The sequence below is a fragment of the Uloborus diversus genome, chromosome 4, assembly GCF_026930045.1.
Source record: "Uloborus diversus isolate 005 chromosome 4, Udiv.v.3.1, whole genome shotgun sequence".
In the NCBI taxonomy this organism is placed as follows: Eukaryota; Metazoa; Arthropoda; class Arachnida; order Araneae; family Uloboridae; genus Uloborus; species Uloborus diversus.
The window spans coordinates 94,533,567-94,595,759 of record NC_072734.1 but is presented as its reverse complement, the minus strand read 5'-3'; the positions used below and the strand labels follow the sequence as shown (position 1 = coordinate 94,595,759).

The following is a 62,193-nucleotide window of genomic DNA, read 5'->3' as shown; positions in this document are numbered from 1 at the left end:
AATTATGGCAAAGGAATGATAAAACGGGGCGCACAGGGGGGGGGGGGGGGTGCTCAAAACAAGTTGCCTTTTCAAGTTTTAAATTAAATAATTTGTCTTCCTATTTTGACGATTTTTTCAGAATAAAGGCTGTTTGAGTTAATTGGGAAACAAATAGAATCGGAAAGACCTTCGAGGGTTTATGTAAAAAAACATACAATATGATGTTTTTTTTTTTTTCACTTTTAAAGAGCCAAAATTTGCAAAATATTTTCATACTTTCAGAACAAAATTTAAAGCAAAACATAAAACTGTTTTAGAAAAAGGTCAATAATTAATCCTTAAAAAACTACAATTAAGACAAAATAGTCAGTTTTTAGCACGTAAGCGCCTAATTCAATTAGAATTAAAAAAATGTTCTGAATATAAAATTTCACATTTTTCCAGAAAATAATTATGAATTACCCGGGAAAAAGGGCACATTTTTCATTGTTATCAATAGTTTGCACTGCAATAAACATCCAATGCCATTTTCGGAAACTTAGGCTCTTAAAAAGTCTTGTGTACTGCCAGGGGCGTAGCTAGACCCGACTTTCGGGGTTTCTTCATATATATATATATATACATTTTTTTAGTATTAAAGAAATGAGAGGGAGGTGTATCTTACATACTTTGGAAAGGGGTGACCCTATTCCGATACTTGTGTCAAACAAAACAAAAGCAAGGAATTTTTTATTTTTTTAATGTTGTGGAAAATTCAACTTTTTTTTCTTTTTCCTTTAATTTAAAGTGAAATTTTCTAGCATTCTCTTGTCAAAACCAGTCTTTCCAAATCAAGGGGAAATCAAATATCTGATGAGCGTGTTCCGTTCATTTCAGTGTGACTGCTTAATATAGAAATAATCTAGATTCATCTCATTTTTAAACATTTTATTCATGTAATGCTATGCAGTTTTTCTTTTGAATTAAAATAAAATTACCTTCAGAAGGGTCCGATGGGACTGATGTTGCTTTGCAGACTGTACTTCGTTTTCTTCAGACGACGTTAACTTTCTCTTTTTAGAGCAATCCTTTTCGTCATTTTAATTTTTTTTTTTTGGTTGAAAAAAGCTTGTTATCGGTCTTGCTCGCTTCATTATGCAACAACTTTCACTTAGAATGTACTATTTTAAACAGACTGTACGTTTCCAAAAGAATATGCAGTAAATACTGGATGAAAAATCAATGTGATTGCAATGGATACTCTAGTTAGCAAAGGTCGTTTTGACTATGACCTATGACACACACGAGATCAGATCAACAAAAACCTCTATCGTCTCGAATTCCGGTTATGCTATCATTTTCGGATTCAAAGCCCAATGATCTTTAAAGCAGCAAACAAAAACATTTTCTTCAACTCAGAAACAGAGGAATTGTCTTCAAGAGCTGAGGAGGCAGTGGAAAAAAGGGAGAAATGCGTTCCACGAATAGGCTTTCCAGGAAGATTAACCAAAGGACAGTCGTTTCGCGCACTTTCTTGGAAGAAGAGTAAAGGGGTGAAATTCACAGGTTTGAAATGTTAAGATGAACATTACAATTTCATGTTTAAAGATCATTCAAGTTAAAAACCATTTCGCTCTGTTATCCGGATTAGTACTGTTCTTTGGTAGCTCTCTTTCTTAAAATTGTGATTCCTTAGAAAACCGAAATGATAGGAGTGAAAAGAAAGTATAAGTTGTTTTCAAGTGATGAAAAAAGGAAAATTGTAGAATACTGACCAAGTTATATTTGCTGCAATTGCTAACCTCAAGAGCATAAAGAATGAATCCAAAAAAAAAAAAAAAAATCAGGGACCAAAAAGCAATAAAAGACTTCTTCTTGAAAAGGATATGCTTAAAGTTTCTTTTACTGTCAAAATGATTCCTTAAACTCTCAATAAAGCACTAAATAATGTAATAATAGAATAAATACCTAACAAAACTAATAAAAAGGAATTTTAATCAAGAGCCCACGTTGTCTTTAGTATCGATTTCAAATTTTCACCATCATATTTCAAATTTCTATAAAAAGTCTCTTAAAGCCCCCGTATTTCAAAACGTCTTTATCTCGATTTTTTTCTTTAATGTGAAATTCGAAATATACAGATTCGACTGTATGCAATATTCCCACTGCGCGGCTCATAAAATTAAACATATTTAACAATTTGTAGAATCAATGACAAACAAAGACTGCATATACGTGGATTTAATAAATCAATCTCATTTCTAAAGCGAAGTGTCAACTTTCACTCAATTATCAAAAATTGTCGCAGCAGAGGAAGGCGTCTTTATGCTTGAGGATCACACATGGAGCAGATTTTCAATGGCATTGGGGGGGGGGGGGCGAAATGAATTTTTGACCTTTGTTACTCAGGAAAAAGTCGTATCGATTTTTTTTCTTTTTCTTTTTTTTCTTTCTCTTCCCTCTTTTTCTCTCTTTTTTTTGAGACTAACGTTTCGGGGTTGTCCCCAAAACCCCCCCTTAGCTACGCCCCTGTGTACTGCCATCTTGGGAATGACCAAATATGGCGACGACGACAAAAATTAAGAAATAATTTTTTGAATTTGTAGCGTGAAAACAATTTAAAAATAATAAATCTTCGTGAAACTACAATTCAGTTGAAAAGGTTTTAGCACATTTGCATCCAAGGCAATGAGGATAAGGTTAAGTGTTAAGAACAAAATGTTTCATTTCTCAAAAAAATTACATATTTAAAATAAATTTAAAAAAAAAAAGAAAAAACAAGTTGCAGCACATTTCGCGTTTTTTCATTAGTTTGCAGTTAAAGGAAACATCCAATTCTGCTTTGTTTTTGGAAACTTAGGCATTTAAGCATCGTGTCTACTTCCATCTTATAAATGACTAAAAATGACGACTACGTTTCATTCTTAGCTGAAAAGACTTTTCGATTAAAAAACGATTTTCCCAATTGACCCTACCATCCGCAGGCTTGTGCTTTAGATGCAGGAAAATGTTCTTCTCCTGTTAAATTTGTGCATAATTCCTGTTCACCCTAGGAATTTTTTTCTTTGGAACTATTGAGGGGCAAAATATGGCGTCCGCGGTCCTTTTTTATTTTATTGCCAGCTTCATTTTGCTTCAAAACTTTTATATATTTTTTTTCAGGAAACATCGATAAAAACGAAGATTAGAACTTAAGGTACAAAATTCCTTGAGAAAAAATTGGATTTTTTTTTGGGGGGGGGGGGCAAAATTTGAAATTTCCCTGACATTTTTAACTATGTCGTTTTCCATGACAATTCCAGGTTTTCCGGAACGTACGAACCCCGTTTAATAACCGTATTTTCCTATGTATTGTCCGCGGGCGGCCTATAATCTGCAGGTTCTAAAATGGGCCTGAAGAAAAAAAAAGTTTTGTATAATCGGAGGCGGTGTATAATACGATGTAAAAAAATAAAGTTTGAATTTAAATACCATTTGAGCAACTAAACTAAAAACGTGAAAAGGTAGGTACTTTGAAGATATAATCAAAATTAATCTGAAATATAATCTAAAATACAATGATTTCTTCTTGAAATCATGATTATAGTATGCTAATTACTTGAAAAACAATGAGTCAAGACAAAGGAAATCTTGTGCAAATGGCTTCCTAATTCACTGTATTCTTTCTTTTATTACATGGCCTAAAACGCGTAAGAGGAGCATTCAAGCATCGTAAAATAACCAACATACAGGCAGGCAGTGAGAAAGAATATGCAAGCTTTGTAAAATAAACAACATTCAGTCGTAGTACGGTCTCTATCGGTGAATCCTTATAGTACTGATGCATTGAAATTCTTTTCTTGGGATCTAAATTAAAAATAACCCCCCAAAAAGTTGGCGACTGTAGAAATTTTTTGGGGTCGCCAATGTTGAAAACTGAGTCGCCACGTGGCGAGTGGCGACCGTAAATCTTGACCTTTAATATGATGATATTATTTATTTTAAGAAGCTTATTAATTTTAATTTGTTTTTTCTCTTTGTTTGTTTATTTTTTATGCATCTAATTCTTTAGGTGAGTGAGGCATATTTTATTTCTAGAAATCGACTTAAAATATTAAAAAATTATGTTTGAAATAATTTGCGATTTTAGCTTAATTTTTAGAATATTGATCAGATACTAGAAAGTCGATATTGCTATACATGAAAGTAAGCTCGTTTATTTCTGGACATAACTTCTTGTTATTAATTTACAAAAATTTATTCTCATAATCAATAATGTCTGAACTATCACAGTAAATAATTTCTTTGATTATTCATACCAAGACCCATTTACCTATTGTATTTTTTATAATAGTTAAAGATTTTCATATTATATTCTCCTATAGAAATCTCTCTTAAGTATGAGGAAATGAAATAACAAGCTTTTACTCTTAATTATTTAATTAAGTACGAAGAAATCAGGTACAGATATAAATATTAACCATTCCTTAACAATTAATTCATAGAATCTTCATGATTTTCTAAAATAAAATTGTTTTTCTTACAAATAGCGTTTAAACCAACTAAACCCTTTTAAACCAAAGAAAAAAAACCTGGTTTAAACTAAAAAACCCGGTTTTTACACCAACTCTGGTTGTAAGCGAGTTCAACTGTATTATTTTTTTTTATCCAAATTTTTCTGCTTACAGAAATGTTTTTTTAACATACCAAGAAACATTGCTTTTTAAGTTTATACAGCTGAACTATCCCACTATAGCCAAACTAATTGGAAAAAGCTCTTGTGGCAGAATATGTTCATAAATTAGTATTAAAAAATTCAATCTTAATGCCTATGCATAAATTAAATTAAAAGTATTTACTGTATGAAGCAAACTTTGTTGGGAAAAGCTTTTGACGTAGAACATGTTCAGAAATAAACATTCAGAAGGGAAAATCGATTTTTGTTTAACAAAAATGTTCATGTAAATGGCCGATGCCTATGTAAATGCCTATTTAATTTTTGGCAACAGAAAATAAAAAGAAATTTGGAGTGCTTTATTTTTAACAGAAAGAAAGCTGCAGGTAATTTAACTTTTGATGTAAATTATTTATTTAAGAGGACTTTCTACTACTTATTTTCTAAAATTTATTTATTTTTAAATTTTCAGCCGCATGGGAAAAATAAAATCCAAGTCTTTCTGAAAGAAAGAGCTGCAAGTGATTTATTTTTATTTATTTATTTTTAATAAAATGTATATTTTGTTGTGCTTTTTGTTGATTTATTTTTTATTTTTAAACAATTAAAAGAAATTATTTTGGAAAATGTTTGTTGAAAATGTGCTCCTGATTTATTTGTTTCTTTACGTATTTTGTACCCTCCCATTTCATCAGCCGAGAGAACCATACTTTGTTTTTAGAAATCAGCTTTAAATGTTAAAAAGGTAAGCATGACATGTCTTGCAAGCTTAGTTACTATTTACTCAGTATTATTGATCAAATGCAGCAAAGTTGGTATGGGAAGGGCTCATTTTGTTTTGGATGGAACTTCATGTTATCTTGTGAAAATATTTATTCTTGCATGAAAAATAATGAAAGATAATTTATACAAATTTATTCAACTCGGTTTATTGCATTTATTCTTAGTGCTTGAGAAAAACTAGTCACCTGGGGAAAAAAATTCTCTTTTTTTTTATTATCTGGTTGAAGAAGATTTTTGCTGAAAATGGCTCAAAGAGATTTGCAGCAAAGAGAATTGTCTAAGGTAAGATTACCTACTATCTTAAAAGTGTTAGAGGTTAAAGAAAGGAGTTAGTAGTAAATTTACTTTTCTCTTTTCTTAGAGTAACTATAACACAACAGGAAATAAATGATTAAATAATAGGGATGCACTAATTAGTGTTTTTGCTGGATACCGGGTTCTGGATATCCTGTGTCTCTTCATTTGGCCTCATCATCTGGCCCGTATATCTGGCTTTACAGTTGCTTTTAGTTACGTTGCTTGTTCACATATTTTTAATGCTGCTTCAAAATAATAAATGAAAATTCTTTCACATATCATTTCTGTAAAAACATATTATTATTAAATAGTTTTATTATTCACATTTATCTTAACAATAAGTTATAGTTATAATTAGAATTGCATGACACAGAAAATAATAGTACAGCAAGACCTCTCCTAATGGACACCCCCTCCTATGCGGATGATTTTTAGTTCCCCGATTCTAAGGCAAATAACATTACTAAACCCCTGTCCTGCGTACACCCCTCTATTGTGGATAAAGAAAATCATCCTGTTAGTGTCCACATTAGAGGGGTTGTACTGTAGAAACAAAATGTGTTATATAGTAAAATACATTTTCTTGTTTCCAATTTTGTAATGACATTAAGCAAATTTTTGCTTTGAAATTATTTTTTAAGAACAATAAACATGTAAAAATTTTCTAATATGTAAGTAGGAAAAAAAAACATTAAAACAGTCTATGTACACTTTTTTAAAAACAAATTAATAAACTTATACATAAAACAATGAACTTAAAATTTTATTTTAACCCAGAAAATAAAGTTACACATTAATGTCTGTAGAAAAGTTCTCCAGAGCTTATACCCTCATTGCAAATGTTATGTTGAAAAAACGAAGTGACCAATTCAGTCAAACAGTGATTTGAGTAATATTATGACATTCACATAAAATTTGTTTATGGTTACTAATTTTACTTGATGTTAAAGTTAATAATTTTTGGTTAATACTGATTTTGTTTTGAGATTGTTTTGGTTTGAAATTGTAAATATTTTACAAGTTTTTGTAATGAAATTCTTTTTTAGAAAATGTTCGAGTCAAAAATTCCTGTTCTGGCAAAGAATACACTGTGAGTATGAAACTGTTCTTTATTCCCTTGACATATTGTAGATCTCATGCCATTTATAATACTATCCGATCATTTGAGCAAGCATTGCTTATACAGTGAAATCCGGTTACAATGAACTTCAAGGGGCCATACATTTTGTACGGGAATTTCGTTGTAATGGAATTTAAGCAATGTTTTGGCAAAAGACTGAAAATTTATTTTGTTAAAAAAGGTGTTTCTTTGTATTGATATTTCTTGTAGCGGGATTTCATTGTACATACTTTTCTTTGGACATACACCGCAAATTTAAATTTTGTTTTAATGCAATAAGGAAAGGAAATAAAAAGCTTCTTTACCAAATATATTTTCAGCTCTTATCCCATTTTACTTTAGCAACAGCTTGTTACTGAGAGCCTACTAGAGTTTTTTGAAATGATTTCTCCTACAGAAAACCTTAAATAATCATTTTTTAAGATTAAGACTAATATCAACATATAAATGGATGAAGTTTATTTACTCTCTAAATTATCGATGTTCCTCTAAGTTCCAGGTTTTTCTATTCAAAATCTGAGTTTTTTGCATCTCTAACTGGTATTCTTTCGTTGGTCACTAGTGGACATGGGCGCAGATATGCAAAATTTTAAGGGAGGATGGGGGCTCAGATATTTCCGCCATGGTTTAGCAGGATATTTAACCCATGGAAACCAATTTCAGATTATTAGAGTTACTAAAATTTAACACTTTTAATAACTTGTTCGTTAATGGTTGAAGAAATTTCTTTTTACATTTTTTTCAAAGAAAAAAATATTAAAAGTAAGGAAATTCTAATTTCTGGGGGGGGGGGGGAGTTTAAGCTCCCACTTGCCCCCTATATGGGCACTTATGTTAGTGGATGAGAATTATAGGTCACCAGTTTTCTGAGAGGACCTTTGATTGGTATACTCAAAGTTCGTATGAGACATAGAAATTCTGGAAAATCATGGAAAAAAATAAGCAAATTTTAGACCTGGCAAAGTCATGGAAAATTGAAATTTTTATACACAGTCATGGAAATTTATTTTAGGTCATGGAAAAATGTCCTGGGCAAAGTTAAAAAAACAATAGCTAAAAGAGCATTTGAAATCTTGAGTGATTTAACAGTATTTCACATTGAACTCGCCTGAAAACAAATCTTAATTTTAAAATCTCATTGCATCCTATTCTGTAGTAGCCGTCCGTTTTTTTTTTTTGCAATGTTATTTTAGTGCTTCGACATCACTCATTTTGAATTTACTATTATTTTCAGCACTTTTTATATTCTGTAGTAGAAACTCGCACGTTCTTGATTTCGCCCACCCAAAAAAACGCAATTCTGTTGCATCTGAGTTAGTTTCCATCACTCATAAAAACTTTATAATTAAATTTATCAAAGTTTATCTTTATTTGTTGAAGATTTTAGAAAATGAAGATCTGTAGTCAGACGATAGAATACTGAAATAGGGGAATTCTAATACTCTGCCCAACATTCGGCCCGCAAAACTAATCCATGCAATTCAAAGCTACTTTCAATGTCAGGAATCAAACACTATTTTCTAGAATTTCTGAACCTATTAATTTAAACTAATATATGCATTTGAAAGTGTGCAAATAAGTAAACAAATACATTTGAGTCAGAAGATTTATTCACTACCTACTGATTTTTTTTTAAATATCCGGTGTAGAAACTAGAAACATGAATTAACTAAAGAACGTGGCTTTACTTTAAAGAATCAAAATGCTGTCAAGTTATCTGGATGATAAATTCACTATTGACATAAAAGGCAACTTTTGAAGCAAATATTTTGAAACTTAGTAATGACTCATTCAACCTTTGACGCATTCATTATTATCCTGCCTGTTTATTAGAAAAAAAAGCCTTTAAGCATCATTCTATTCCATTCACTGCATTTTTATTTTATTTAAATTTGTATGAAGACGAATAAGAATAGTTTACACGCAATATATCAGACAGTACGGTTGTCACATCCAAAAATGCTGCATGTAGGTTGGTCATGTAGCACCGACTTGGGCAGTAACTTATTGCTCAGAATAGTTTAGTTTTTTAGGTGTATGTTGATATTTTTTCAGTTACAAGTAAGTGATTTGATGGAGTAGTAGCATTCAAGAGTAGAAGTTCTGCTAGTGCTTGTTTCCAAAAGTTGGCAAGTTTGATATTAAGTAGTACAATTGTCTTCATGTAACAATGTTATGAAAATTTTTATGAAGTCATGAAAAGTCTTGAAAAAGTCATGGAATTTTTTTATCCAAATAGAGTATGAACCCTGTATTTCAGAAAAGGCTGAATATATGAGTAAAGCATTTTCTTAAGCAAAACAATTTCTCGTTATTTTTATCTTGAATAAAATTTCTAATTCTTTTCATTAATTTAAAAAAAATGTTTCATAAACATGGAACAGCTTTATAGCTCTTTTTTCAAAGTCACATTTAATCAGGATATTTTAGTTGCATTTTTCTTCCTTTTTTAGAACATTATTTTTCTTTTTCTCTTATTTTTCAAAGCATAATTTTCCTATTTTTGAAATTTTTGTTCCTATTTTTCCTACTACAGTAGTACCTCCTTTAAGGGACACCTCTGAATAAGGGACACCTGTATTTAAGGGACACTTTTTAAGGTCCCAGTCCCTTTGAATAGGAACCTCCATGTATTTGCCTCTCATTAAGGGACACTCTATTTAAGGAACAGTCACAGAGAAAAATTACAAAAAAAAAAAAAAAAAAAACTACGTATTAATGCATTTGAAATATAGAATTTATTGGAATTTGAGGTTCACTTTTTGTTCAAAAATTAACTGGTAAAAGTTTGTCTTGACATTAACATGAAAATAAACAAACATGTATTATAAAATTCTTGCTGAGACCTACATTCATGCTTTTCCCTCTCAATTTCTTTGTGTGGGCTCAGCTCCGACAGATAGTGTGCCGCCCATGACACGCTTTGTATTGAAAAATTTAAAAGTGATCACACTTTGTTTTGCGTTGTAAATTACATGACATCAAACAAATCCTTGAAACACATTAATTCAAAATTGTAATTTATAAAAATCAGTTACAAAACTTTGAGACTACAGAAAGCAATTTAAAATAGTTTTTCAGTTTGAATAATTCTGAATTTTATTCATTAACTATAAAACAGTTTTCAATCCATCTTAAATGATATTAATTTACTATTATTATGAAAATATACTGACTTTGCATTGCATGCACAAATTCATCTACCTCCGAAGAAGGGACACCTCTATTTAAGGTCAGTTTTTCCAGTCCCCTTAGTGTCCCTTATTCAGAGGTTGTACTGTGTTTTTTTTTCAAAAACTGTTTCTGGAGCCTTTAATAAAGCGTTTCCCTGCATTCGATCATTGCCCTGCATTGGCAATTATCAGGGGTGTTCCCATAGGGTGTACTCCATAATGCCGTATACTCTCAAGCATTTTTTAGACACATAGCATGTACCTTCAAGCTTCAAAAAATTTCATTCTATGCCATAATATATGTATGATCGCAAACACATATTGTGCGTGACGGATTAATGGAGTATACCCTCACAAAAATTAAAGATAACATCATCGGCTATTATATATATGAGGATAAGTTAGGCAAGGGGTACCAAATGAAGTTCATGCCCAGTATCTTCAAAAGACTTAGTCGGGCCCTGAGTGCACTTAATGCCACTCATTCTAGTTTGCAACTATCAGAATATCTAGCAATAATGGATATAGCAGTTATAGCGATATCCCTAGGATCAAAGGGATTGTCAAGGAATCCCCCCCCCCTTCCCTTTGTCAAGGGAAGTCAAAAAGTTTTTGCAGCAAATTGATCCTGTGCATTTTTGTTAAGATCTATTATTTTGGCCTGTCTTTGATAGCATTTCTACTCAGTGGTAGTTCAGAAATTATGCTAGCAATATCATCCTTATTTTTCATATTGTGAAATAGAACAGGTGCACATCTCACAAATGTGAGGGTTTTTCCATGTAGAACTGTGAAGTGTGCATTATAGTAACTTGGTGGTGTTACATTTTGTGCAACCTCCTATAAATTTAATGATGTAATTTCATGGATTTTTATGGAGGTATAACCGAGGAGTAGTATAAGGAGGTAAATCCTAGAAATGTATTAACTTCTTTCATGGGTACTTTTTTTACAAGAGCTTAAATTTAATGCAAGGTTTTATTAGCATAATTTTTTGGGAGACGAGAAGGCACAATATGTCCGAATGAGCCATATAAGGAAGCACGATGCAACAAATGGTTACTGTAATATGTTACAGTACGGTAACTTATAAAGCAAAGTAATTCATCTTAAAATAATTGCTTTTACATTGTTTCATTTAGACTTTCAAGAAATAATGGGCAGACCAGGACTGAGAAGAAAATAGGTTTTGCTGTTACAAATCAGCGTAGAGAAAAAATGGTGAGTGTTAAAACCTAAAAATATATTATTTTTTAAAGCAAAAGAGAATGAAAAAATAACATTTTTTCAAAGAAAATGCAAACAGGGTAAATTTTTTTTGTTATGATTTTCTAACTGCTTTGTACAGGGTTGAGAAAAACCCCAGGTTCTATTAGGCTTTTTTTTTCAGACGTTCTTGGGTTTTTCAAAACTTTCAGGTTCTTTTTCTTTTTGCTTATAACAGTGTGTATGCTGAAATGTCCTCCTCTCAATTCTAGATTATTCTGATGAAAATATGTAAGAAAAGTTAAATCGTTGTATGAGAAAATGTCCTATTTTCATTTCATTTGATTTCTTAGAAATTTTTTGATATTTTTACTACATATAACATCACATGAATTAAGGGCATGTAAATACATTAGCTATAAAGACATTTCTGCATTTCTTATGTGGTCCTAGACCCCCTCATTCATCTTAAAACTAATTCCCTCATGTTGATAGAAATTTTTTTATCTTTGAATGATTTTTTAACTTTGTGTGAATTTTTTAAACATCATTGTGCAAACCGATGATACAATGATCATCAGGAATAATTGGTAATTTGCCACATTGCCGATTGTTTATAATTGGCCAAAAAATAGTTTTTGATTAAAACTACAGTAACCCCTCATTATATCGCGCTTTTTGGGGGACAAAGAAAAAAAGCAATATATCCGAAAGCGTGATATAATGGGGATCATTAAAAATAGTCATAAGTCCAATACACAAGTAAATTAGCATTCGTTCTTTTTGAAATGATTTCCTAATGGTTTCGTTGTAGTTCACGAATATACTATTACACCTATTGATATTTAAACAAGATTGAAATTTAAATAAATTTTCACTGTCAGAAAGTTAAAAACATGAAATGGTGAATGAAGACAATCTTTCTGAGCTGCTGCGAGATAAGAGTAAGCATTCCAATACCCTCTTATTCCCAATAGACTTTCTAATCTGTTTGACTTGCTGTCACATTGTTTACAGAAAACTATTTTGCCCGTCCAGATCATTTTTCCTTTCTTTGATGCAAATCCTGGTTTGTGCGACCAAGCACAAATCTTTTCTGTACTAAAAGAAGGGCGTATGTTCTCTTCTACATGGGCTAGTATGACGCTTGATGTCTCTCGCTCATTGTAAAGGCGGTGTATCAATACAAAAGATGTTAAGTAGTTTACAAACTTGAAACTGAAATATACTGCGCTGGCATGTACATTCTGATGACAGGAATTACTGCTGCTTTTCCAGCGAATTCAGAGGAATAGTTTCTTTTTGTTCATTGACAAACTAAAGAAGAACGATACCTTCTCTGAGCAATTCCATATGTTTTCAGAAATGAATTCAAACTTAAAGAAAAGTTTTTATTTCTAATTTTAAGCTTTAATATTTCGGGAAATAGAAGAAAAGAGCGATATATCTGAATGAGTGATATAACAAGGGTCTACTGTACTTTAAGTGTGCCTATAACTAGGCTTGCCAGATTTCTAAAATGTTCAACCGAGACACCGGATTCCCCCCTCCCCCCCTGGTCGCGATTATTCAAAATGGAAGCAGGGGGCGACGGTGGACTTAAGTAACATCCCCCCCCTAAAAACTTTTGAAATATGCTAACAAAAACTATCGGAAATAAACATTTTAAAAGTTTATTTTTTAAGTAATTTTTCAGCTTTAGAATGTGTTGTAGCCCAAAGTTTTTGGAAACTTTGGATCACAAACCCCGCTAAAGGGAACACACCTCTGGCTGGATTTTAGCGTGTTTTAGAGGGTAGTGAGCCTAAACCAAGGGTAATAATGAATGACACAAGCAGATAAATTTAAACATTCTGTTTCTTACATGTTAATAATTGTTAGTTACTTTAGTAAGAAGAAATACTTTGAATGTGGAATAAAAACTTGAACAATATTTACATGTATTTTTCATTCACTAGAACTTTTTTTAGAAACTCTTTTTTCGGTTTTAATGTTGATGTGTTGATTTGATATTAATTTTACAAGTCTATGTTTCAAATAACAAAGGAATTATCCAAAATATTCCTTCAAAGTTAATTATTTTTAGACTTTTTTGATCATTTAATCAAATTTACCTTTTTCCGGGATCTGAAGTAAACCGACCGGGACACCAGGATTTTGCCTGTAACCTATACCGAGAAACTATACCGATTGAATTTATAGACAAATAGAAAAGTAGGTGGTTCTGAAATCGTTACCTGCATATCTGTCAGTTCCCTGATGTCTCCTCAAACCTTATTACTTTTTTTTGAATCAGTTTTTATACATATTACTACAGCATACATTGTACCATTTGTTTTAAAAACTACTACTTTTTCATTCAACTAAAATGATACATTAGTTTTCATTTTTTCAAAACATGCTTTAAATTTTACTTTTACTAAAATTTATAAAATTTAATAATGATTGAAACAATTTTAAGTTTTAATTTTACTACCTTATACATGCACAGCATATATCATCGCCTCAGAGCAACAGTAAGGCTTCAAAACTTGAGAGTAAGAAATCCCTCTGAGGTGATGATACATACAATGTTCCAACATGTCTCAAGTGTTGATACTTTTTTCTACTACTATACCTTTAGCACGACGCTTTAAGTAGGCTTGTCATTTTAGGGGGTAAGAGGTTTACTATCTCAATCAAATCACTTCAAATTTCAGTTGATGTTCAAGTTAATAATGTGTTTGTATCTCTGCATGTTATTTTCAGATTTGTCATAATTTATTTAGAAGTACAATATTCTAACAATATTCTACGAAGAAATAATGTTAATACATAAGTTCTTAAAATGAAATATTTTTACAGGCGTCAAAAATTCTCGCTCCATCTAAAAAAACACAGTGAGTATAAAACTTCTTTTACTTCCTTGCAATGATGTAAGATACCCAGATATTTATTTTTGAGGATAAATACCCTAGGTACATACCTTTGGTATTTATTTTCTAGAGTTCCACACAAACTATCCACATTTGTAGATAATATGATATTGTATATAATATACAATATATTGAGTGGAGTTATAATATATATAATATATGTATTGTATATAATAATATGATATTGTATATAATGAGGGGCATACCTAGCATGGGGGACACCTAGGGCGGTAATTTGTGGTGTCACCCCTACAAACGCAAAAAAAATTTTAATTTTTATACATGAAAAAATGAAATTCTTAAATCCAGTTTGGTTTCAGCCCCCTCCAAAGGGTGTTTTACAACGCAAGTGCTCCCCTCTCCTCTTGGTTATATAACTGCGTTTGATAGAGCAAATGTTATTGAGAAAAAAAGGGGGGGGGGGAATGTCTGAATTTAAATATTTATCTTTTTCAAAAATTTGTAATTCCGCTTAGAGTGTCACCCTAAGTGGAATTGCCAATAGCTGACGGGTAACAGCTAGGACAGACCGTCCCCTTTCCCCCAAGGTAGTGATACAACTGATATACAGTAAAACCTTGTTAAGTCGTCACTCGAGGGACCAAAAAATTTTGACTACTTATGCGGAGTGACTACTTTTGTGGAGTGAGAAATAAAGAAGAAAAGAAAACTTCTCACAAGTACTTTCATGAATAGCTGTAGAATTCAGTGAGAAAAACCAAAAGCTTGTATAATCCATGGCTGTAAATTAGTGGAAACTTTAAAAAGAAGGAAAAAACACTTATTATAGCTACCTAGTTTTATTTTCTTTTACTTGTACATTACTTAATCATAATAACTCATTTTAATGTACTTACTGTTCATTAAAACACTCCATCAGTGTTGACTGATGAAGTTGTTGCTTACTGAAAATAAATCTATCTTCTAACGAGCTTCAAGCTTTAAATTCTGCGTCTGTTGTATCTTTAACGAATGTTAAATACTGAAAAACGTTTTCCAGGTATTAAATTTTGTCTATCTTGCTGGATGGAGTTTGATTCATATGATTGGTACTAGACAGAGTCGCAGCAAGAAATATGCTTTGAATGACCAGAAGCGAGATTTCAAGGAAAAATGACTATCACACAGCATTTCAACTAAGTCTAATGCTATTTTCTAAGATCCGATAAGAAAAGACAATTTTAGAAAACAATTTTTGAGTGACTAGTTAACCGGAGTAAAATTTAATTTGGTGACCAGTAAAAGAGGATCATTTTACATTACTGTGAATGAGACCTTGTCGGGACCATAAGAAAACGACGACTTAAGCGGAGTGACCACTTAAACGGTTGATTACTTATTGAGGTTTTACTGTACTATGCAATATATTGAATCTAAATCTGGAGTCTTAATGTTATTGCAGAAGCAAATTTGTTAAAAACAAATCCTATTTTTTTCTAAAGTAAGAAAAAATTGTCTTAAGCAGCGTTTCTCAACCTTTTTTTGACCCTTGGACAGACAAAACTTTTTTGCAAAAATTTCCCAACCAGTGAAGTTTTTTCAACTTTTCTTTTTTGTTCTTTTGTTTAAAAAAAATCCGACTCCTAGAGCGTCAAAAATTTATGGAAAAGAAAACTGGAGCGGTGATGTTTTCTCCGTCTGTCCCCTTTAATTCTCTCTTTTCAATTACGTTTTTTTTTCTTTCGGCCAAAAAAAAGAAAGAAAGAAGTTGAATAAATTAACTTTTGACTCGCAGACTGTTGTGGGAAATGTTTGCATGACGGTGAAGGTTTTTTCTTTTTAAAGAACATAAAGAAATAAAACTTAACTTGATATTAAAGATTTGTCACAAGATATTTAAATGTAAAGATAGTGGCTATTTATTGTAATAACTATACACAAAAAACTAAGCATTTGAGAAAATCATAGACAGTTTTGAAAATTAATCTTAAAATTCATGCAGTATGGGACCACAATTTCAAAGTCCCAAAATCCAGAACTTTTCCCTTAAATATTAAAAAAAAATGATAATAAAAAAATGAAAAATCCCATTTTGTTTTCAGTTTTAAAAGTTAAAAATTGTTAATGTTCGATAATTACTTGTTGAAAACACAATACTTTCAGTTCAGCTTTTTTAAAACTTTTTTTTGGTGGCATGTGTTATGTGTACATAAGTATTACGCTGTAATGTGCAGCAATTTTCTAACATCCGCTTTTGGAAAGAAGGAAAATTATAAACTAAACAAGATCAAATCCTTTTCCAACATAATACTGTGAAGAATTTGTTTTTTTTTTTTTTTTTTGAAAGATTAAAAATCTTTAATTAAAAAAGTATTTTTAAGTTTTGTCCATAATTTTTTCTATGTTTGTTTTTGTGTATGTAATGCTTGTGTAACTTACTTTTTTTCTTCAAGATATTGAGTCAGGAACTTATGAAAACTATGATAAAAAGTTGAAAGTTTCTGAAAATGTTCTTAGTGTCATTGGAACAGCAGCTTTCATTTAACTTCCTTATATACTAGGAAATTATTATTTTATTAAATGACCAAACCAAAAGAGGCTTACTGGGTGACTTGATTTTTAACCATGCAACAAGAGTAAAATTTAGCAATTTTAAACAAAACATTCTGCTCACTTACAATTGAAGATTTTGATTGATGCCTTGTCTCACAAAATCAATAAATAAAAAATAATAAATAAATGAAACTGCTTTTTGTTTCAAAATAATAACAATAATAGTAATTAAAAACTTTTTCTAAATGTAATACTGTGAAACCTGTGTACAACAATACTGTCTACAACGATATTTTCCTTGGTCCCAGCAAATTGCCAGCATAAATAATCAAACTGTATATAACAATAACCAGTCTATAACGATATTTTTTTAGGTCCCAACTGTATCGTTGTAGACAGGTTTTATTGTAATAGTAGCTATTACAACAATAAATAATTTAATTTAAAGAACTATTGTATGTTAATCATAATCTTTTTTTTTTTGATGGGGCTGCATATTGGCTCCTTCATAGTAATCGTGTGATAATAAATCCTCTTTGTGCCAACTAACTTTAAGCAATTGTTTTGAAAGATTAAAATTTAAAACAAGGTGAAATAGCTGTTGTACATATTTGCATTATTATATTGTTTATTAATAGAAAAAGCTGCCCAGTAGCAATTTCGAGGGTTGCCAGAACAGAGGCAGATGTAAAGCAGCAAAAAAAAGTCAAGATGGGAGAACACTGCTGGTCAAAGAAACAAAACTTTCCTACATCTAAAGATAAAGGTATATACATTGCTCAACATAAAAAAGCTGAGCCAGAAGAAAATCGTTTGCCAGCGAAAAAAAACTTTCCTATTTCTAAAGATGAAGCTCTACATGTTAATCAACATAAAAAAGCTGAGTCGGAAGAAAGTTGTTGGTCAACGAAAGAAAACTTTCCTACATCTAAAGGTAAAGCTCAACATAAACTTTCATCTATTTTTTTGTTTTATTGCCATTAAGCATTAACACATTTCCTTCACATTAAGTTTAATTAATGAACCAGTCAAAAGAACAGCTTGTTTCATTTTTAAAAATTGTATTAACTCTAGAAAGACTGAAATTTTCTGTAAACCTAGAAAGACTGAAGGGGCCAGTGTGGCCCGTTCACATTCTGTGTTTTTAATCTGTTCACATAATCAAAATAATTTCAAGCTCCTCAATTCCATTTCAAAATAACATTTCAGCTCTCCTTTATATATATTTTGAGGACAGCAGTAGTCGGTGGTTTGATTTTCCATGTCTTAATTAAGTCCCACGGCCATAGGAGCAGCGAAGAGAATTCAAAAATATTGTGATAAGTGTTTTACACAATTCTGTTATAGACATAGTGGGCCACAAAAAAATGTATTGTGCCAGATGTCCCGGATTTCAAGGAACAGTCCCGTATTTTGAAAAATTGTCCCTCGTCCCGTTAGCTGTTCCATGTGGGACAGCTTAAGTTCTGTATTCTAGCTGATAACAATATTTTACAGAACGAGACATTGTTTTAAGGAAAAAAAAATAAGTAAAACAAAAAATAAAATAATGAGAAATAAGAAAACCGTAAATTATTTTACATTTGATTTGGTTTGTATATTTTTGTTTCGGGGACAGACCATGAGAAACCGAATGGTTGCTTCTTCTTTGCTCATTGATTAATGTTAGAAATATATCTCTGCACATGCACCGTCAATCGCAATGAAAACGATTTTTATACTTAGATGATAGGCGACATTTTGTGAGGTTTAATGCTTTGTTGCGATTGAATTTTTCAAATTTATCATGAATAGACACCTCTAAACTCCTCCCCCCTTGAAGCCTGTACCCTGTCCCGCATTTACTGTTCTTAATTCTGGCAACCCTGATTGCGACATGCCTCTAAACCTGTTACTCCGCCACTTAGTTCATAAATCATTAACATTGATGCTCGTTCTGAAATTTCATAGATCCACTGAAGCTTGTTTGTAAGCAGGTGATACAAAAGAGAAGCGGCCAGTGTGGCCCCTACCAATTTTTTGGGTAAATTCTTTAAAAAATTCTTCCTGAGTGACTTCACATACCCAATGCACCTTCTTATATGACTAAATAAAAACTGCTTTATTATTTTTAGCTTTTCTGTCTTTACTTGCCAAAAAGTAGAATTAGTTTATCTTTCCTAGTGCAATGACTGTCGTTTGACTGGTAAGCATTCCATACTGTTTATATTATTTGGATATCCAACTGGTTGAACAAAGAGAAAGTTATTGGTTAAACTGTAGTAAATAGCATTTGTTTTATACTACAACAATTAGGTGAAAGGGGGAAAAAAATGTTTTTTTTTGTTGTAAAATAGCTTATGGAACCACTGTGGCCCCTCTCATCTTCCTAGTTACAAGGATCAATATTTACAGTACTATGAGGCGAATCATTAAATGATTAAACAATCATTCCAATAGTGACATATAATGAAAAATCAGATAGTTCCATTGAATTCCGTTAGATATTTTTCGAGTTATTGAACAACAAACTACGCAAGGGGCCACACGGGCCCCTCTGGCTTTCTAGTTTTAAGAAGTGAGGAAGTTCATGTCTTCCTTTTTAGGAAGAAACTTTCTGACTTCTTGATATCATTTTTAGCTGAAAGACAAGTTGTCTTTATATTTGTAAGTCATTTAGCATCAGTTTTTAGAAATAAGTCGTCTTTTTTTTTTTTTCTAAACTAGAGCTCTGATGTATTATAAATAAATTTGGTTATTATGTAGGTATGGGTATTAAAAATCATTTCTTTTCATTCAAATTAAAAATAGTTTATGTTTAATATCATGACCCAAAATTATAGATGTACAGTCGGACCTTCATATATCGAAGTAGCAAATTGCCGGAAAAAATTTTGATATATGGAAACAATCTTAGTTTATCACAAAAATCTCCTTAAACATTAAAATTAAACCTAATTTTCGCGTATGAAACCCAATTTCTAATTTATAAGAGCATCAGATTAAATGAAAGTTTAGGTTAAATGAAAATTAAATGTTAAACATTTACTAAGCACTGCATTGTTTCTGAAAAACCAACTGTAATGCATTTTCATGTTTTTAAGTTTTCTGTAAGTTTCAGTACTTTTATTTTGGCTTTCCGATTTCTTATAATAGCAGGCACCCTGCTTGCGGAAGTAATAAATTTACCAGAAATGACATTTTTGCTCCTTCAATCTTTGCAAATTCAACTTGATACAGAATGGAACAACAAACTATCTACACACCCCCTCAACACCAGATTTCTTGTAAGTTTCGTAGTAACCTTTAATGAGCCTTCCTGTAAAGGTTGTTTTTCATGAGACAAACATTTTAAAGTGGAAAAAATATCTACAAATGTCTCGAAGTTTTTTCGATATATAGAGATTTTTTCAATAAATCGTCGCCTCAGAGCAACAGTAATATATCTAATCCCAGATGCTTTGAGGTGATGCTATAGAAACAATTTCTGTGTAATGGACATGGAAATTTGATGGGATTTTGATGCATAGAAAATTTTGATATGTGGAAGTTCGATATATGGAAGGTCGACTGTATTGTGCCACCTTGGTTAGTGTATAATTTGCTACTTTGTGTAAAATGTAAGTCTGAAATAAAAAAAAAAGTTTCACAGAAAATAGCAGGATTGCTAGCGACTTGGAAAAGTGAAGGGATTTCAAGAATCTGGAATTTTCTGGAATTCATTTGTTGATCGGATTTTTTTTTTAAACTGGAAAGAAACACCTAGCCCTAAAAGTTAACATTTGTGCAAAGCTTTCGTGATTGGTAAAAGAATTGCTGGAAATTCCCTATGTTTTACTACCTGATTTGACAAATTGTAAATTGTACAAGAGTCGGCTATTACAGGGTATCCTTTTCCATATCATTGCTGTGAAGAAAAATGAAATAAAAAGGAATGGCGAGTGTACACTGAAGTGAAAAATGTTACATACCTGAAATTAATAAGTTGACTTAAAATATGTATAATAGTAAAGTTATAAAAATGTAGAATATTGAATTCAGCTAAACAGTGCTTGTGACATATTGATTTTAATTTTACAGAACACGAAGCGAAATTTGATGACAAATTTCGGCAGTTTATTTTAAGTGGAAAAGAACTGACACCTTCCATGTTGAATCAGGAATCGGGGGCCAAGTTATCAGTAAGCTCATAAATATTGATCCATGTGTCTTTTTATTGTGCTCATCCTAAAATCACATTCTGTGTTTTTAATCTGTTCACATTTTCAAAATAATTTCAAGCTCCTTGTTGCATTCCAAATATAATGGCAAGATAAGGTGAAACAATTTATTAAAACATTCTCAGTTCTAAAACACAAGTTAAAAGGCTACAATAAATGCTTGTAAAATGTAAACATGACCCATTCCTTCACAGCTCTGAGCAGCTGGTAGCTATCACATCACGGAATGCTTTGACTTGAAATAATTTTCTTCTTGTGTTTAAACTTGGGTTTGCTTTTTTGTCCTTGTCACCAACTGGTGGTAGAATGGTAGAAATTCGCTAGACTTGGCAGCTCCTCGCAGCGTCCGGCAGTGAGTCGCTGAAGCAGTTGAAAAAAAAGTTATGTAGAAAATAACCCAAAAACTTACAAAATAACTCGGAATTGCTTCCTTAAACAAAATCAAAACAAATAAGTAATGATAATTTTGCCCAATAGTCTGACAAAATTTCCCAAATAAGGAAATTTTTGGGAGATCACAGGGACTTCCCATCGGGGTGTCCCTGTCGTCACTTGAAGAAAGTACCTCACCACTCGTTTTATAAATAATTTTGTCAATTGAGACCCAAACTGATTGAAATTTTCATATACTACACAAAAGAAATTTGCACAACAAAGACCTCACAAAACAGGTTGAGTGTACTCATATTCAGGAAAATTTCCTAGATTAGATAAATTTCTTTCAAACATAAATTTATTCTACTTTCAAAGTTATACTCACATTTACCAGCTGTTCCATGTATCAGGTTAAAAATATTAAATTGAACCAAAAAAAAAAAAAAAAAAAAACTGACTCCCCTCCCCCCCCCCACACACAAAAGGATTGAAAACATTAATAATAAAAATTAAAAAAGAAAGCTCTTGTAATCAGGCCTTATTACTGAATAGGCTAACAAGGCGTGACTTAGAGGCCCCCAAATGTCAAAAAGTCATTTTAGTTAATAGCTAAAATTGCAAAGTTTGAATACAGGATTTATAAAGTTTGAATTTCAAAAAGTTGTTTTGCCTTGGGCCCCCTAAAATCTTAATCGATCCCTGCTTGTAATCAGTTACTTGATACCACACAAATCAAATGAAATTAACCTCATGTTTTAAATTAGTGTTTTCCTTATACTTAAAACATGCTAATTACATGACTTTTGTGTTTTTGATCCAACAATGATTTATTCCAGGGGTTCCGAACTGGGTGCTACAGCACCCTAGGGGGCCACAGGAAGAAGTGAGGGGTGCTTAAAAGGGTTCATGGTAACAATAATATGTATATGATAGAACTAGTGTGGTGTGCCGTATGAAAATTCTTAATTTTTCCGTGCAGCAAATCCGAAAAGTTTGGGAGCCCCTGCTCTATTCAATGAAATGCTTAAACATGAGCTCATTATGATCCTATCTTCAAACTCATACAACCATTTAAGTACTAGATTAGCACTTTTTTAATTTTTTTTGAAAAAATTTAGAGCAGGGCAGTTTAATAAATTTAAATTTGAATTGAAAGTCAATTAAAACAAAATCTTGGACCCAGGGTTGGCAAGGTTTTGGACACTATGGTAAATACCATGGCTTTTACCGTCCTGTCCAAAACTACATTTTTAGAAAAAAAGTTTTATATTGAATATTTATTCAAGATTTAACATTCAGGAACAAATATATATACATAACATTTAAACAGCTGATTCTAATCTAGTTACATAGAACTTAATTCTTCATTCAAAGTTTCAATTTGTACGCATGAGTATTTTTTTTCTTTATAATTGTAACCAAAATTTTCGACATTTACGCAGGTGTGCAAATTAAAGTGTTCAAATATAGTGCAATAATCGACTTAAATGCAATAAATGACAATTTTTGAACTGAAGGAAAAAATATATATTTGAGACTCTTTTACAACTTTGTGAAGGTTTTCTTCTCTTGACTATGGTGCCATTTTATAATCTAAAACTAAATTACCACCTAACTACTTTTGGAAAATGCTATAGTTTTTTGTTTGTTATAGTTACAGAATGTATTATATTAAAAATATGAATTTAAAAAAGAAATTACACAAGTTTTAAAATGTAAGAGCACATATTTAATCATCAACTTATTGTTCTTTAATCTATGATTTAAAAAAAGATTTTCATTAAAACATCATGTAAGGTAAAACACCAGTAGTGGCCACTTCTTCAATAAGTGGCCACTGGGTCATTCCATGTCAGTTCAACCACACTCCAGCACCCACCATCTCAGATTCCAATGAAACTTTGTACACTTCTACTTTTCATAGTCCTAAGTAACCTCCTAAAGTATTTCTTCTCTATTAAAAATAGTTTTTATTTTTTGGCCCTTCAAAGTTTTGCGATTTTGCGTTAGTTGTCATTTACAGTTCTCTGAGAATGAACAGCGGCTGTTTGCAAAAAAAAAATATTTCTCAATAACTAAAGATAAAAAAATTTGGAAAATTTTTATACTATATATTAAGATTTCAAGTATTTCAGAAAAAAATATGTAAAAAATCTAAATTTATATCCAGCAATTAAAAAAAATTAACAAACTGAAAAATTTTAAATTTTTTCAATAAAAAAAAAGGTAGCGACAGATCAGGGAAATCAGGGAGATCAGGGAAAAGTCAGGGAACTTTATTAATCAGGGAAAAGTCAGGGAAATATCAGGGAATTTCGAAAAAATAACAAAAAATCAGGGAATATTGATTTTATGAAGAAAAAAAATTTTTTTTTGCTTTACAAAATTAAGTACCCTAATTCCCTATGCATTTTCCACCATTTATCTGTTCAAAAAAAAAAAGTTAAAATTAATGAGGTACGATTATACATTGCCGCATATTTGTGCATCTTTTTTCCTCAACCTAAGATTGTTTCTGTGTCTGTAAAGTTATTTATTTTACCTAGCTTGAAGTTTGCTTTCTTTCAATACTACATAAAATAAACAACCCTACAGGCAAAGAGAAAATTGTCATCAGTGCCTTAGCTCCTTTGCCTTTATTCCATTGTCTCGAAGTAATAAGCGTATTGTAATCAAGATTTCAAGAAGAAATCTTTGTTTTTGAATTAATACTGATAAAAGCTTAAAAGTTATTACTTCTTCGCTTAAAGTAATTGCTAAAATTGAACTTTGAATAAAAAAAACTTTGTTTTTTGCCGCTATACTATTTGCTGTCACCGCAGATTATGAAAGGTTTTCTTTTCTTCAGGCTTAAATGATTCTTTTATTTTAAAACCAAGTTGTATTCTTCTTTATCTATTTTGAAATTAACCAATTGCTTTTTTTCCCCTTGCACTTCAAAGCTGTTTGTTACAAAAGCAACCTAAGACTTTTTCCGATACATACTGAAATCATTTGAAATAGAGTTAACTTGTGCACTTAAGTAAATATCTGTATTTTTTTATTGTTAAAATACTGTAATCATTCATTAAAACTTATGTTCTTGATTAGAGAAAAGCTCTCTTTGAATGGATGTCAAAAGGTTTCATCTGTTTTACATAAATATGTCAGTTACATAAGAATAACTACATTACTTCTATTATTTAACTATTACTTGTTATTTTTGCAACAATTATTATATTGTTTGAAAATTTAGTTCAAAAAAATTTCAATTACTTTTTAGTTCTATCATAAATACACACGTTTTTAAGAGTGATTTTAATAGTTTCTTAAAATTCTTATGCTAAGTGGTTACTGGAAGTAAAGTATTTTTTTTTTTTAATTTTATATAACTTTCCATGTAGAAAAATTTAATATACTGTTTTGTAATTCCCCCCCCCCCAAAAAAAAGTTGACTGGATATGTTTTTTTTTTTACTATTTTATTAAAAAAAACAGCATTTTTTTAAAAATTATATCTTTAGTTCAACAACTTTACACAACTTAAAACGCTTAAAATACTGCATTTTATACAAACATACAGCGGATTTCAAGTAGAGCAAAGAAAGGAAACCATTATCATTGGTAACGTAAATCAGGGAAATTTGATGAACCTAATCAGGGAAAAGTCAGGGAACTATTTTTCACAGTTCCTGTCGCCACCCTGAAAAATATAGTCAAAATTTTAAAATTTTGGCATGAGGGTCTAAATTAAAATAATTTATATATATTTTTTAATGATCATTAACATGTGTGCTAACATATAAAATGAAAATCTTTAGGGGACTTTGAGGGATTCTGCCCCCCCCCCCTGCCCCCTATTTTGATAAATGAAAAAAAGTTGATCACAATATTGCAAACTAAGTTAATAATTGCATTAAAGAAAATTTAAATATTGAAATACATTGGTGTTTGAACTTAAATGTAAATATTTAAATACTCAAGATTTTTTTAATTGTAAATAATTAATTAAATTAATTAATAATAAACAATAAAAATAAAATATCTAGAAATTCGAAATTTTCCAACAACAATTTATGCTTACTAAAAATTATTGTTAAACTTAGGGCAACATAGAAATTAAAACTTTTCATCTAATTCTAATTTATAATTAGGCAGTTTATACAAAGTATTAAAAATCCTATAAATACCAGCTCAGAGCTTTTAACTTGATTCATTAATCTAATGCAATATCAAACTGAAACTTGGATTTGGTTTAACATAGCAATTTATTGGGTATGAGTTTAAAATGGTTACCATTGCCTAAAATTTTTACAATTAAGGCTTGGCAACAATCTCATTTGATCCTAAAAGTGTGTTTTGTTATCTTGAGTGTTTCTATGATCATAAATGGATCCTAATAACCTGGCATTTGTACAAATGACAGGTATTTTTATTTTACACTTCAGTAGTATTTTTTTTAGATGTTTTGTTTTCTTTTTAATATATTTGCCTGTCACTTCCCTAATTTTATGGTTGCTTTACTAGCTCCCAAAAAGGAATAACTGGTATTAGATGACAGCTGATCAGCAAGCTGTATGGTTTACATTTATAGTTAGTTGTTTATATTATGACTGTGAGATTGGTAACTACTTTTTATTTAAAATACACTTTCTTTTTCTTGATTCCTTTTTCAACTGCTACATTAGTTTTATCAAGGGCAGTATGTTCTTTTAAGCCACTTTTTATTTTCTATAAATGATTTATAAACATTATATATATTCCAGTTTAAATACAGTGAAACTTCAGTAACTGGACACGCTGATAATCCAGGTAACTCGACATTTACATTTCTTAGGGTCTGCCCAATGCTAACTTCAATGGTTGAAAAGCTTTCTAGCTTGACACACATTTTGCTGGAACCCCTATAAGTCAACATCCAATTGCTATTCGAGTTCAATTCATTCTTTCATTTTGACCTTTATTCAAAATTTTAGAAAAGCTCTGTCAGAGAATTCTATCTTTTATCCAGGGGAGTCAACAACCACTCTGTGCTGTTAGTGCAATTCTGATAGGGTAGGATAAAATGTACCCCATGGGAGGCCTGTAGAGAAAGAAGGCACCATTACTTGTTTTCTAAACAAATGTGAGCAGGACTTGTTTTTCAACAATTATGTATTTACTCCTCACGAGATATTCAAATCTATTATTGATTTTATTATGTTTTTTCAAAGAAAGAAAACAAAAATAATAGAAAATTCATTTATTGGAATTAATTTTCATAATGTGAATGTTAAGCATTAATAAGCATAAGTGATACAGACAGAAAATTTTTAGGAATTAAAATTTTGGAACCCCAGTAAGTTGAGGAAAAGTTACGAGTTATGTCATTAAGCTGGGGGGGGGGGATCTGGACAAAAAAAAAATTTCCATGCAAATAATAATTTGTTTTTCAATTGTCATTAAAAAATATAAAAATCTATTGAATACGAGAGGTGCATAAATACCAATTTATTTTTTCATTTGCTATGAGGGGAGGGGGACAGGTAATTTACTTTATTTAGAGCATATTATTACTAAACCATCAAGCCATTAATTTTTAAGGGGTGTTAAATCTAATTTCAAGAAATTAAAAGGATGAATTTGTCACATTGTACAGCAGTAAAACTATAATGGAAAAACAGTTCAACGATAGAAATTTTTCTCAAACGTAAAGGGGGGGGGGGCAGATCCCGAAAGTACTAGTAACTACATGATTATGAATTGGTGTTAAGACTTTACTGTTGTTTTAACTTGTCTGGACTAAAATGCAGTAATCCGTATGCAGATATTGTCTGCAACTTTTGAATTTCATGATATCTTATTTTCAGAATGTTTATATTTAAAATTTTTTTTTAACTATTTCAAATAAAAAATAGCTTGAATATTAAATTTGTATGTTTGAGTTCAATATTTAACACACTTTATATTTAAATTTTTTAAATAATTGCTGGGAACTCTTGTTTCAAAGACATGGAAAAACTTTTCTCTATGATGCTTTCGTTGTTTCTAGAGGGGAGGGGACAGAATCCCTAAAAGACCCATAACTTTTTTCATAGGAAAAGTTAGGGCATATACTCATGATCACTTTTTCTTTAAATCATGATTTTTAAAACTGACCCTGATGTTAAAAATTTAGAATTTCAACAATGGTTTTTTTGACCAAAAAAAAAAATTCAAAAATTCAAACTTTCTGATTTTTAAAAAATTCTTTGCATAAACTAAGATTATTATAATATTTTTTATAAAATTATTCAAAATCTTAACATTTTTTATGAAAATTTTCAAAAAGGTAATATTATTAGTTGCTGAGAAACATCCCCCCCCCCCCCATAAACAACAGCTCAGTTAGTGTCTTTGAAAATGACAAAAAAATGCAAAATCGAAAAATTTCAGAAGTCTATAAAATTAAAATACATTGAGATTGAAACAAAAGAAACTAAGGGGTTGTTTTTAACCATAAAATAAGGAAGTATACCAAGTTTTATCAAAATCTAGATTGTAGGTGTTAAAGTCCCATTTTTGTGGTTGATTTGACAAATTTTAAACAATTTCAAATAAAATAGAAGTTTAAATATATTTTTTTATGTTTGAGTTCCATATTCAACACACTGTATATTTGAATTTTTGTCATAATTGTTGACATTTCTGTTTTTAAGAACATAGAAGAGATTGTATGATGTTCTACTCTTTTTTCTGGAATGGGGGGGGGGGGGTGGCAGAATCCCTTAAAATCCCCTAATGTTTTTCATTGGATAAGTTAGAGTACATATTCATGATCATTTTTTAAAAAAATCATGATTTTTAAAGCTGACCCTTTTGTTGAAATTCAGATTTTTGCCGACATCTTTTTTTGAAAGAAAAATTCAAAATTTTCGATTTTCTAATTTTTAAAAAAAATTTTTGTGCAAACTAAGATTATTAAAATATTTTTTATCAACATGTTCAAAGTCTTTCTATTTTGTGTAAAAATTTTCAAAAAGATTATAGCATTAGTTACCAAGAAATAAATTTTTTCATAAACAACAACATCTCAGTTTGAGTGTCTCGAAAATGACAAAAAATGTAAAATTGCCAAATTTCAAAAGGCTGTAAAATCAAAACGCATTGATACTGAAAGAAAAAAAGTTAGGGCGTTGCTTGTAACCATAAAGGGATGAAGTATACCAAGTTTGATCAAATTCCGAGACGGTGGGTGTTAAAATCCCATTTTTGTGGTTGATTTGACGTGGAATGACCCCACTTCAAGGTTCAATAGTGGCCACAGTGATGTATTTTTTAACTTTAGGTCTACAATATTAAATGCTCCTCAGAAACTCAATAAGCGCTTTGTAGGGAAACGCTTTCTAAATCTTCTCAATTTCTAAAAAATTCCAGAATTTCAATTTTTATCAATTTTTCCTCAAACCTCAAATTTGATCCAGCAGTGGCTACTCCAAAGTATGAAAATTTCATTAGTCATCTGACATTCTCCCATCCAAAGTATTTACATTACTTACTTTGAATTCAAATAACTGATGAATAAAATTGATTCAATATGATAGTTACATTAAGTACCTACAAAAAAAAAAAAAAAATCACATTATTTTTCATTTTTTTCTTCAAATTACAAAAGAACTCGAAGTGGCCACTATTGAAGCACTGGCCACTACTGATGTTTTACCTTAAAACTAATATGCAGAAACTATTTAAATTTTTTTTTTTTTTTTTGCACCTAAATATTATACATTTAAAAACATTCCTGTGAGTTATAAATGGAACTGAAATTAGTTGCCTTGATAGTGTTGAGAATTTCCTTTCATAACTCTACCAACTGTTACATTTGGAAGTTTTTATGTAATAGTTATTGACAATATATTTTAAGTAAAATATTTTTAAATGAAAATTTTGTAGAAAAATATTATCAAATAGTCATTATTTCAAGCTTATTAATATTTGTATTTATGCATTATGAATTTTGCAATAAATACTACAAACCCTTTTCAGCTTGAGCATACTTTTGGACAGTTTAAGACACTGTCGGACAGTTTTAGACAATTTTGGACAGTAAAAACCACCAGTCTTGTCCTAAACCCCTGTCTAAAACCCAACCCTGCTTGGTCTTAATTGTATTGCATATCATTGTCATTCCAAATGCTGAAAATTTGCATTTGTTCCAGCACTGTATCTTAATTAGGGAATGTTTGCTAAGGCATTTTTTGAAAATTAAGTTGTTCATGTATTTTGACTAACTTTTGTCTTTCTGACACTGTTGTGTCTTCAAAACGGTTTTGTGTTTTTCAAAAAATATTTACATTTTCTATATCTATAAAATGGTACCCCTGTACCAAATTTCATGAAGTCTGTATATTAGTAAATTCTTCAGTGTCATCTCTGGACTCCTGGTTCGACTATACTAATTAAGATTTTATGTTTTCAGTATAATAGGCCTTCTTCATTGATACACAGACCATTTATTGTTCCTGATGATCCTTGCAAGGAAGCTTTGAAAGCCATAGAAAATTGGAAATTATCAAGTAAGAAATTTAAATAAGTGTGCATATTCTTTTTTCAAAACTATGCACACTTATGTTCAAAAAACTAGTTTCAAAAACTATTCATTGTACTTAAATTTTAGAATCTTGTGAAGGTGATAGAATCCATTTAGCCTGACAAAACTTTGTCAAGTTTTAAAAAATGTAGTTTCAAAGAAGTATTAAAGTCACTGTTGCCATTAAAAAGTTATTATTATTTTTTATACACTCAGAATTCACGTTCACACATAAAAAAAAAATTAAGGGGGGGGGGGAGATATCTCCATCTTGACAAAAATGTTACAACTTACTTTAGTAGAGTGGGATTTCCAAAACTATTGTGGGAAATCTCACAATCACACACTCTAGTGGTAACCCTGACGCTTATTTTGAGTAGTAACATTAACGGATTTGAACTTTGTGTTGTTTTCATTGATTAAAGTATGAATAAAAAATTACGCCTCCTTTTTCTTTTATTTCCCCACTCTGCAGTAAACCCTTTCAACCTATGTTTCTTAGCCAGCTATCACAAATGTGTTTGAAGTTGCTCTAGAACTTGCATCAAAACACAGCATCTCCTGTATATTACCTTCAAAAAATGTTTGAAATTGTTTTTATTTCAAAAATATTTCATTTACTATTTATTCTAAGCTCCAAGTGTTGTAACAAATAATGCTATTTGATAAATCGAATGAAATATTTGATGAAACAAAATAAAGAAAAGAATCTTCTATTCTTGATGCGAGAATTTTGCTTATGGCGTGAATTCTGAAAGGTTAAGAAATTTAAAACTAAGAGCATTCCAAAAAATTACAATATGTAGACTTAAAATTAAAGTTTCATTCATCATTTATATCTAATATTTCATTTTACATTTCTATCAATTTTAATGGAGTTAATTTAGCATTAGCTGTTTTACTCATTTTTCTTCTGTTAGCTACTTTTATAGTTATATGATTCAGAATTAAATAATATGCATTAGTCGGTGCACAGTTATAAGACATTTTCTGTTTTTCTGAGCAATGTTTAATATTTAATTAGGCACTTTTAATATGAATTAAAATTGTTACATTACTATTAATTTTATGAGTATAAAATACAAGTAAAAAAGGGATATTATATTACTTTGTTACATTAATGATGTATTATTGCATCATAAAAATATAGTGTGTAATATTTTGGTTATTTTTAATAATAAATTAACAATATTACTATAATTTATATACTTTTTATAGTGGAAATATCATAGTTAAAAAAAAATAAATATCAAAATATTTTCAAAATAAATATTGGAAATATATCACAATATATATCATGATATATATCGAGTGATACATACAGCAAACCCTGGATTGAATGCAACATTAATATAAAATTTCAAATATAAATTTAAAATAAAAGTTTTTAGAAAATGTCTCTAGGCTGCACAAACAAATAAACAAAAAAAAAAAAAAAAAAAAAAAATCGGGGAAATTTTTTTTGTTTACTATTGTCAGAGAAGCCTAGAAACAACAATTATTCGTGGCTGGTGCGGTTGCTTGAAAGTTGTCTGTTGAGGATTTTGCTTGGTCACTAAAGTAAAACCTTTAGTTGTCAGATAGCTAGTGATTGTCTCCATATCTACTTTTGTTTTTAGGGGGGGGTATAAACCAGGGGTCACAAGGATGGTATGAACACATGTGCTTGCCAAATCCAGATGAGTGCGCTCAGCTGTGGATCCCAGTCTTGCGTGTTTAGAACAAAAGTGCTTGGGATATATGCAAGGGCAGATCCCACTCCTAATTTTGGTGGAGTCATTTTCTGAAAGGGAAGGGGGTTATAAGTGTAATATTAAAAAAAAGAAAAGGGGGCTTGGGATGATTTTTTCGAAACGTAAGTACAGCTTTAGATTAATTTTCGTTGCTTTAAGAGGGGGATGGCATTCAAACACTTGAGTAGGTGGCATTCAAACCATAAGAAAAAGGTTAGTTTGGTTTTAAAAAGTTTATTTTGTTCTTTCCTAAAGTGAAAGCCAAGTGTTCATTAAGCAATAGACTTGTCAATAAAAGTTTAATAAAATAGTTGTTAGTTTTAGGTTTCTAAGATCTCTTTTTTTTTTGTTTGTTTTAGTGTTACATGTAATTACTGCATTGCAATACTTTTAAGTAGTAATAATAGTGCCATAATAATTTAGAGGTTGTCTAAATTCTTCAAATTTTTTATTTTTCATTAAATAATATTTACTAAAGAATTATTCTAGAGCCTGGACCAATACAAGCTAGAAGAAAAGTGTTATCCTCACCAATGCAGGTTGGTTTCATTATCTTAATTGTTATTAATGTTATTAGATACTGCCATTTAGTCCCTTTTAGTGGATCTTCAATTGGTACACTAAAAGAATCTATAAAATTAACTCATTACTTTAGAGGTTTTGGAAAAACTAGTAACAGAAATAACTTGAGCTTGAACTATCGTACAAATATTATATATTAAGTATACCAACACACATTTTGGTGTTCAATTTTCCTATTTAATTCTTGTAACTATATTCTGCTGTGTAGTAAAATGAAAATAATTGAAAGCTTATTTTATAACCTTTAATAAATCTTTTTTCAAGTGCTATAACAATTAATCTTACAATTCATTACAAAAAAAAAAAAAGTTTTTCTTCTAATGAAAACTTTTGCTTTAGTCGTAAAACTTTTTTTTTTTGGGGTACTATGCAAGAAACCTAAATATTGCATGAGACCAAATATATATATATATATATATAAAACTACCTGTTTTTTTTTAGATATTTTTGTTTAGAAAGTTTTTAAAAAGTCATCCTTAATTGGAAAAGAAATAAGGTTTTTTTTTAAATAATGTAACTCATTTTAGGGCTTGTGTGAGATACCTAAATGTTTTCTAAATTTGAATAATATTTCTTTTGGGTACATGTGGGTCTATAGTAGTCCAGGAGCCAGCAACAAATTTGGTCAATCATTTCCTCTCGATTGATTATTGGTGAGAAGCATCAGGGAATAGTATCAAAATGCCTCATGAAAGTCAGCTGCGTGTACGTGGGTGGGATGGGCGGCGGTAGCCTCCCAATCATGTGAAAAAAATTTAAAAAGTCAGTCATTTCCTCCCGGCTGAAACTGTCAAATTATAGTTAAGACAATATCTTGAAGGAAAATAAAAAGTCAGCTGACGTAACACGGTGGGTTATGAGTCAGCTGGTTGGTCGAACATGTAAAAAAAAAAAAAAATTCAATGATTTCCTTTCAGCTAAGAATTTGCCTGATGACAGTTTATATGCAACTATGAATAAAAATGCACAAGTCAGCTGACTATACCAAGATGAAAAAATGGTCAGCTGGTACATTGAAAGTTGAATAGATTATTTCAGAAAAGGCATTAGTCCAATGGATTCCCGAAAGTATATTAACAATCAGATTACAAATTTTCATCTGGGAGGAAGTGACATACGTTAAATTATTTTCGTTATTTCTAAAGATTGAAGTAACACATGCTAGCATAGCATACAATAGTAATATCTAACTTATTGCCTGTGGGTCACATTCGTCCTGTGAATGGATTTGGTCCGGCCAGCGGTAAGCTTACAAACCAAATGACCGACCTGTAGTTGATAATATATTTTCTTTTTGCATTCTTTAGAGAGGAACTAAGCTTGAAAAATCTCAAAAACTGCACTATTGATCGCTTAAATAAGAAAATTTCATGGGCGTACGGCGAGGACCAGGGTTACCACTGGGGGAGACCCCAGGGGACCCCAACCTTTCAGACAATGTGCCCCACTCTGAACACTGATGTGAATTCATGCCTCCCCTCCCCCCTTACACTACCATAATTGGAATGAGAAACTAATGCTGATTATCAAACGAACATGCAGATAAGTTTGTGCACAGAATTTAATATTACGGCACATAATTTAATTTTGTGCATATTACCAAAACAGCAGCAATTAAAGAATAAAAAATAAAATTATGTTGTTTCCACTTCAGGGAAATTTCACATATTGAGAATGAAAGCCAAAGATGCGGTTATATAAAATGAAGTTGGTTGCAACCTTTTCCGTTTCGATTTATATAATACTAGTGACGTCATCTCTTCAAAATTCTTTAAAACTTATTTGTACACCAGATATATATATTTTCACATGCATTTTCACATGTTTGCAAAAATAAAAAATTATTTTTTAAAAAAAGGGGGAACACTGTATGATCTGAGAGAGGAAGCAAATAAGGCGATCATCAACTTCATCTTTTTTAAATCTTAAAACAAACTACTGATGTCAAAATGATGTCTGTGGTTAGCTTGTATTTTTACTAGCTGAATTTTTTTGAGTCTTATTTCTCATTGCTTTATCACTTCCTAATTATTGTGAAAAACAATGGGGGCAGTGCATCCCCAGAATTATAAATAGACATTAACGCAATATTATAAGGATACTGACGTTCATTTTAATCTTAATCATGTCTGTGACATTAAGTGGAATCATACAGGAAGGTTACTGAAGATCTACGATGTGACACTGACTATGCAAAATGTGATGCTTCTAATTTTCTAATTTATTTGTTTTGCAACAAGAAATTTTTTTCAGACTTGAGGCTCATAGGAGTGAGTCCTATGCTCTTGTGTCAAGCCAAGAATTAAATAAAAAAAATTGCAGAAGAGACCCCTAGAGAATGGTTTGGATGATTTTTAATGTATTTTGGGGAGGAATACCCCCATGAGTGTCCCAACTTGCTCTAAATGTTCATGTTTTTGTTAATGGCTAATATAATGCTCCCTTTCCCTCCAAATAAAACCAAATAAAAATAATGGGTATGAAACTGTTGAAAACAGGAAAAAAAGGGAGGCACAATTTTCTAAAAGTGGGACGTGATTTAGAAAAACAGTTTTCATTTTACATAAGAATCAGCACCAGTTATTTCAGAAGAATTTTGAAGGTTTTTTTTTTTTTTTTGCCGCACAGTGTTATTGGAACGCATGAAATCAAAGAATCAAGAACTAAACATAAATTCATTTAAGCTATGTTGGGGAAGTTGGCACATCATACCAGTCACTTTCACAAATTCACTACTACTATTTAAACTTTCCGAAGTTTTGAATTTTAGGTTATAACTGACAAAACGCACCTGAAGGCACTTTCAATGTCCAGCTTGATATTTTGACTTCACACATGCTGATGTAAAAAATCATGATTCAGAGATGTGTGTATGAAAATAATAATAAATACCTACATAAAGGAGATAAAATTAAATCATTTATACATGTGACTAAAAAATGGAGTAAATCATAGTTATTTTTGCTGTTTTACTTCATTACTTTATATATTCAGCCTCCCTTAAAATTCTTCTATTCCCCACTAGAGAGGGGCACCCCCTAGATTGAGAACTGCTGGATTCAAGATTCTAATGAGTTTATTAACTTATAAGGGATTAGAAAAAGTTTTAAGGATACTTTTTCTAAAGGATCTTTTTAGAGACGTACCGAGTAGCACTTTCGCCGAGTAGCTGAGTACCGAGTACTCGGCCTTTTACTACTCGGCCGAGTACCGAGTTACCAAGTACCAATTATGTTTTTATGAAGAACCACCGACACACATGTGATGAATTTTGAACTTATTGGAATAGTAGTATAGACCTCCTTGTCCATATAATAGTTTTTAACACTAAATTCCTGCTGAAATTCAATTTACGCATTATATAAACAATTTTGTTTGTGTCAAAAATTTTACAAAAAAATTATTTTTAAAATTAAAAATAAATAAAAGGTATGATTAATCAAGTTGGAATTAAAACACATTTATACCAATCAATTATAGTTTTAGTCCGCAAATCATAAATAATTTTAATACAACAAATGTGCAGGAACGCTGCAGACATGTGTTTCTGCCCCCCCCCCCCCCTGTTACAAGGAACGTCTTTTTCAGTGCATAACATGTGAGCTAAAGAATGTTAAGACATTCGACAAAAAAATCTGACTTTTGTCGGATGCCTTTAAATCCACGAGCTCCCATGTTGTGCATTGAAAAAGGAATTCCTTGCAATGCCAAAACATGTCTGTGTTGGGAAATGTGTCTTTACCTTAAGTTCATAGAACTAAATAAAAGGTTTACAGAACCCCAACATCAAAAAGCCGTGCAGTCTGCCAGTAAGAAATAAAACATACTCAAAGTAATTTTAAATAAATAACATTTATTAAAATATCACAGTATACAACAATAAACATTTGTTAAATACCAAAAATAATTTAGATTGTAAAAAACCCCCCAATAATCACAGAAATTTCAAAGTTAAATTGTTAAATAAACACTTTTAGAAAAACGCGAAACATTTTAGAAAAAATTGTAAAATGTCACCTTCCTGCGCTAAATGCGCATGTTTACATTGCTGAAGAATTCTTGACCAAGTGTAATCGAAGAAAACTGTTCCATCATTCACCGGCCGAAAGGCTTGCTTAGTTCTAGAAGAACCTTTTCAAATACCGGAACACAAACTTGTTCACCCACAGGAATCACACCGGAACCTTCTGGAACTCTGGTAGGAACGTCTAGGAAATCCAATCATGAAGGTCACTCTGAAGGACATCGATGATTTCAAACTGATGACAGTCCCACACCACCATAGGAGCACCGGTAAATCAATCCAGGTATTGGCCAAGTTTAAGTGTTAGGCCTAGTTGCAATGAACTACATCTCCCGCGAATATCTTCAGCAATGTTGACATTTTCCCTCCATAAACAGGAGTAATTTAGAACATTCTTAAACAACAATTAACACTGAATAAAACTTATCTCAAGCCCTGCTTGAATTCAAAAACGTTGCATCAACAACGGCTCGAGCACGCCGCAACTTCCATCAACAACCTAGCACGGTTGCCAAACCTTCAAAGACCAATCCCTGATTGGTCAACAAAAATGGCAAGATGCCAATGGGGAGTAAACACAAACAATAAAGTGAGCACTGAAAATATTTCGATCAATCTATTTATACGTTCTATGACCGCGATACGTCATCCCATGACACACCCTACTTTGCATTGGAGATATACATCTCAACTATTCCTGATTGAGTGATTTAACAATCTTTCTATTCGTTTTTTCGGCTGAAAGTAGCCAAAAACATCTCAACCATCGGGTGTTACGTCATAGGATGATTCCGATGTTGCACGATCATGCCCGAATCAATTTCAGTTATCCGCCGCTGGGACACAAGACGCGGAGTGGCAAAAACATATCGGAGGTAAGTTTCAAAAAATACTTTAACATTTGTAATTAAATTAAAAGCGCTCCAAGATACTGAATAAAGGCTTTCAAGTAACAGTCTGCAGTGTTCCTGCACTGTGCTTTTAAGATTGTTTTATTTCCTTTTATTTTTTAAGCAAAGGTATTTTCATAATTTTTTATAATTAATTTTTGTTTGTAACAAAAATCCATTTTCAACATAAAAATTCCATATTTTCTATACTTTTTTTGCATAATTTTACATAAATAATTTTTATCAACTTTGGGGACATTAAAATAAAGATTTATTCCATTGAAGCATTACAAACTTCATTATTCTCAAAATTTAAAATTTGACTTATAAATTTTAATTGTAAATGTTTGCAGAATATAATGCTTGCTCTTTTTTCTATAAATTTTAGTATCTGCCTTGGACAATATTCAATTTTTTGCAACTACTCGGTATTGACAGAGTATCTGATCAGAATTTGGCCGAGTACCGAGTACTCGGCAAATTGGCCGAGTAGGCCGAGTACCGAGCAGTTACCGAGTACTCGGTACGTCTCTAGATCTTTTTTTTTGGTCTATCAAGTATGATAAAAATTCTTCATAATATTATCAGATGACTGTTTTGAAATAGTAAAAAGGATTATTATTTGAAGCTTTATGCATCTGGCAAATGTTGTAAGATATATTTTTTTGAAGCATCTTTTTCTTTCCAGGCTACTGGGGGCCTTTATTCTGGTAGTAATGCTATTGCCGAAGCATATAAAAAGATAGAAATCCTGAAGCAACTAAGGAAAAAAAAGGAAAATAACAGAAAAGTGAGATTCAACCTTCAAGTTGACGATGGTAATAGAAATAAAAATATTTAAAATATTTTTCATTTATTTTCTCTTTATTTAAAATTTAAATCAAATTCAGTTCTGAATTAAGGAGACTAAAAATGAAGTCCTTCAGGTTGATGTCCAGGATTTCACAAAAGAGGGGATTTAAAGGTTTTTAAATCTTTTCTCCCATTGTTGTTTACTCACAATCAAAAGTGCTGTGATGGGTTTTTAGGAGTCAACTTCACTGAACATTTGGTTTTTCTGCCATTTTACCTAGGATGGAATTTTACGTACATGTAAGCAGTGGCTGAGAGTTGGGGGGGGGCATAGCGGGGGACCGCTCCCACACTTTTTCATCATTAATGATCGCATGAATGTTTTTAAGATTTTAATTTGAGAAAAGTTCTGGGGAGATAACTCAACAATAGCTTAAACTACATATTCTAGACTTTTTCGAAAAATTTCAGGAGGAGAACTTGTAAACACGCTCTTTCCTTCTTCAAAGAGGGCCTAAATTTGTGTTATTATAAGATTTCAACTTCGGAATTTTTTCTTGGAAGCAAACCCGCTTCTCCCTAACATCAGTAAAAATATGTAAAAATGCATTTTTAAACCTCCAATTAAAAAACAAATTCGGAAGAGTCCTCCTCATTTTCCTTTGAAGTCACCAAAAGAAGTCTAAAATTGATGTTTTAGGGCTTTATTAGTTCCAAAAGATTTACTGTGGACATCCTCTGAACTCATTCTTTCATCATTAAGTTATTCAAAGATATCCTGAAATAGCTTTTTTAAAACGATTCAACTCTGCAAAATTTTTGGGGAAAAAACCCAGAGCACCTTGCCCTGTTTGCTAAAGATGTCCTAAATTTGCTTTTAAGACAACAGTTGCAAGATTATTTTCGGGAAGTTGCCTTTACATCACACCAAAAACGTTTCTTTTGATATTTCAGCTTCAAAACCTTTTTGGGGAAAAGTTTCAGAAGCATCTATTCCTTAAATCACCCAAAGATAGCCAAAAGTAAAGTCTTCAGCTTCCAAAAATATCTTGCACCTGCACTTATAATCCCAATCGACTGAGCTTGGGATGTATTTCATGCCTTTAGTTTGGGTTTAAAAGAATTAGAATTTTCTTGAGAAGTTTTATTACACAGAACGATTATTTAGGAAAAGTCAAGGAAGGATTAAGCTTTTTACGAAAATACAGAGGAGTAATTAGCAAAAAGAGTTTGATTGGAGTCAAAATGGCGCCTTCCGTAATTCTAGTGTTTTATTTCAAGAAAAAATCTCCTGCAGTGTTCTTATTTTGACCAGCATATATCTCACTGCAAGCATACAGTTTTTTCTCAGTTCCTAGAATGATGTTAATAATGCCCCCGAGAAATTAGCGAATTTCATTCTGATTCCGAGATTTCAAATCCCCCCAACCCTCCAAACTGAGGAACCTACCATTACCAAAATTATGCTAGATCAAAGGAGTTATTTGTTTTCACTTCATTATGCCAAAAAAAATCTAGTTCTTCTACGATCTTGCCATTGCGTCTTACTATTTTTTCCTTCACGTTTAGTGCAGAAAGGACACAAGTCTGGGACTTATGCCCTTTTTGCACGAAACAAAAAAAGTGACCCCTAAATAAAATGCCTTGTTGTACAAGGATTGACTTCCCCGCTACACTAGTTGATGTTTCTACATACAAATATGGGAAAACCACAGCTAACTCAATTTTGAAAAAAATGTGACTAATGCTCTTTCTAAAATAAACAATTCACTTTTTCTCAAACCATTCGGTAGTTCTTCAACTACTAGTTTTCCAAAATACAATTTTTTTTGGGAAATAATGGACAATAGTAAGTTACTTCAAAACTTCAAACAAAATGTTTAAAAAAATTTACAGTACAGTACTCAAACATCAATACTAAAGTTAATTTATGTTAAATATACATTTCCTTCATATTGCTTTTTATTATGTTTCTCCAAAATTTGGAGTTTAACCTCTAAAACACTGTACACTGTTCAATTTGTTCAAGGAAAAAATAATTATTAAATAAAAACAAAAAACACGACTGTGTAAAAAACGAAAAAACTAAAAAAAAAAAATATAAGCCCAGTAGTGTTTAGAATGTTATTAAGTACTACTGAATAACTACACTATTGAAATAGTTTTATAATCGATACACACATAAGACAAATCATAAATTCAAAAGCAGAATAAAAGGACTAACAGTCAGGGCCCATTTTTTTGACCAATCAAGGAACTGCGTAAAATTTGAATGGGCCCCGACTGTTAATCCTTCTATTCTGCTTTTGAATTTAGAATTTTTCTTATGTGTGTATCGATTATAAAACCATTTCAATGGATTAGTTATTCAGTAATACTTAAAAAATTCTAAACTACTGGGCTTATATTTTTTTTCTGTTTAGTTTTTTTTGGTTTTCATGCAGTCGGGTTTTTTGTTTTTATTTAATAATAATTTTTTATTTTACCCATTTTTTAGTTAATTTTCACCGTCTTATTTATTATGATCATAAGATGGTTAATTTCTCAATCTTGTCATTTCATTGAGTCATTATCGTGAGGATTATTAAGTAACTTGTGGTGGTCTAAACTACTGATTATTAGTCCCTCTGGGGAGCTGTTTTCATAAAAATTTTGGAAAATTGACTTTTTTTCCTATTTTTGGAGAAATTCAACCCTTGGTAGGACCCTTAAGGAGTTGTTCAAACTTGTTAATATTTTATATGTGCATTGTACTTACGCATGCGCAGCTTTTGGCAGGTATTTTAAATTAAGATTCGAAATTTCATTTTTTCGATCCACCTTAATCTACGGGGCATACCTTCGAATAGCCATTTCTGAAATTTTGGTTTGGTTGACTGAGTGGATTAGGTCACTATCAATTCATATGCAGTATAACTTCAATTTAATGGGACTCGATTTAACGATTTCCTCAATTTAATGATACATTTCATTGGTTCAGATTTAACTGCATTGGATGTATATGCTCCTTGATTTGAGGATATCCTTGATTTAGCGATAACAATTTCCAGTCCCTTAACAATCGTTAAATCAAGGTTATACTGTATTGGAGAAGTTTTTTTGGCACCACCTTGTATGTTGGAGATATGAATGTTGGATATATGAATGAACAAATTAATACCCTAGATTAATTTTTATGCATATTTTTTGCTTAAAAAAATGCTCTTAGTTGATTCCTCTCCACCCCTTCCCCTAGCCTTACAAAAGATAGCAAAAGCATCTCTTAGTATTAAATAGGGGGTCTTTGTCTTGACAATTGGAGCTTAACATAGGCCATCAAATTCTTCAAAAACTTAACAATTATCATTGACACTCTCTAGCAAAAAGAAACTCTTCCACAAGATCAGCACTCATGATTTCCCCTAAAAAAAGGGCACATAAAAAAATTATTGGGGGGGGGGGGCAGTCGCCTCCAAGCCCCATGGGGTTGGTGCTAGTGGAGCAAAATATAATTTCTCAAAAACAATGTATGTGATGAAACATTTGAAATTGTTTCATTGCATAGTAAATATAAGCATATTTTTTAAACAAATGTATAATAAATTGCTTTTTCTGTTGCAGCACCTCTTCATCCTGCTGATGAACTTAGAAATTTGCAGAAACGAGAAAAATCTGAAGTATGTTTAATATCTATCATATGTTTGAAACAACTCATAGTTGGTTTTAAATGTTTATTAGAGTATTCTCTTCAGCCAGGACAGATTGGCCAGGTCGGCTAGTCGGGGATCTCCAACTGGGCCTACCGCCGAGTGGGCCACTTCAAGCAATTTTTTTATTGAATTGAATACGTTTAAATTCACATCTAACATTTTTTAAAGTGTCATAATAATAATTAAAAAAAACATCTAATTTGTTTACTCTGTGAAAAAAGTGTTTAGTAGCAGGTTTATTCCCCCATCCTAAGCAGGGACCAAAGTAAATAGCCGAAGTTTGTATGTACGAATGCTTTCCTTTCTTAACTTTTCTCCAGTTTTTAGAGCTCTGTGGCCATGGCTCTCACATTGAGGAAATGTAAGAAGGAAAGAGAAATTGGGGTCCGACACGGCCTGAAAAAGGACTGAGGACGTAAAACGAGCGTTGAAAACTTATATTTGTGGGTCTATTAACAAAAATTGAATGGACTTGCACCATTAGACAAAGAGACCTGCATGGACCTTGATTTAGGATATTGATACATGAGCAGGGGCATGCGGGGGGGGGGGACACACCTGTTGGCCCGGTTTCGAGACTGAAGGAGGGCCGAGATTTTTTAAATGAGGGATGAAATATATGTTGAGACGTAGGGGTGAACAAGATAGAGGAGGGCCGTAAAATCATTTACATAATGGATCCCAAAATTTCTGTGCACATCCCTGGTATTTACTGGTTGTGACAGATTCAACTAAATGCTGTCAGTTGGCAAGAGATTTCATTTTTCTGTTGTAAATTATTGCTATACGAGTATTTTCAGCTCAGAATTGCATACGGGAAAGCAAGTCTGGACTAAATAAACTGAGCTGAAGCCGACTACAAGGAACAAACCGGAGAGACTTCTGAGCGAGGCGAATTTAGGCTGAGGACGGGGGGGGGGGGGGGGCAAGTTTTTTTTTTCTTTTTCTCTTTTTTTTTTAGCAGCATTAGTTATAATCAGGGCCAGATTCATACTTAACGGATTACCTAAAGTATTTTAGATATAAGATCCCTTTATAGTCCTAAAATCACCAACAATAGTCTTAAATCTACAATTAAGGATTTTGAACCAATTTAGTCCAAACTTTTTTTTAAAATTCATTTTTCGTGTGAAGAAAATAGAAGTTCCGATTGGTGCAACAACCCGACACAAATGTAAGATCAGAGCTCTGCTTTCTAGTAAATAATGTGGGAAAGATATGAGCCTTTCTACCAGACATTGATGTTATTTGTTGGTCTTACCAAAAATAAGTGAGTCTGGACTTACCTGGTTCTTGGGTCTTGCATCAAGGCCCTCAATAGTGTTTTTCAGATTAAAATATCGAAAAACTGCCAAAGTTTTCGCCTTTTCACAATTCCCTTAAAATCACTGAAGATAACTTAAAATTTCACTTTTTTAAAAGATTTTCGTGGAAGAGCTCCGTAACCCTTTTATCTGCACTTCAGCTTAAAATTGATTTCAGTTTCCAAAAAAAACTAGGGTTCCCTCAGACCAAAAAAGGTGCAGTGCGCTTTCAGATAAAAGGTTCTTTTTAAGAAAAGTTTTGTAAAATACAAAAGGTGCTTCTTTTACTTTTTGATTTTCTAGGTACATACAAAGTTCAAGTGTTTTCGATAGTACAGTCAAACCACGATTTAACGAATTCATAGGGACCAAATCTTTTATACGTTAAATCAGGGTTATTCTTAATATTGGGGTGTGAAAAAAAACTAACACTTATCTAAAACCAGGTCCAGCTCTAGGGATAGGCGGCCTCGTAGGGCAGCAAATTTTGGTGGGCGGCAATTTTCAAAGTTGAAACCTTTTTTTTTATTTTAAATATTAATATCCATCTCAGCGCCATAAGATACACAGCTTTAATGTTAACAAAAATAGTAGTTTAGAGGATGTACCAGTGCTTGAATATGCAAAATGTTGTCGGATGTCTTTTCATCCATAAGCTCATTATTTTTTACATTGAGAAAAGTGTTCCCTGTAACGCCAAAACACATGTCTGCTGTAATTTGCAAATTTGTGCTTCTTCTAACGTTGTTTTGTCTTACATTACTGTTATGCACAAAGGTATTTTTTTTATCTTATGCAAAATGTAGTTCGAAATTTAACTAGAAATTCAATTGAGTTTTAGGGGCAGAAAAGTATGTGGTAAAGTCTTTTGAAAATATTAATGTATGTTTCAGTGCCACAAAATATGCTACTTAAACGTTAAAAAATATATTTTGAAGTGTGTACCAGTGCTAGACTGTGCAAAACCCATTTGGTATTTAACTAGAAATTTACTTTAGTTTTAAGGGTGGCAAATTACGTGATTTATTTATCTTTTTTATTTATTTATCTGTTGAAATATGAATATATATTTCAGTGACATAAGATAAACTGCTGTAATACTAAAAAAGATCCGTCTTTGATATGCAAAAAATAATTCGGAATTCAACAAGGAACTCAAGTTAAAGCTTGTGCACTGTTAGTAGTAAAAGTTGCATTAGGAAATATGCATCATTTTTTAAAAATGTAATATTGCTTTGATATTTCAACCCTGAAATTTCAACTAAAAATGCAGCCTTAATTTTTGCAGCTTCAAATCGTGTTTTGTGATCTCAACCTCAAATTTTAGGTGATGAGCTAACTAAGATCCTTGTGACATTTGCGACTTGTTTACAGATTCCAAACCGGTCCTGCTATTGTTTTCAAAATTGATAGGTTTTTATTTATTTAATTTTAGATTACAAATGTGGGAGAAAAATAACTGTTTATAGTTAAGGATAACTTTTAATGTTCCAGTCTATCGGGAGAATTCAATCCCGGAAAACAGAGTTAGGGCTGAGATATAAGTCAGGATTTTACTTCTTTGTGAAAACTAATTTGTATTTGAATACAAGGGAGCCCATATAGGAGGGCAAGTGAGGGCTCGAGCCCCTTCCTAGAAATTAGAACTTCCTTGCTTTTGGTACTTTTTTCTTTGCAGAAATGTAAAAAGATTTCTTCTTCAGTCATTCACGAATAAGTTATTAAAAATGTCAAACTTTAATGATTCTAATCTGTCTTGAAATCTTTTTCCATGGGGAAAATATCCTGCTAAACCATGGGGAAAATATCTGAACACCCCCTTACAATTTTGCATTCGGGCGCCCTGTTTGAATAGCTTACTTTAGGAAGAGCAAAAACTTAACTGTAGGTAATTTCGAAACTTAGAAGAAAGAATCCGTTTAAACTCGAATAGTTGGAGGCTATAACATTGCTTTGAAATTGGCCTTTTCTATCATCAGGGTTCGTACGCCCTTGAAAAACCTTGAAAAGTGCTTGAAAAAAAAGTTCATTTTCAAGTGCTTGAAAACCTTGAAAAAGTTTTAAAACCTTGAAAAAGTTTCTTAGTGCTTAAATTCTCTCAAAAATCAACGAATTGTGCTCAAAAGTTTTAAAAAAGTATTTCACCAATGCAATTTTCTGAACATGTGCTCAGTATGCAAAATCGCTTCCGTGTTTGGGATTTCAATCCTTTTAAATATTTTGATGTTTTTTACAACCGAAAGATATTTTGACATATGGTACCTTAGATTTGTTTATTTTTTGTTTAATTTCATTAATTAACAAAGAAATTAATTTGGATACCATGACAACATTGAATTACTCGGGGTTTCGCAGAAAATTACTCTTGTGTTTGAAATTTCAATCTTTTTGCTTCCTGCAAATATTTAAATATTTTGGCTAATCAAATGTTATTTTCTCATATGCTACCTTAGATTAGTATATTTTTGTTTAATTTTAATAAAAAACAAATAAATTTATTTCATGGGAAACATGCCACGTCGAACGAACTCAGACTTCGCGAAAAATTGCTTCTTGTGTTTGAAATTTTAATCTTTTAGCATCTTGCAAATATTTAAATATATTCACTAATCGGATGTTATTTTCATATTTGCTACCTTAGATTAGCATATTTTATGTTTAATTTTAGTAAAATATAAGTTTATTTTATGGGAAACATGACAACATTAAACTTAATTCGCGAAAATTTGCTTCCCTTGTCTGAGATTTCAATCCTTTTGCATTTTGTAAATATTTTTATATTTTTGGCAATTAGTAGTTATTTTGACACTGCTACATCAGATTAGCTTATTTTATTTTTTATTTTAATAACTAAAGAGTTAAAGAATTTATTACCTTGGTCTTGTTTAATTATTTGCTTATTTATTTTTGCAATTTCGAATTTGATTATCTTTACCTAATTTTTGGTCATAACAGATTTTTTGAAAAAAATTCAAATTTCAGTAGTTGAGCACATAACAAATTAACTTAAAGTTTGTATTTTAAATATAAAGTTGATTTATATAATTTTATTGAGTTGAATTTTATTTATAAGTACATCATTTTTTTATGTATACTAAAATAATTAAGGTGTATAACAGGGTTGGTTGTGTTATGATTATTCACTTGAAATCCAGCAGTGTTCGTTTTTATGCTTTTACCTCCCTATATCTCCAATTTTCCCCTTTTCCTCAAATGTTCAAAATTACTACTTTATTAAGGTTGTGGGTACTTGGAGCAGCTTACTGAAAAAGGCTTTAATCAGCAAAGGGGTGGATAGCTTAAGGAGGGTCATTGATCTTCATTTGGATCTAATAAATTGACCAGGACCAGCCTAGCTAGGCCCAGTGCCTGTTGCTGGTTATCAACAGGCACTGGGCATGGTTTTTCTAAGCAGACTTTTTTGACTTAATAAATTATTTTATGAATTGTATGCATAGCAAAAGTTATTGTTGTAAGTATGCATATTCAAGTAATAGGGGTCTTAGTTTTAAAAATTATCCCCCCCTCCCTCGCCCCATTTTTCTCTTTGAAACTTTCAGGTAATTTTTTATGAACTCACCCTTCACAATCACTCCTGAATATTATTGCCTTTCTAAATTTTAAATTCTAATTTCAACAATAATCCATTTGTTCCCAAAATAAAACTACTTTTGTCATAATATATGTCAACTTCTTGTGAATCTTTTCAATTTCGAAATATGGCTCTATAAATCTGAAGTTGCACATTTATTGACTATTGCAAGTTAATCAATGAAAGCTGAATAGGCTCAAATTTGCATTCAGAGTATTTATCACTACTTAAGCTGCTTTTGTATATTTTGAGGTGTAGAGACTGGACTGTGGACTTTCATAAACTTTTCTTACTTCCTAATTTTTAAATTTTTCGAGGACAGTTGAAATGCCTTAATGGCTGAACAACTAATACATACTACATACGAATAATTGATTTGCATACTTATAAATGATTTGCAAACCTAATATTTTTAGAACTTAATAGTGCAAACTGAAATAACTTTCTGGGTAGTGTTTGTCCTAACCGCCCTCATATTGTAATAAACCACTGTATAACTATTGGAAATAAATGTTGAAACCAAGGGGGGGGGGGAGTGACTTCAAAAACTCCTCTCTGGCAATGCCATTGAACTTGGGTATTTTAGTTTCTTCCCATAAAAGTTAAAAGCACTTATGAAAGTTTTTTTTTTAAGTATTAATTTGCTGATTCTAGAAAATATACAAACCTCTGACTGCTGCAGCCTTGGAAAAACCTCAAAATTGAACCTTTTGGTATCTGCTTCTCTTTATGATCGAACTTTTCAAACATTTTCAGAATAACTTTCAACGCAGTAGATCTTTCATCAAAGCGTCTCTCGTTGTAGAAAAAGCAATTTTGTTTTCCTATACTTTTTTGTATTATTGCCTTATTTCTATGTGTTTGTAGTAAATGAAATCTGCATACAATATTTTTAGTACAAATTTATGATATTGCCTTGAAAACAAAATTTTTTACCTTGAAAAGTACTTGAAAAGTGCTTGAATTTTTTTCTGCCTAAAGGGTATGAACCCTGATCATAGTGTATTTGAGATGAGAGCAACTGGGAAAATGGATAACTCAATGAAAGGAAAGTGATAAACGAGAACTTAATTCTTTATTTGTTCTCGTTCCGGGAAAAAAAAGAAAAGAAAGAAAAAATGCGATTTTTGAAGCATTTTAAGGCAAGCGCGGGGGGGGGGGGGCAGCCTATAAGATCCCTTGGGTTTCTTCTTACTTCATTTAAAAAACCAACTCATCCCTAAAGACGTAATTTATGATGCACATCCGGTCAGCAAGTGGAGACATAGGGACACAGGATGTTAGATGAAGGTCATTTTCACTTCACCATCTCAAGTTCCAGTCCCTCTAGCTGATGTAAATCAACAAAACCAGGCTTATTAATGTTTTTTTTTCTTGTTTTTGTATTTCAAATTGATATTTTTTATTTAATTTGCAATTATAAACAATGTGTAGTGATGTATCTCAGACATGCATTTATCGTAGAAAGACACATTAAGTGACTAACAGAGGGTTGAGCATGTTTTAGATATATTTCCGGCTACTTTTATTGTTTAAGCTCTGATTTGTATATGTGTGTTGTAACGTTTTCCCTCATTGTCGGAAATTATTACTCAGTATTTTCTTTGTTTTCTATTTATCTAGGTTAAATTAAAAAGGATAAGTGAAATCAATGAATGCCCAGTAGCTGAGAAAGAGAATTCAATAAAAATTTCTTCAACTGAAGTAGTTGCTTCGACTTCAGTATCTAGGAGTTCAAAGTGTTGTGTCCCAAACAAATTTTTTACTCCATGTCCCGATTCCTACAAACTTTCCTTTTTGGAAGAACCAAACGAGAACAGAGAAGTTCGAGTGAAATTGAATTTTGAAGATAAAGAAATGAAAAGCAAAAAAGAGAAAAATCAGTCTCAGTCCCATAGTAAGCTATTTTTTTCAAGTTGGCAATTTTTGCTGAATTTTTTATGTGGCTATGTGGTGTTAAATTACACAACTGATCTATATAAAGATCTGTAGCTTAGATTAGTCTCAAACTACAGTGTAACCCCGATTTAACAATTGAAGGGATCAGTGGATAAAGGTGTTAACTGACATTTTTAAAAAAAAAGAGTTTTGTTGATGGATGAAAGTTTTAAATGATTATATTTCATATAAGCTAGCATTGAAAGTCCTATTCTGTGTATTTCCAGAGATTCTGGAGGATAAAGGTGTTATCTAACATAAAACCGTAACTTTTCTAGTGGATAAAAGTGTTTACGTATATTAACACCTTTCATCCACTAAAGGGCATCGTTTTTCATAGAGTTAGCACCGTTTTTAATTCGAACGTTTTGATTCCTTCTGACTGATCTGTTTGTTTACAGTATTTTCTGAACGTGATTTAGCTATTATTTTCTTGTAATAGCCTTTTGCACTTTATTGTGATAATTAACATAAGATACATTTTGTCAAGAGAAATAATGTCAAGGACAAAGTTATTAATTAAAATTGTCAAAAGCATACTTCACAAGAATGAAGATAATGATGAAAATATTGCGTGTCATGCTAGCCTACAAAATCGTGAATTTGGGAATTCATCAAATTGTCCAAAAGTAATAATGGGACTGCTTTCATTACCGTTGACTTACAACAGATTATGCCGTTGCCAAAACTAACAACATCAAAAGGCTTTTACTTGCGTCAGATGTAGTTCTACAATCTTAGGAATACATGTAATATATAAAAATGTAGCCAAAGTCACATTTTGTACATGGACTGAAGACGTTGCCCATCGAGGAAGCTCAGAAGTCTGTAGTTCAATTTTAACGGTAATAGAAACGGATGATGAGCTGAAAACAAAAGACGATTTAATAGTATAGAGTGACTCTTGTGCTGGTCAGAACAATAACTTTGCAATGATCTGCCTCTATCAATTCCTTATATTGACAGGTTATTTCAAATCTATTGACCACAAATTTCCAGAAGTGGGATATACATATCTAGATTCAGATCGGGATTTTGGAAGAATTGAGAAGGTTCTTAGAAAACACGAAACAATATATGTACCAGACCAGTATCGAGATATTATCCGGAGTGTATCTCGAAAAAACGATGGGATTGATATGACAAACCATTTCCGCCATACTGAAATGTTTGCAACGATGTTAAATTTGACAAACAAGAAGAAAAATTGTCTACAAGAGAAAATTAGGTTTAGGGATGGGGTCAGATGGATTCGGTTTGAAGAATATGGATCTTATCTATATAAGAAAAGTTATGATCAATCTTTACCATTTAAAAGAGTAGATTTATTACGAAACAAGAAAATAGCTAGTCCACTAAATACCAGTATTCGTCTTCCTAGAAAAATGGGTAAAACAGGAACTATAACAAAGGAAAAAGCTCAAAATCTTAAAGAGCAACAAAAATTTGTTCCAGGGGAACATCAATGGTTTTACAGCACTGTTATGAATGGAAATGATATGTAAATGACAGTAAAGCTTAAAAAAAAGTTTGTTTACTTTATTTGGTTACTAGTGGTACCCGCACGGCTTTGGCTGTAATAGAAAAATTAAAAGGTCTTTTGGTTCGCCTGTATATTTACAAATAATGTATGGTGAATGTTTTCTCCAATTGGCTTGTACCCATGTTATAGTTCCACGTTATGATAATTTCGTAATTTACCCGTCCATCTTATGATATTTTTGTTCTTAAAATTGGAATAGAAAAAAAACCACATCGAATTTTCGAAAAATCGCTTCGAGGTGCACCCCCCCCCCCCATGCTACAAACTAACTTTGTACCAAATTTCATGAAAATCGGCCGAACGGTCTAGGCGCTATGCGTGTCACAGACATCCCCCGGACAGAGACTTTCAGCTTTATTATTAGTAAAGAAGATTAAATCTAGAATATTGCGATGTTTTCTTAAATGTATAATTCAAAAAATGTGATTCAGATTGATGTTAGTGTATTTTATTACCATCATCCATTGACATGGTATGAAAAGTTTGATCCGAAATTTAGTGGATGAAGGTGTTAACTACATAAAAGTGATAAAAAAAACTCATTAATTGATAGTTTTCACAGCTGATCATTTTATAATAGGTATTTCAAGCAAAAAACTAACATTTGCTACCAAAAGAGAAACATTTTATCCATTGCATAAAAAATACTAGCCTTTGAACTTTGACTGTGTTTTTCTCAAAACAAATGATTTGTTAGTTAACACCTTTATCCACTGAGCCCTTCAATTGTCAGGGGACTGAAAAAATGAGCATAGACATTCAATTCAGTCGAATGTATCATTAAATCCTGTGAAATGTATTATTAAATTGAGGAAATCATTAAATTGGGTATCATTAAATCGAAGTCATACTGTAGTTTATTTCTTCCTGATTAAGTCTGTCTAGAAATGGATGTAATTTTTACATTAAATGTTATGCAATTGTCTCTACCCGTGGATGGTCACGCTCTACCTCAGAGCCAGACTAACATAAGTCCTAAAATTGCGATTTTCTGTTTATTAATTTATTGTTTGTAGAACTCTATTCCATATCAAACCATACAAACATAATCTTTAAAAAATTCTTCACAATAATTTACCAATGTTGAAAGAGTACGAATCTAATCCTTGGTATGCACCAAGGGGTTGTTTTGCTGCTCTCCCGTAAAGTAGCTATTATGTGACTTAGGTTAGTATGAAGTACAGTTATAATCAGTTGTGTGTGCTTATGAGCTAGGGATGCACCGATAAACACATTGGCTGATTACCGATCAATCGGCAAATGATTATCCAACACCATTTATTATAATGATAATGATTTTTAATACTACAGATTTTCATCAACTTTTTAAAAATACAATTTCAACTCTTCAGAATTAGTTAATAGTTTGTTTATTCTGTGAGCAGTGATTTATTTTTCCCAAAAATTTTTACTCAAGTAGAGTGTCCCAATCTTCTTATTATTGTTGATGAAAGTATATTCTGTTAATTAGACATGAAAAATGGAGTATTTAGTCAGTAGACTGTTGTCTAATAGATACTTTTAGTTTAGCGTTCACTCTTTTAATGGTAGTATTAGCCATTTAGTGCAGGCATCTTTACAAAAATTTTGAGGCAACCTTAAAACATACCTAAACATAAAGTAGTGTCGTGAGAAGTATTGAAGTACAAGGATTTGTACAACATCGTATAAATGATAGATGTACAAATCTATATTGAATGGAAAAGTTGTATGAAAAAAAATTAATGATGATTCAAATTTTCCTAAAATTAAAAAAAAAAAAAACTGAAGCAAGCTTAAAAATGCTAAAGTTGTTATTAAATGAAAAAGGCACTGATTTTAGAAGGAAGTTATAAATTGTGCATTGTACGAGGCGTATTTTTAAAGTAAGTTCCGTTTTGATATAAAAAAAGAACGAGTACAGATAGAGCAAAGAAATTTATTGCACAAGAATCTACCATCCTTACGCTATTTTTTGACATTGCTCCCGTGATTTTCCAAACATTTGTCATAGCGTGGTACAGGTTTTTGTATACCTATTCATAGAAAATTGCCGCCTGTGTAGTCAGCCATGGGATAACATGTTCTCTGAGCTCATTATTGCTGTTGTGCCACAGACCACCTTGGAAAGACTTTAGATGCCGAAACAAATGAAAGATGCTGCGAGCCAGGTGAGGGCAGACCAGAGGATGTTCAAAAACGCCCAGCCAAAGCCCTGTAAGAGTCCTCATGGTTGACTAAACGGGCGGTAACTTTGTACGAATAGGTATGCAAAAACCTGTACCACGCTATGACAAATGCTTGGAAAATCACGGGAGCAATGTCGAAAAATAGCCTAAGGGTGGTAGATTTTTGTGCACTAAATTACTTAGCTCTATCTGTACTAGTTCCTTTTTTATATAAAAACGGAACTTACTTTAAAAACACGCCTCGTAATTGTGTTCATAAACAGTGAATGAATAGAAAAAAAAAGTTTGAATCAGGGCATTCCCTCACATTTGTTTAAAGTCATTCCCTCACATGTTTGGGGAGAGGTGGAGCTAGTAGACACACTTGTAAGGCAAAGTGGTCAATTATCAATTATATGCGATTAATCATTGCATCCCTATTACGAACCCATTTGGGTTTGGTTTTGAAATTTTTTTATATTTAAATGCTATTAAGTGTTTGGCTTGACGGAATAAAAAAAATATATTACTTTCAGCCTATATCTTGAAATGTTTGGTTTTTCTTTTAAATTAAACTGACTATATAAGTATGTTGTGCTGTTAGTAGAATACGCTTGTTATTGAAACATTATAAGTATTTTACAAACTAAGATTTTCCCAAGTTGGCAGGTTATAGCAGTGTAAAACTTCAGACTAAATAGTACTTTTAGCGTTGGTATTGAGTTACAGAATTTAATCCAAATACTAAAGTCCCAACCAGCAACAAGCTTTGGTTGGTCCTAAGTGAATTTGTCAAACTGTTGAAGCAGTATTTTTCACCAAATTTGGATATTAGTTTGTAATTTGAAAAACTTAAACAGTGTTAGTTACTAGCCACATTTGTGGGTAGTAATATGTTATTGCTTACACTTTATGCGAGTAGGAATATATTTTGACTAAAAAACCTTCTTAAACATAATGCTTTACGAAATGAAGTTTTTGTACATGGCATATGGGTGCTGCAGTGCATACTTTTAATATGTTTAATTTATTTTAGGTCCAATTAAAAGTGATATTTGGAATGGGATTCTCTTTGGAGACGTAGCAACTGCTAGGAAAGTTCTGTTACACCTCCCTGAAGAGGAATATTCTGTGATAATAGTGAAGCAGAAACATGTACGCGAGGGTGCCATAAAGAATCCAGTAAGCATCATCCTGAATGAGGCCAATGAAACGGTAATTTAGTTTAGTATGTGTTTATGTTACATTTGCACCTGGTAAAAGCCCCTATGAGCTGACGTATCAGCTTAAGATCATCCATTTTGGATCGGAGTGCATGTTTCAGTGTTTGTCTTTTCTGCCGAGTTATCACATTTGGTGATTTTTCAGTGCCAGCAATTATTAGCAAATCATGAATTGCTTATTAAATATTTTGGCAAAACCCAAAACTTTGCTGTAGTAACCCTAGCTCTGCAACAATGAAAAATCTGATCCAAAATGTCTAAATTTAAGCTAATTATTATTTATGTAGCAGCTCTATGCTTGGTTGTCCTAAATAATGTCACTTGTTGAGGTGGGAGGAAGGGGTTGCGAAAATCATTAGTTTTGTGACAAAAAAAAAAGGGGGGGGAGGAGGTAAGAAGAATTGTGACATCATGTATTTTTTAATAACAATATGCTTATGAAAAACAGCATGACAAGGGGCAGGGGATAAGGCAAAGTGTGGCACAGGGGGAAGGGAAGTTGATTGATTAAAAGTGTGACATTTATGGACAGCTCTTGGGTTATTTCCAATAAATGCATTTTTTTCTCTCCTAAATTCCACATTTAAAGTGAAGTAGTTGCTCATGTATATGTTAGCAGGTCTAGGAATTATTCTCTTTTCTCTCTATTTGTATCTTTTTTGTTAGTCTGTCTCTATAAATATCTTTTTATTCTGTAGCTTTTAAAACCTTTTTTTTTTTTTTGTGTGTGTATGTGTGTGAGAGAGTAATGCTGCAAAATTTTTACTTTCAACGTCTTTTTCAAGCTAATTTCAATTCACAAAAGTTTCCTTAAAATAGAATTTGGAGAAATAAGCAGGTAATTGCATGATTCTTCTAATTCAAATAACATATTAATTAAAAAGCTTTGAAAATAGAATTGAAAATAAAAAAGATTTTCAGCCTGGGGGGGGGGGCTGCAAAAGGTTCTTGTGTCTTTGAAAAAGAGGAAAAAAACTAGCCAACATTGAGCATAAGTTTGGTAGAAAGTGACTTGTTGTATTTGAAATTTCAATGCTTTTGAGTTCTATGCTACTTTGGAATGGCTTTTTTAAAAAGCAATTGTTTTGGTGTATGATTTTCGTTTAATGATAAATTTATCATTGCTTACCTACTTTTTAGGCCAGAACTGAATTAGAAGGGAACAAGCATTTAATTGTTTAATTTTTGTTTTAAAATTAAAATAAAATATTTGATTTTTAAAAAGTAATATAAATTTAAAAAAAACCATGCTAACACAAAAACATGATTTTCTAAGAAACTTGTTAAGTTGGGAGACAAAATAACGAGGGGAGGGGGGGGTGCAAGTACACAAATTGGTAAATATAAAAAATGAATTTTAAAAAAGTTAGAAAACCATATAAAGAGCACCTCATTTATTTATAATCTTCATAATATCTTTTGATCATTGTTAGTCTGTTTTATAAGCAATCATCAGCTGTTAGACCTCTAGCACTCTACTTTTTAACTTTTGCCCTTTTCTAATTTTTAATTCCTTCTGATTTTTTGGGGGGAGGGGGGTAGGGTTTTCAGCATCAAAAAAATTCACTTTTCTTACGAATTTTTCTTTAGAAAACGGTTTGATTAAATTTATTAAAATCTTTTGTGTATAATTATCTATGGTTTTAAGAATATTCTATAAATTTTTTATCAAAAAATACCCACACAGAAGCCGGTCACAGAGCCTTTCCCAGAGCTCCTTTGGAGAAAGATGATTTGCGGTGTTCACTGTATCTCAGCTGATATTTATCTGAAATCAAATTCTATTTGTTTTTCGTTCATGTATTAATTAATCCCTCCCCCTACGTTCTCAGATCTCTTTTTGTTTGATTTTTAAATTTTTGGCTGCCACTTGAAGTTAGAAGTGCTATTTTTCAAGAAACATTCCACTATTTGGTAAGTAAAACACCCATTTAAAACGTAGAGGGGGGGGGAGGTTTTTTATACGCAGAATGTTTGTACTAAATTTGAAATGAATCGGCCAGAACATTCAGGCCCTTGTCTGGAAATTTTTCATAATTGACGTCTTAAAACGTGACTGTATACCATATCTGATAACGTTAGGGTTTCATCAATTTTTCGTATTTGAAGCTCCAAAAAAAAAAAAAAAAAACTAAACTATTCTCGATTTTTTAGAAAGCGAGGTGTTAGGTAGTTCTTTCCTGAAATTTTTTCGAAATTCAAGCCCTGAAAACGAGATTTGAGAAACTCTCTAAAGGTTTCGGTGGGAAAAAGGGGGCTTCCCAATTATGAAGACTTTCTTATTTTTAGACCAACTAGTAAAAAGAAAAAAAAATGGAAGGATGTAATTAGCAGATCAATAAACCGCCACGATTGAAAATTTTTATTTCAAGGTTCTTTTCAAAAGAAATTTAGATTTTTTTGCGACATTCTTTTTTTTAACTTATTAAAATAACTTTGTTTTTCCAAGATCCGTTCTATTATTCTGTTTAATTGTAAGAAATGTTTTTAAGAAACATTCTAATTAGCATTCTGGGGTGGTCCCACATCCGCCCTGGTTGCGCCACTGAATTGTAGAATCTTTAAATTTTTTGATCAACTCTACACCAAATGAATACAAAAAACAGTTTAAGCAGGTTTGTGTTCAAAAAGACTTATTTTGAAAGATTACTGAAAAAACAGATGTAAAAAGCAAGTACGAAAGCTTGGGAGACTGAAATGGCCCTAAGTGGATAAATTGAACTACTACCGGGAAGCTGTATTGTGCCATATTGATGAGCCTTTTAGTACGATGAAAAATATTTACTCAGTCCCCGAACTCGAATTGTTATGTAAACTTCTCATAGTCTTATAACCTATGACAGAAGCATTTAATTTTTATATTTTTCTATAACTGGCTTTACATTCCTGAATGGCCGGATCGTCTATTTTTCAGTACCGGGGCAAAACCTGCCAATCTTTACCCACCTTCGTTGAAATTTATATCGAGGTTCAACGAAAAAACAACAGAAATAGTGTAAATTTGCATCCTCCTAGAAGTTGCTATCCGTCAACTGGGAGGGGGGGGGGCAAAAGGTATCGACTATGTACAGGGCAGACGCCAAGGGGGGGTGTGGGGGTGCTACACCCTCCCAGTTTTTCAGAAGTGGGGCCGCCAATTTCATTTTAGCGATGAAAAAAACAAAGAAAAAGGGAAACTCTTCGTTGTTTAAAAAAATATAATACTAATTATAACCGAACAATTAAAATAATAGTGACAAAAAGCATTTTTTCTGAAAATTTGAATAGAAACTGTCATCTTAAAATACAATTTAGGAACATTCATGAAACTCTTTTATTAAGATTATCTAAGTAAGGGCCTCGAAAATGTACGCTTCGAACATTTTTTAACGCAAAAAAAGAAAAAATTCAATGCACTATTTACTAGGCCGCGGCTGCAGAGTGGGTATGTCTGACTAGTCGGAAACTATGGGCCTGGCTCAAATTAATGTATAGTGCATAGAGTAAAATTAGCATAATGAGAGGGAGGACCGGCGACAAAACTAACGTAGTTCACTCTTTGTCTCTCAGCAGCCCTGGTTATACAAAACCAAGGTTATCAATTTTCATTGAAAAAAAGATTAATAAATAGGGTAGCTTCATTGGGGCTGCCAAAACATTCCCATATGTAATTTTTTTGATGAAAAATATGTCCTGCAAATCGTTAAGTGGAGAAAAATGCATGGGTCGCAGAAATATATTTCAAATAGAAAAAAACAACAGTTAATGCAGAGAGAGATTAAAAGTATTGCAATGAATACTGACACTAGAAATTCTAAATGCTTGAATGTAAAGATCGTAAGCAAATTAAAGCTTGATCAAGAGATGCAGGAGGCATATTTAAAATAAAATAAAGTGGAATAGGTCTTTATTCCACTTCAAGGTATTGCAGAAAATTACCACATCCATTCAAAATGTTAAAAGTTCTTTTTCTGGGGCCGCAGACTCATGTATTTCAAGGAAACAAAAATATTAGGCTGGAAGTTGAAAATTTTACTATGGAAAATTCAAGCAAAAAATCGTTTTCGGCGAAGGAAAATTGAAAGAAAGTCTTGATACAATATTTTTATCAATAATTAAAATTTAAAAGGAAGATAGGATATTGCCAAACTGAAGGAAGAGCGATGAACTCCAAACATTTCTTTTTGCGTCCCCAAAGCCCAAAAAAAAAAAAAAAAAAGCCCCAAAGCCCAAAGGATGTGAGTTTTCAAAACTTAGGTTTTTAAAAAATTCCAGGAAAGCGTTCTCAAACACCACCCCGGCCTAACGTCATCAAAGATGGCCTACTACACATGAGTATTTAGAACTGCAATATCGAAAAACCTTGAGAGTGCTCCCAACGTAACCCCCAATAAAAGCCCTCTCAATTACTCATTCATCATTATTCAAGATGGAATAAATTTCGTCTTTTGGACTTTAATTTTAAAAAACTTCCTGAGGTCTCCCGAACCTGTCCTCCTATTAATATAACCGAAGTTCCTAAAAAATTTCATTGTAAAGGCTTTAATTCAGAAAATTTTTCGGGGGAGATCTCTTAAACCCCTTACTCCTCTAACAGTATTGAAAATTGCCCACGATTGTGTTAACTGAATTTCAATTTTGAAAATTTGCCAGGGGAGGACTCCGAATCTCTCCACCCATTAATATTATCAAAAATCTTCCGAAACTGCGTTTTCTACAGATCGAAAATTTTTCGAGAGAATGCTCCTCTCTCTCTCTCTCTAGCCAACAACATCGATAAACGTCTTAAATCCCGCTTTTAGTGCTTCAATTACGAAACATTTCTGTGCGCAAGCCCCTTCAACACCCCCCCCCCCCTTTCAGCGAAGGTTGGCTTAAATTACGTTTTCGGAGCTTTAATTTCAAGAACCTGGCAGTGCACATTTTAACAAAAAAGCCTACAACTGCGTTTTTATGGCTTCAATTTCAAAAAATTTCGAGGGGATGGCCCCCGCTTTCCCTTAATATCACCCTAATTGGTCTAAAACTGCATTTTTCGAACGATAATTTTCAAAATTTCCCTCCCCCCCTTTACCTGTTACAATCAGAAGTAATTCACATTTGCGTGTTTGGAGTTCAAAATTTTGGAAAATATATCGGGGGATAACCCCGAGCGTCTTCCTCCCTTAACATCACCATATATCGTCTAAAAACTGCATTTTTCAAATAACAATCTTGAAAAATTCTTGAGGGACCCCCTCTTTCTCCCAAACATAATCAATCATTACGTACAGTTCAGTTTTGGGAACTTAAATTTGGAAAAATTATCGGGAGAGGCTTTCCTGGACCTCCTCTCTCCTTCCTCCCCAACTTAAAATATAGTCTAAAACTGTGTTTTTATATCTTCAATTTTGAAAAAATTCCAGGAGGTAGCCCTCCGACACCCACTATTTCTGACTGAATATTATCCTTTACTATGACTATCCCAGCTAAACCAGAAGCGGAATCTTCTCTCTCTCTCTGCATATTGAAACATGCGTTTGAAACAATTAAGAGGCCGCCAGATGCGTACACCCCCTCAGATTTTTGACCAAGCGACGGCCCTGACTATGTACAAAAGGTAAGCCAAGGATATTGGATTGCTGCTGCCTAGATCCGGCAGTGCGATTCCTGTATTCACACAAGTAGGCACGAATTCATTTATTAGCGATTCCTGTTATTCTGTATCAAAGCATGTATCATCTACTGAAAACAAAATGTGTCAACAAAGAGATGTTCTTGTTTTAGTTTAATGTCAACTCCAACCCAACGTCTTTTTTTATTGAAATAAATGAGCATTCGTTTTATTAATCTAATTTTGTTGCATTATAATAGGGGACTAGTTGGTACAGTTATCACTTATTAAAAGTTTTTCCTAAGATGAATTCTCTCCAAACTATGTTATTAAACAGAAATATTTAATCTTTAAAACGTCAACTACTGGTGGTTTTACTTACACTGTGTTTTGAACAGTTTTTGGTTTACTTGGGATTTTGTGTTTTGGAAAAGGACATTTTTCAGTTCCTTTCTTTAGTTCCGCTTTTGCAATTCTGTCCTCGCTTTTCACCGCTCTTTTCTCCAAGTTCAATTTCTATAAAACAAAAGATTTTTTCTGAGCTCTCTTCTAAAAGTTTTTAGGTACACATGTGATTTTGGGGGGAGGGGAACATTCTTCCCGTTCTCCTCCGTGGATCCACTTCTGCTATTGTCTAATCGCGTTTCCTGGAGCCTTACGTCATGTTCTAAAAATCAGTAAAAAAAAATTCCTGTACGTTGTTTTCTGAACAGTTTTAGGATCACTTTTTTTTTTTCCGAGGGGAGAGGAGAACATTCTCCAGTTCTCCTTGGATCCGCTTTTGCAATTCTCTCTTTGCATTTTCTTGCCCCTTTCTTCAAGTTCAAATTCTATAAAACAGAATTTTCCTGCTCTCTGTTCTAAAACTTTTTAGAAAGGTACACATGAGATTTTGGGGGGAGGGGAACATTTCTCCAGTTCCCCTCCGTGGATCCGCTTCCGCTATTGTCTAATCGCTTTTCCTTATTGTCTAATCGCTTTTCCTTAAGCTTTTCGTCAAGCTCTAAAAAACAGGAAAAAAAAATCTTGTAGTATTTTCCTGCGTATTATACTCGGCCGGCCTATAATCCGTAGGTCTTAAAATCGACCTGAAGAAAAAAAAAGCTTCGTATAATCCGCGGCGCTGTATAATCCGCGGATAATACGATGTAAAAAGATCAAGTTTGAAATTAACATACCATTTGAACAACTGAACTAAATACGTGAAAAAGTAATTACTTTGAAGGCATGATCAAAATTAATCTGAAATATAATCTAAAATATAATTATTTCTTCTTGAAATCTTGATTATAGTATGCTAATTACTTGAAAAACAAAGAGTCAAGACAAAGGAGCAAACGGTCTAATCTTGTGCAAATGGCTACCTATTTCACTGTAAAGTTGCTTATTTTACATGACCTGAATCGCCAAGAGGAATATTCAAGCAACATAAAATAACCAACATACAGGCAGGCAGCGAAGACGAACATGCATGCTTCGTAAAATAAAAAACATTCAGTAGGCGTACGGTCTCGATCGGTGAATCTTAGGCCCTGTTTATGCACACTCCGGCTTCACACCGGGTTGAAGCGGAAGGCGGATAAAAGGGGGATTGCAGCCGGATTGATGGGAAGACCCGTTTTTGTCAAATTGTGGATTCTCCTTTACATTCCCATCAGTCCATATGCGAATATCCTTTTTTTTGTGTGTCTTTTTTATAGTTAAATTGAGCATTAAAAAACACATTGCAGAACTTTTCTGAAAATAATTTGAGGCATAATCAGTTAATTACTTATCACAACTACTCTGTGAATAATATTATATTTGAATATGAATCCTATTATTTCATTCTTTTAATTACTTGAATTTCATAAATTTAATCAAAAATAGCTTGTGACAAATGCAACAGCTTTTACTAATTTCGACTGAGGCGACCAGGTTTTGAACAGGGCAAGACCGTTTCGGCGCCCCCCGCAAAACAAACAAAGCAAAAAAAAAAAAAAATCCCCGAGAAACTTCATAACGTCAACACCAGGGCCCCTCACGTACATTACAGAGAAAATACACGCTCCCTAGACCATACTCCCAAAAGCCCATAGATGCGCAACGCAGCAAAACTAAAAGGCCAAGTAAATATATAAAACATACAAGCTAAATAACAAGTTTTAAACAATTTTTAAGAATAATAATGATGAGAAAAAGAAAAATACAAGCAGCAATTAATAGAAAAAGTTGAAACGTTGAATCAAGAGCTCATCAGCCGTGGATGATTCAATAAGTATGGTCAAAAAACCAAAAAATTAAACTACAAACTAAAAAAAAGTGATTTAAGCTCCAGTATGTGCACGACAGAATATCATATTGGGCTAAACGCACCACATGGTAAACTATATACAATAAACTAGAACTTAAACCTAAAATTGAGATCTTAAATAAATTTTAAATTTAATTCTAACTATCAAATTTCAACGCAAATGGAGCAGAATCACGGAGGAGACGATTACATTTGAGGTAGTGAGAAGCAAAGGGATGCAAGTGGCAAAATTAAAAATTTGGAGATAACCAGTACACATAGTAGGTGAACCCCTACTCTATCTTGGGGCAAGAAATAATACTAGTAGCCCTGGTAGGTGCTGCTGTGCAGCATGATTTAGAAAAAAAATCAATGAAAGTCTACCTAGGCTATACGCGTTTTACTCAAAACTTGAAAATGTCCACTTACTTCCCTTTGCTTCTCACTGCCTCATATGAGCCAAGGACGAATTTTACACAAAATGCATTTACAATTTATACATGTCTTGTAATGTAACTTTTTGTTACACCGTGACGAAGTACTCTTTAACCAGTAGAACAAATAGATAAATAACATTCCATTTGGTATCATTTTTGAAACGTTTCACCACTGGAAGTCATATTTGAATTAGGCAGTGATAAAGGAGACCGCTGCCTATAATGCCATAAGCCTTATAAATGCTACTTTTACGTAATTATAAGTTTTATATAGCTTTATCACTCTATTACTTTTTTAAAAATAGCGATACGGGGTAAAAATCATTAAGTATTTTATTTATTATTTTACACACGAAGTTATTCAAGGAAAAATATTTTTGTATTTCCACAACGAAAATCCGGGTAATTTGTAAAACACATTCGTAAATAAGCAGACTTATCTTTTATAACAGCAAAAAACGCTGTAACAAAATTACATAGGATTGTTACTCGCAAACACTTAATCATTTATAGTTCAGATGCTGTGGTGTAGGAATGACACTCCAAATATTCCATTATGTTTATTAGATGACTATAATTTATTGCACGTCCTATGCAGGAGTTGTGTATTTAATCAAAATAACGAGCAAATATTTGGTACATTGACAGTTTTGTTCCGGCTATCATAATTTAGAATTATATCATTTCAGTGAATATATTTTTTAACTTTAAAAATTTGATCTCGATAAGCCGGAGATCTGGATAAACAGGGTC

The 62,193-nt window shown here is 32.0% G+C and overlaps 1 protein-coding gene across 1 annotated transcript; it reads left to right on the top strand.

The window, feature by feature from the left end:
- Window positions 1-5,641: 5,641 nt before the first annotated feature.
- Window positions 5,642-54,341, top strand: LOC129220712 (uncharacterized). Its single transcript, XM_054855142.1, has 11 exons — window positions 5,642-5,680; window positions 6,742-6,785; window positions 17,241-17,536; window positions 20,662-20,762; window positions 29,592-29,688; window positions 31,925-31,974; window positions 37,620-37,749; window positions 41,324-41,379; window positions 47,932-48,205; window positions 52,973-53,151; window positions 54,300-54,341. The coding sequence occupies exons 1-11, from the start codon at window positions 5,642-5,644 to the stop codon at window positions 54,339-54,341; spliced, it is 1,308 nt and encodes a 435-aa protein (XP_054711117.1).
- The last annotated feature ends 7,852 nt before the right edge of the window (window positions 54,342-62,193 follow it).

Coding starts and splice junctions, on each gene's coding strand:
- LOC129220712 (XM_054855142.1), top strand. CDS start 5,642: ATGGCTCAAAGAGATTTGCAGCAAAGAGAATTGTCTAAG. Junction 20,763..29,591: donor AATCGGGGGCCAAGTTATCA/GTAAGCTCATAA, acceptor TTATGTTTTCAG/TATAATAGGCCTTCTTCATT. Junction 48,206..52,972: donor AAATCAGTCTCAGTCCCATA/GTAAGCTATTTT, acceptor AATTTATTTTAG/GTCCAATTAAAAGTGATATT.